The 72089-nt window shown below is 32.0% G+C and overlaps 1 protein-coding gene and 1 long non-coding RNA gene across 3 annotated transcripts; both read left to right on the top strand.

Moving 5' to 3' along the window:
• Nucleotides 1-22816: 22816 nt before the first annotated feature.
• LOC134687915 (uncharacterized) lies at nucleotides 22817-27168 on the top strand. The gene is made up of 3 exons (XM_063548372.1): nucleotides 22817-24479; nucleotides 24811-25809; nucleotides 27122-27168. The coding sequence occupies exons 1-3, from the start codon at nucleotides 22817-22819 to the stop codon at nucleotides 27166-27168; spliced, it is 2709 nt and encodes a 902-aa protein (XP_063404442.1).
• Nucleotides 27169-32578: 5410 nt separating this feature from the next.
• Nucleotides 32579-46883, top strand: LOC134686256 (uncharacterized). 2 transcript variants are annotated; one of them, XR_010101579.1, is made up of 4 exons: nucleotides 32579-32769; nucleotides 42918-42991; nucleotides 45044-45201; nucleotides 46549-46883. It is a non-coding gene; the product is annotated as an uncharacterized LOC134686256 (long non-coding RNA). The 2 variants fall into 2 exon arrangements; XR_010101580.1 differs by having other exon boundaries at nucleotides 45044-45142.
• The last annotated feature ends 25206 nt before the right edge of the window (nucleotides 46884-72089 follow it).

The raw sequence follows: 72089 nt of genomic DNA on the forward strand, positions 1-72089 counted from the left end.
GAGATGAAAGAGAGTTAGATTATGGAACACCACTGCTGCCTTATGATAACAATAACCATATCATTAAGGGTACAGATATATCATGAATAAAATGTGCTATACTATAACGGCATTTGAATATAATACTCTGTCAAATTGATATATCACTATGGTAAATTTATATACTATAACGGCATTTGACTATAATACTCTGTCAATTCGCTATATCACTAAGGTAAATTTATATACTATAAAGGTATTTGACTATAATACTCTGTCAATTTGCTATATCACTATTGTAAATTTACATACTATAACGGCATTTGACTATAATTCAGTCAATTTGTAATAACACTATGGTCAATTTATATACAATAAAGGCATTTGACTATAAAACTCTGTCAATTTGCTATATCACTATGATCAATTTATATACAATATGTTGAAGGCCGTACTTTAACCTATAATGGTTTAATTTTTAAATTGTTATTTGGATGGAGAGTTGTCTCATTGGCACTCACACCACATCTTCCTAAAACCAATAAAGGCATTTGACTATAAAACTCTGTCAATTTACTATAACACTATGGTCAATTTATATACAATAACGGCATTTGACTAAAATACTCTGTCACTTTGCTATATCACTATGGTCAATTTAGATACTATAACGGCATTTGACCATAATATTCTGTCAATTCGCTCTATCACTATGGTAAATTTATATACAATAATAGCATTTGACTATAATACTCTGTCAATTTGCTATATCACTATGGTCAATTCATATACTTTAAAAACACTTTGATACACCATGAAGTTGCCTTTTCATATTATTCTGTCATTTAACTTTGTTATAAAGATAATATTTCATACTATGAAGACATCTTGATATAACATGGAGCTACATTTTCATATTGATTTGTGTCATTTTAATAAACTATTATTTGATATTGTTTACGTCATAAAGATACAGTTCACACTATAAATACATTTTAATATAACATTAAGCAACTTTTTCATACTACTTTGTCACCTCAGTATGTTATAACAATACATTTGAATACTATACGATCACCTCGATATAACACGGAACAATTTTGTCATACTATTAGGTAGCACTCCACAGTTAGGTGTGTAGTTTCGCATTTTGGCCCCTGTGGATTTTTTAAATATGAGAGCTAGTGTGCAATAAAATTAATTTTTGGATAGCTGAGTATTAAAATAGCCTTTGTATTGGGTTTATATGAACATCAAGGTTATGTAATGTATGTAATATAGGCTGTTTTCTGTATGACAGTCCGTATTTGCATGTCCATACCATACATTGGTCCGGCAATTATTGTAATGTTTTTGCCCAACTTTTTATCGCACGAACTTTGTGATTGGATTTTACGAAAAAATGAGGCGAAAGACACCCATTTTTTATTTGATCATTAGGAAGATTTAAGAAAACAGTTTCTAAAAAGGTATCACTCAAAGGCATTGAAATTCTAGTTTGATTCAAATTTTGGGGGGATATATGACATGTTCACCCCCCTTTTTGCAATATTTTATGGTAAATAAATGCTGAATGTTGCCATGGATACACATAAAAGGAATTAATTTTCACCCTTTTAACTTTGGAAAATTGAATCTATGGAAGATACTGATTACATACATATGCACATGTACAACACAAACAGTTAGGTTAATGTATTAGAAATCCAGGAATAGGAGATGATAAAACATTTTGGGGCACATTTTTAATTTTATTTTCTAACTGTGGAGTGCTACCTTAAGTCGATTGTAATTATAAAAAAAGGACCGTGAAGGAAATCATTTTGCGGACCTTATGGAATCGCTTTCATACGGAAGCCGATAAGGGCCATTAAAAACAAAAATATGTCGTAATTACGACAAAGCCTGTCGTAATTTCGACATAACATGTCGTTATAACGACTTCGCTATGTCGTAATTTCGACATAACATGTCGTTATAACGACATCGCTATGTCATAATTTCGACATATCATGTCGTAATAACGACATCACTATGTCGTCATAACGACATCGCTATATAAAAGAATATGTATTATGATTGCCAAGAGACTAAATGACACAGAAATTAACAACTATACGTCATCATAATGCCCCCAATAATTAGAAAAGCCCCCGCATAGTCAGCTATAAAAGAGGGAGGAAAGATACCAGAGGGAGAGTCCCCGAAATGCTGTGTTGCAGACAGTGTTATTATTTAATTATTAGCTCCCTTGGTAAAATAAAACTCCAAATTTCATATTTAATGCATTTTATTGTTAAATAATTTACATGAAGCATATATTTGTTAATTGCATAGCTTTTGCTATTTGAATTCATTGGTTAAAGATATTTATTTATATTGTAAAGTTTAATATTTGCATCGTCGCAAAATCTTTGGATACCTTCAGTGAGAAACTTATATATTTTATATAAAAAAATTGATGTAAAGAAATCAGCGCTAGCCGAATGGCTGTTTAGACAGATACGTGAGACTAACTTTCCAGCTAAGCATCCAATCTCCCTCAAAATAAGCGCACACTACATGGCTTCTCGTAATAAGGGTGAATAAAAGTATCGATAGCTCTATTGTTACTTTCAAACGTTGGGCACGATGTTCCTACAACACGTTACACTTAAAATGCGGCGTAGAAGAGGGTCTTTGACTTTGATTATTTTTTGCAAGTTTTATTCGGTTTTTTATATTGTTGGTAGTTTCTGGTTCTGTTCGTTTTGTGATGTCATTTTATCAAAAATTACCTCGAGTTGTGGAAATCGATATAAAAATGTTTACCCTTTAAGTTATTTCAACTAAAAATGCAGTACTGTCGCAAGAAATGTAGGAAGGAAAGATGCGACGGAAGTACATGTATAAAGTTTTCATATTTTTTTTTATCATAGGATGTTTAAATTTCAAGTTGCATATCATCTGTCATTGTAAAATTTCTATATCTTAGTTCATCCCCAATACAAATATATCTGACACTCTGCAAGTAAATCGAACATTTTTACCCTGGGTTAAATTTAAAATTTGAATAGAATTGTATTTTCCCTGGCACATAAGTTGTCGGAATACACCCCTTCAATTACTTGAACCTTGGCTTGAGAATTATTTCCCAAGTCATCTTCAGATATATACATTTTGAAATATAGTAATCTACTCCTGGATCGTCCGCGAAAACGGCAAATAAAAATATAATCCCGTTTTTTTTTAATTCGATGAAACGGGTTTCGTCGCTGTTTGGGATTCGTCTTTCAATTACCTGCATTCCATGCACAAGTTTTATATTGACGAAAAGTTCCGGCTTCGCTAGTACAGGAATTACTTTCCTCACGAAAAAGCAGGACAAATCGCGAAGTAAAACATTCCGTGAACTGGTATTAAGTGTTTTGATATTGGTGATTGCACCTAACTGAAGTGACGACTTTAAATGAAAAATTTCGGAGTACTTCCGTAACATAAATTTCAATTTATTTCATATAATGGGATTTTACCCCCATTTCCTAATTCTTTTAAATAAATCGTCAAAAGCTATACAATTAATAAAAATTGCAAAATTTAACCTGTGTCGAACCTATTTCCCCGGGCGGAGTCTATAGCAACATGCACTATTCTTTTTTTCGGCAGCAATCATCAACATCTTTTTCCAAATTTCATAACACGATTTGTTTTAATTATCATAAACATTTAATTGAAACTTTAGCACATTTAACGTTGGAAATTATCGTCTCTAGGATTTTAGACGTTTTCAGACGTTTGGAAAAATTGGCTACCGTTTTGTAATGTATGGAAGCATTTTATTCCTTTAAGACCCAAATATGTAGTTAATAAGGAAAGAATCTTGACATTTTTTACTCTTTGTATATCTAACTTTTGTTTTGATCAATTATAAAAAATACGCGTTAACTGCTTTGTAAAATGAAATATCAACTTGGACAAAAGGGCTACCGTTTGAAAAACGACTGTGTAGAGAAGATTTTATTGAATCAGCAATATTTGAACTCACATGAGGCAAATATTTGTACTTTTGTTAGATATTATTATTATCTTACTATTTTTATTCATTTTCTGCTATAATATGCAGTCGAGTCAAATGAAATTTGGTAAAATAACGGCTTTAACGCCACAAAGAACCGACACATGTCGTTGTGCCTGTCAAGAATCAAGACGATCAGAGAATAAGAAATAAAATTAGGATCACTATAAGAGTTAAAACAGTTTTTCATAAATGTAACGTTGGACGGGGACATCCGTTTTTTTCCACATAGCTTTCTTATTTTAATCCTCAAATATACTAGATATTACTTAGGAGATGATCAAGAGTTGTAAAAACATAATTCAAAACATATATTGAATTTGTTTTAATATTGGTTCGTGTTTTCTAACATTTTTATTTTGTTTTGCAGATGAAATTGCGAAGATTCTGTTTTAAATCCTAGGGGTTGTATGAACTTTGCGCGTGCCCGACGTTTGAAAGTAGAAATAGAGCAATCAATACTTCAATACACCCTTATACCAAGAAGCCATGTAGTTTGCGCTTATTTAAAGGGAGATGGAAAGCTTGGCTTGACTTGGTTGCACAATTTCAGTCCTCTAATAATTCCACATTTCATTTAGATTAACATGGCCCATAGTGCTAGGGCTGTACAGTAAGACAAAGTCGTTTAGATTAACAAGTTACCGGTCGTAGAATAGCTATGCAGTCACACATGTTGAAAGAATGTGGAATTATTAGAGGACTGAACATGTACAACCAAGTCAAGCCAAGCTTTCCATCTCCCTTTAAATAAGCGCAAACTGCATGGCTTCTTGGTATAAGGGGGTATTGAAGTATTGTTAGCTCTATTTCTACTTTCAAACGTTGGGCACGCGCGATGTTCCTACAACCCCCAGGATTTAAAACAGAATCTTCGAAATTTCATCCGCAAAACATAATAAAAATGTTAGAAAACACGAACCAATATTAAAACAAATTCAATATATGTTTTGAATTATGTTTTTATAGCTCTTGATCATCTTCTAAGTAATATTTAGTGTATTTGAGGATTAAAAAAAGAAAGCTATGTGAAAAAAACGGATGTCCCCATCCAACGTTACATTTATGAAAAACTGTTTTAACTGTTATGTATAGTGATCCTATTTCTTATTCTGTGATCTTCTTGATTTTTGACAGGAACAACGACATATGTCGGTTCTTTGTGGCGTTAAAGCCGTTATTTTACCAAATTTCATTTGACTCGACTGCATAATATAGTAGAAAATGAATAAAAATAGTAAGACAATATCATATCTAACAAAAGTACAAATATTTGCCTCATGTGAGTTCAAATATTGCTGATTCAATAAAATCTTCTCTACACAGTCGTTTTTCAAACGGTAGCCATTTTGTCCAAGTTGATATTTCATTTTTCAAAGCAGTTAAGGCGTATTTTTTTTATAATTGATCAAAACAAAAGTTAGATATACGAAGAGTAAAAAATGCCAAGATTCTTTCCTTATTAACTACATATTTGGGTCTTAAAGGAATAAAATGCTTCCATACATTACAAAATGGTAGCCGATTTTTCCAAATGTCTGAAAACGTCTATAATCCTAAAGACGCTAATTTCCGACGTTAAATGTGCTAAAGTTTCAATTAAATGTTTATGGAAATAAAAACAAATCGTGTTATGAAATTTGGAGAAAGATGTTAATGATTGCTGCCGAAAAAAATTTAGTGCATGTTGCTAAAGACTCCGCCCGGGGAAATAGGTTCGACACAGGTTAAATTTTGCAATTTTTATTAATTGTATAGCTTTTGACGATTTATTTAAAAGAATTTGGAAATGGGGGGGGGGGGGGGGGGGGGGGGGAATCCCATTTTGTTAAATAAATTGAAATTTATGTTACGGAAGTACTCCGAAATAGATCATTTAAAGTCGTCACTTCAGTTAGGTGCAATCACCAATATCAAAACACTTAATACCAGTTAACGGAATGTTTTACTTCGCGATTTGTCCTGCTATTTCGTGATGAAAGTAATTCCTGTACTAGCGAAGCCGGAACTTTTCGTCAATATAAACTTGTGCATGAAATAGAGGTAATTGAAAGACGAATCCCATACAGCAACGAAAACCGTTTCAACACCGAATTAAAAAAACAAACCGGGATTATATTTTTGTTTGCCGTTTTCGCGGACGACCCAGGAGTAGATTACTATATTTTAAAATGTATATATCTGAAGATGACTTGGGAAATAATTCTCAAGCCAAGGTTCAAGTAATTGAAGGGGTGTATTTCGACAACTTATGTGTCAGGGAAAATACAATTCTATTCAAATTTAACCAAGGGTAAAAATGTTCGATTTACTTGCAGAGTGTCAGATATATTTGTATTGGGGATAAATTAAGATATAGAAATTTTACGATGACAGATGATGTGCAACTTGAAAGTTAAACATCCTATGATAAACAAAAATTATGAAAACCGTATACATGTACTTCCGTCCCATCTTTCCTTCCTACATTACTTGCGACAGTACTACATTTTAAGTTGAAATAACTTAAAGGGTAAACATTATTTTATCGATTTCCACAACTCGAGGTAATTTTTTTTATAAAATGACATCACAAAACGAACAGAACCAGAATCAACCAACAATATAAAAAACAGAATAAAACTTGCAAAAATTAATCGAAGTCAAAGACCCTTTTTAAGGGCATACGATACAGTTTTGATCCTGTATTTACATGTTCATGAAAATTTGCATATAGGCTATTTTTTACCTGATTAAATCAAATATGTTATAAAAAATATACTTTCATGTGCTACTTTTTGAGTAAAATGAGGTCGAAATTTTGTACATTTGATCAAAATTCAGATTTGTTGCTGTAATTTCTTTTTCGAAAGAAAGACATAATTTTTTTGTTAAAAAAGATAAACACAAATTGTTTTTTGTTAAATAATCCGTAACATCTGTATTTTAAAAGTATCCTAACAAAATGTGCATTTTTTTATTCAGAAATAACTCATCTTTATCAAATGTTCATTATTTGAGGAAAAAATGTCACTTTTTACTGCATGTTTATCAAAATTTAAAAAAAATCCTCTATTTACAGTTTTATAAAATTTGGGTCACATAATCTCCCTGCAAAAATGAAACAAATTGTCGTTTTGAAAAATAGGGGTCCATGAACTCGTTTTCAAATTAAATCAGTTTGAATGATAAAAATCAGTCGAAAAATGCATCTTTTCTCGATATGTCACAGTTTGACGTCGCGAAAATAACAGTTTACGTTAGCAACGTCATTACCTCCCCTGTAACTGTATCGTATGCCCTTATCGTGCCCACCATTTGAAAGTAGCATTAGAGCAATTAATACTTTAATTCACCCTAATTACAAGAAATCAGGCAGTATGCGCTTATTCTGAGGGAGATGGGATGCTTAGCTGGCAAGTTAGGCTCGCACATAAACATAGTTTTATCTACCTCATTTGTATACATAGCCATTTGACAAACGTTAATAGATTAACCTCATTGTTTTTTTTATAAAATATATAAGTTTCTCACTGAAGGTATTCAAAGAAGGTATCCAAAGATTTTGCAACGATGCAAATATTAAACTTTACAATATAAATAAATATCTTTAACCAATGAATTCAAATAGCAAAAGCTATGCAAAACAAATATGTACTTATTAAGCTTCATGTAAATTATTTAACAATAAAATGCATTAAATATGAAATTTTTAGTTTTACCAAGGGAGCTAATAATTGAATAATAACACTGTCTGCCACACAGCATTTCGGGGACTCTCCCTCTGGTATCTTTCCTCCCTCTTTTATAGCTGACTTTGCGGGGGCTTTTCTAATTATTGGGGCATTATGATGACGTATAGTTGTTAATATCTGTGTCATTTAGTCTATTGGCAATCATAATACATATTTTTTTATATATAGCGATGTCGTTATTACGACATAGCGATGTCGTTATAACGACTTAGTGATGTCGTTATTATGACATGATATGTCGAAATTACGACATGATATGTCGAAATTACGACAAAGCGATGTCGTTATAACGACATGTTATGTCGAAATTACGACATAGCGATGTCGTAATAACGACATGTTATGTCGAAATTACGACATGCTATGTCGAAATTACGACATAATTATTTTTTTTTGAATGGCCCTTATCGGCTTCCGTAGCTTCCGTACTTTCAAGATGAAGGAATTAATCGACTCTTATGTTGCATTTGACGTAGTTGGATCCGGTGTGGGTGGTTGGGGGGCTATTTTGTTGAGAAAAAAAATGATTGCTTACATAGGGAATTACTGGAGCATGACTGGAGCGGCCCCTTACAAAAAGTTGTGAATCCGTCACTGATTGTCCACAGCGATTCGGAGTTGAAAAGACACGAAAGGCAACGCATAAAGGTTGCATTTTGGTACTCATAAAAAACGAACAAACAAAAAATAAATAACTTATAAGCTTAAAATAAAAAAAATGCAGGCTTATATTCTTTTCGCCAAATTTTAACTGTCATGAACACAACCTTTTCTTAGAGAGCTGACTTTAAGCATTTGTTTGTAAATCATGTCGAAAGGTACGGTGAAAAATGTGGAATCCGTAACTTGTGCCAATTTTCCCTGTACCCATTATAATTTAGCCGTATTCTTGAATATTATTATTACTAAATAAAACCTGAGAGATAGTCCAGATTGGTACATGTTCGAAATGACATTATAATAATTGTTAAAATCATAATGATCTGTAAAATGAAGTTACAAATCAATGCTGAAAGTCGATTAATATTTACTTTTCTATCATTATTTTACGAATTTTCCTAGCGTTAAATACAAAGACATCGTCAGGCCAGAAAGGGGGGAGTGCACTTCGATGCTCAATTGATAAGGGGTGCCGCTGGGGTTCATGTATGCTACCTTTCCGTATAATCATGGTTTTTAAAATATATATCATTTAAACATTTGCGTACATGTATATGCAAGTGTAACATTTTTATATTTTGGTTGGTTTCATCTGGTGTGTTAAAAAAGGACTACCAAAGTGTCGAAGAGGGACTGTTTGTGGATAGTAACATAGCCATGCAATTTCGGCTGTGAGAAAAAATACCGGGCTTTTTAAATAACAAGTATATATAATGGGAACTTTTTTGTGTCATATCATCAATTTCTGATATAATCTACCTATTCACATATTATTTAGCTGAAAAAAATGTAACCTTTTTCCACTTGAATAAAATTGAGAATGAAAATGGGGAATGTGTCAGAGACAACAACCCGACCATAGAGCAGACAACAGCCGGAAGCCACTAATGGTTCTTCAGTGCAGGGAGAAACTCCCGCATCCGGAAGCATTTTATGTCTCGTTTTTTTTTATTATTTAAAGTTGTTTAAAAAAACAAAGTGTTCGGGTGTTAATCTTTGATTTACGTACCCAAACCGAACGAAAATCCCCGCACTAGCATCGGACAGGAACGATACTATCGGGAACCTGTAATGCCCGCGTCACACTGTCCCGATTTTTATGCCGATGGCAACACGATTATGGAAATTTTCAAAATCGGGACTGATCGTATCCATATCGGGCTATTCGTAGTGCCATCTTTAACCATCGTAGAACCATCGGCCACTTTTTCTAGCCTTCGGGGACAACTTCGGGAAGGGTTCTAATGCGCCCGATGTTGAGGGTTCGTATTGAGTTCGTATCACCATCCTCACCATCGTAATGTCACCGGGAATGCATCTTTGAACATCGTATTGCATTCGTGTTTCCATCGTTTCCATCTGCCAGTTTCTACATTACGATGTCTACACGAATGAATCACGAAGCTACCCAAAGGTCTTATGATGGCAACACGACTACGTGAATACCTCGTAATACTGTCGTGTTGCCATCGATAAAAGTACGAAGGCGACAAGATGGAACTACGACGGCAATAAATCCAGCAAAATCTAAGTTAATTTTCGAGCTAAAATACATTAAAAGTGCCATACGCGATATGCACTGGTCAGTCTAATACAACAGTTAAGAAAGACGTTCACAAAACATGGAGCTCCTATCATATGATTCTATGAGATCAAGAAAGGCGACAGCGTTGTTTCTATTAATTAAAATGGAACAAGAAGAGCAGCTATTACAGGCTCAGGATTTACCTTTACAAGTCAAATATTATTTTTTGTCAATTTTTCATATACATATATCGAGTAACATAATGAAAATCATAAACGCGCCTCGTACACCAACACTGAAGGTACAAGTATATAGGGAAACCAACTTTTTCTTCATTATTCTGATTTTTTTATGTATCGTCTGAGTTGTTGTCACACGAATGTTTACTCCATAACCATCTTGTTTTCTATATGTCATATTTTGCCGCATTTGTTGCTTTCTCCACATCCTTCCTTTTGTCTATTTTATTATGATAATCTCCTAGAAAGAGCTCTTTTTGAATAAAAATCAGTAAACAAGGGCTTAATTATGGGTGATTATTCAGACTAGTCTACACATTTTACAGTTAAAACAAGACAATGCCGAGCGTGGCATCCCCCCGTATGTAACATATTTGGGACAAATATGGACACTATATGTGTATATGACACATGCAGAAAATAGTAAATTGAATATGCACATTTGATACATAAACTATTTTTTTAGAAATCAACCAAAACATTGCGTACAATGTAACTGGACATATCTAAATATTGCCTTTAGAACCAGCAGGTAAAAAATTGAGCAACCAATTTCCTGTGTATTATGTTATTTCAAGGAGAAAAAACAAGTCCATCTGCATGACCTTGACCTTTGGCATTGAACGTAAAAAATGTCAGATCATTTATAAATACAAGGAGGAACAATATGCCAAATGTGGTTAAAATCTTTTGAAGCATATTGGTTTAAGAGTGTCCACAAGGTTGATATTGCCTTGTATTACAACTGCCACTGTGACCTTAAGATATTCTTAACGAGTAACACTATACCAATCTTTGAGTATTTTGGTTCTAGAGTGTCCATAACATTTTATCTACACGCAACTTACATGTAGTAGGCGAGGGGGATAATAAACTAACTTTTATAAGAATAAGATAAAAAGGTCTATTTCCCGACATACACGGCAGACTTGTACAGAAACGATATGTTGTCGAAATTCTGTTCGTATCATAAAAAAGTTCAAAACAGGTAGAACGCATTTTAGACATCGTATGGCCATCGCACTATCATCGTAATCCATCGTGTAGCCTACGTAATCCATCGTGTAGCCTTCGTGATCCAACTTGTAGGCTTCGGCTGCGATATGAAGCTTAACTACCCGTCTTCGGTTAACCTTCGTATGTCCATCTTTTGCTATCGTATATAATTTCGGCACCATCGTATAGACTTCGTTATTCATCGTACTTGCTTCGGTCACTTTTTGGTATTTTAACGAGATCGGGACTAACTTCGTACGAACTTACAATTTTCACATTCGGGTGTCCATCGTATATAAAAATCGGGACAGTGTGACACGGGCATAATGCCCGCGTCACACTGTCCCGATTTTTACGCCGATGGCAATACGATCATGGAAATTTTCAAAATCGGGACTAATCGTATCCAGATCGGGCTATTCGTAGTGCCATCTTTAACCATCGTAGAACCATCGGCCACTTTTTCTAGTCTTCGGGGACAACTTCGGGAAGGGTTCTAAATTTTTTAAAAAATGTTAAAAAATCCCCGAAGGTGCGTCCGATGTTGATGATTCGTATTGAGTTCGTATTACCGTCCTCACCATCGAAATGTCATCGGGAATGCATCTTTGAATATCGTATTGCATTCGTGTTTCAATCGTTTCCATCGGGCAGTTTTGACATTACGAAGTCTACACGAATGAATCACGAAGCTACCCGAAGGTCAGACGATGGCAACACGACGACAATCGTATAGACTTCGTTATTCATCGTACTTGCTTCGGTCACTTTTTGGTATTTTAACGAGATCGGGACAAACTTCGTACTAACTTACAATTTTTGCATTCGGTTTTCCATCGTATATAAAAATTGGGACAGTGTGACGCGGGCACACTGTCCCGATTTTTATATACGATGGACACCCGAATGCGAAAATAGTAAGTTCGTGCGAAGTTTGTCCCGATCTCGGTAAAATACCAAAAAGTGACCGAAGCAAGTACGATGAATAACGAAGTCTATACGATGGTGCCGAAATTATATACGATAGCAAAAGATAGAAATACGAAGGTTAACCGAAGACGAGAATTTAAGCTTTATATCTCATTCGAAGCCTACACGATTGATCACGCAGGCTACACGATTGATCACGCAGGCTACACGATGGACTACGAAGGCTACACGATGGATTACGATGATATTACAGATTACAAGTATACAAACGATCTTAAAGTGCGTTCTACCTGTTCTGAACATTTCTATGATACGAACAGAATTTCAAACAGCATATCATTTCTGTACGATCTTTTTGTCTAATTCTTATAAAACTTAGTTTATTATCCCCTCGCCTACTACATGTAAGTTGTGTGTAGATAAAATTGTTATGGACACTTTAGAACCAAAATGCTCAAAACTTGGTATGGTGTTACTCGTTAAGAATATCTTAAGCGCAATTGGCTTTAAAGTTCAAAGGTCAAGGTCACAGTGGCAGTTGTAATACAAGGCAATATCATTCATGTGGACACTCTAAAACCAATATGCTTCAAAAGATTTTAACCACATTTGTTCCTCCTTGTAAGGATCTGACATGTTTTACGTTCAATACCAAAGGTCAAGGTCCTAATAATGGATCAGATATCTGGGAAAGAATTGAATATTCTCTTGATACAGCATCTAATGATAGTACTATTAATTACATAATGGCCACAGGCGATTTTAACGATAACCAACTAGCTCCTGTTAATTCAAAAATTACACCTTTGTTAAGCCAATTTAGTCTTACTCAAATGATAGATGAGCCTACTCATTTTACTGAATCGTCGTCATCATCGTTAGCACATACTTACAACTTCTCGTCCAATCAAATTGCTTGAATTTGCCTTCTAATTTTCATAGTACATACTTTTCCCGTGTACTAAGTAACTACGCATGAATGACCACAAGGGTAAGATTTCATTGTATCGTAATCAAGATATAAGGACAAAAATTGCTACTGGCTTTTTTGAAATAAATTCTGTGTTCCAAATTTAACTAAATAGTTTGTAATTAGTTTTCAAACAGATTTTAACATCCTATTAATCAATCTTTTGAACTAAATTTTGTTTTGACAATTACAAAAGTTTCTTTCATTAAAATAAAGAGTAAAATTATGGTGCTGAATACCTTGATTAAAGTACAACTCAATCTAAAATTTGTAATCCTTTATCTTCCATGCATTTACTTTGTACACAAAAAGAGTCAATCATGAATCTTTTGAAGGGAAATTATATATAAAGCAATTTGATATATTTAGTCATAAATTGATCGATAATTGGTTGCCTTATGTCCAGTTACAAATATTTCATGCTTATAAACTATCCACTAGACTACCTATGGGTACGTACCAGGGGCAGATCCAGCCATTTTTAAAAGGTATTTCAACTAAAGATGTAGGAGGGGGATCCAACTGTTTGTACTCATTCAAAAGCAATTTCAAGATAGTTTTAGGTTTTATGTGAAATAAAAAAAAATGTTTTCAAGAATGTAATTGCAACTACACTGCAATTTTAGAATTGTCTGCTCTTGGTCAATTCATTTTGTCATCTTACCATGGAAATAAGTACATGTATAGTAAAACAACGCTTTATATCAATATAAAACATACTTACACCAGCAGCTACCTTCTTTCATTCTAAAGTCAAGGGCCTTTTGAAATCCATTTTACAATGATATTATAGTGAGTAGATTTACAAAACTACGTAAATGAGCTACATCCAGTCAGCCAAAACATGTCAATAGACTAACTACAGGATTACTCAAGTTGTAAACATGTGCTAAATTGGATATTGTATAGAAAGGTATATACTATGAAAATAAGAGCTTGGAGCCCCGCGCTCTAATTTTCATAGTATATACCTTTCTATACAATAACCGAGACTTAGATCTTTTTATAACAAACGATGCTCACATAATAAATTACAGTGGAGTCGGGTCACCTTTATTAGACCAAATACGTTTTCACTGTCCTATAATTAGTCTTTTGAACTTTCCAAAATGTCGTCAAACAACTTTTAAGCGTAAAATTTGGCTATATGATCGAGGAGACTATGACAGATATCGTAACATTTTATCTGAAAAAAATTGGGATTCCATAATTAACTTAAATAACATTGAACAATTTACAACCGAAATAACAAAAACTATCATAGAAGCTGCTGAAAAATGTATTCCTAATAAAATAATAACTGTTCGTAAAAATGAACCTCCATGGTTAACAAATGATGTTAAAAAAAAAGATAAGGAAAAAAAATAGAATCCACAGAAAGGCTAAAAAATATAATAGCCCATCGGAGTGGTCAAAATTTAAGAAAGTACGAAATGAAGTTACTAGTTTAATAAGAAAATCGAAGGATGATTAAAACAACAATTTAATTAAAAAAATCATGAACAGTAACCCGTCCACTACTAACTGGTGGAAAACGGTTAAACAAATATCCGGATTAAAAACGAACGACGCTAGTATACCTCCTTTAATGGTTAATAACAACTTAATATTTGATGAAATCGAAAAGGCAAATGAATTTAATCGATTTTTTTCTTCCCAGTCAAATATTGATGATTCAAGTGCTGTGTTACTCTGAAGAACTTCATAATATTAGTGATGATATAAGTTATATAGAACTTACTGTTACTGAAGTTGAAGATATATTGAAAATTGTTAATCCCACAAAAGCTTCTGGCCCTGACCTCATAAGTCCCAAATTGTTAAAAGAAGCATCTTCTGTTTTAAAGTATCCACTATGTAAACTATTTAACTTATCGTTAAGTACGTCTACTTTTCCAGATCAATGGAAAAGAGCAAATGTTACCCCAGTTTATAAAAATAGTAAACCGAATGACGTTAAAAACTATAGACCTGTTTCCTTGTTGAGTGTAATATCAAAGTGTATGGAACGATGTGTCTACAAACATGTTTACAATAACTTTATGCGCAATAATATTTTAACGAAAAATCAGTCGGGCTTTACACGGGGGGATTCAGCGGTTAATCAATTAATTAACATTTCGAATGATTCTGGGAAGGCTTTAGGTAGCGGTAAAGAAATAAGGGTAGTATTCTGTGATATAAGTAAAGCGTTTGATCGAGTCTGGCATAAGGGACTGCTATTTAAACTTCAACAAGCGGGTATATCGGGTTCTTTACTAAGGTGGTTTGAAAATTATCTTACAAATAGAGTCCAGCGGGTGGTTATTAACGGTTCAAGTTCTGGATGGTTACCTGTAAATGCAGGCGTCCCACAAGGGTCCATTCTAGGCCCTCTCCTTTTTTTGATATTTATAAACGATATTGTAGAAGATATCCAAGCTCAAATTAAGCTATTCGCAGATGACACATCATTATATATTATGGTTGACAATCCAACAGAAACAGCTAAAATTTTAAATGATGATCTAGATAAGATTTATAATTGGTCAAAAAAATGGCTTGTGAATTTTAATGCCCAAAAAACTGAAAGTATGAAAATTTCAAAAAAAATAAATAGACCCTTCCATCCTCCATTAAATATGAACACCCAAGAGTTACAAACAGTAAGTTAACACAAACATCTAGGTGTCCTCTTTTCTAATAACGGATCCTGGAACGATCATATTGAATATATAGTTTCTAAATCTTACAAAAGAATAAATATAATGAGAAAAATGAAAAATGTCCTTGATAGATTTTCACTTGAAAAAATGTATATATCATTTGTTCGCCCAATTCTTGAATATGCCGATGTCGTTTGGGACTCTCAAAATCAGAATTTGATTGCTAAACTTGAAAGTATTCAGCTTGACGCAGCGCGTATCGTCACGGGGTGTACTATACTTACCAGTATAAACAATTTATATGTTGAAACTCGATGGGAAAAATTATCTGAAAGACGACGCAATCACAGACTAACTCAGTATCACAAAATTTTGAATAATAAAACTCCAGAGTATTTAAGAGACTTATTACCTGATTCAGTAGGCAGTAGGCATGATCATAATACAAGACAGAGAAATAATATTTCACAAGTCAACACACGGACCCATTTATATTCTGAATATTTCATCCCTGCAACAACAAAACTATGGAACACTCTTAACTTAAACATAAGAAAATGTGAATCTCTATCATTATTCAAAAAAAAATTAGTACTCAAAATAGTAAGATCCCAGCGTATTATTATATAGGACATCGTTTTGGTCAAATTCTTCATGCTCGCTTAAGAATGGATTCAAGTTCATTGAATTCTCACCTTTTCCTTCGTAACTTAGTAGACTCTCCAAATTGTCGTTGTGGTGATGTAGAAACAAATTCTCACTTCCTGTTATCTTGCCCTTTATATATACCAATTTTAGACAAGAACTATTAGATTCTGTTTCAGTTCTTCCTGTCCAAGTTAACACAACAACTTTGCTTTTTGGATCAACGGTACTCTCAGATGAGCAAAATAGTCTTTTATTTAGTTTGGTGCAGAAATATATTATTAAAAGTAAACGTTTTAACCCTTGATGTTAATGCTTCGTCACTCATTAGGAACCAAAGCATTTCACACTGTATACATAACAATAAATCATGTTTATTTATTTTATTTTTTTCTTTATTTTTTTTTCTTAATAATTTTTTTTCCTTCTTATTTTTCTTTCATCTTTTTCATATTCATATATTTATTACAGAGCATGCCAGTTATTTATTTTATGTATTGTTCAATAAGTGTATTATTTTTGTAAAGGAGACAGATTTGTAAAAGCAAATTGCTTGTTTCTGAATCCTGAATATATTTGTATTATATCGTATCATGATGAATTTATCTGAATAAATATTGTTTAAACTAAAGGTCAAGGTCATGCAGATGGACTTGTTTTTTCTCCTTGAAATAGCATAATACACAGGAAATTGGTTGCTAATTGTTTTATATGCTGGTTCTAAAGACAATATTAAAGGTATTTCCAGTTACTGAATGTTTTTGTTGATTTCTAAAAAAATAGTTTAAGTATCAAATATGCATATTCTGCATGTGTCATATACAAATATAGTGTCCATATTTGTCCTCAATATGTTACATACGAGGACATTGCCTTGTTTGAGCTGTACAATGTGTGCACTAGTCTGAATAATCACCCATAAATATGGCCATGTTTAATGATCTATCTTAAAGGTAAGGTAATTTTATTCAAAAAGAGCTCTTTCCAGGAGAATATCATAATAAATTATAGACAAAAGGAAGGATGTGGGGAAAGCAACAAATGCAGCAAAATACGGCAAAATATGACATATAGAAAACAAAATGGTTATTGAGTAAACATTCGTGTGACAACAACTAAGACGATACATAAAAAATCAGAATAATGAAGGAAAAGTTGGTTTTCCTATATACGTGTACCTGCAGTGTTAGTGTACGAGGCGAGGCGCGTTTATGATTTTCATTATGTTACTTGATATGAAAAATTGACAAAAATTAATATTTTACCTGTAAAAGTAAATCCTGAGCCTGTAATAGCTGCTCTTCTTGTTCCATTTGAATTATTAGAAACAACGCTGTCGCCTTTCTTGTTCTTATAGAATCATATAATATGAGTTCCATGTTTTGTGAACGTCTTTCTTAACTGTCGTATTAGACTGACCAGGGCATATCGCGCATGGCAATTTATATGAATTGTAGCGCAAAACTTAAGTATATTTTTCTGCGTTTCGTAGTATAGTAGAAAAATAATGTATTGCACGGTTCATCAAGACTAAGTGTAGTCACGTGTTCAGAATGACCAATGGTCAAGGTTTTTTTATGGTTTGGCGCCAAATGAATTGTCCGTGTTAAGGTCTTCATTCTAGCCGTGGACGTTCGATAGTAAACAACACAATGGACGAGCCGGCGATTAAACAGTTAATAGCAAACGAGGTTCACAACGCTGTCCAGAGTTCTCAGAATTCCATGCTGTCCAGAATCGACAACCTGATGAGTAACAAGCTAGGTTCTTTTGAAAGTTCCATGAAAGAATCCCAGAGGCAGCTGTCCGATAACCAAATTGCAAAGATAGAAGAATTGACAACAGATAATTACGAGTTTAAACGGAAGGGTAATAAAGAACAGCACAAGATCAACACCAAAATCATCAAGAAGATGAAAGAAGCTCAATCTAACCTTCAAGACAGTCCAATGCGGAACGATCAGATAGATTCAGCAACCCAAAGAATTGGTGAAGGTATTGATTTGCTAACACATAGGCAAAAACTTGTGAAGATGGCTGATCAATCAGAAAGCGGGTGGAAGACGGTAGAGGAATACCAGACGAATAGTCTAGCAGACAATTCCGAAGACGAGAAAAGAATACGCAGAGCTGATGTTAGAGCTGCACAGAAATTGAAGGCAGAGAGAAAGACAAAGAAGAGCAGATTTACTCCCATTGCGCACCCCACATCAAACAGATCGAGTGCACCCATAACTGTTCAGACATCATTACCTGTACACCGACCAGGGAAATGCTACGAGTGTGGAAAATCAGGTCATTGGCGTAAAGATCATGCTGCAATGAAGCAGAACTTTGATAAGATAAGTATTGACTTTGAATATTTATCAGATTGTCAAGATTTTGAAGAATTCGGTATTTCCGATTCTGAAAATATAAAGTATGATTGTTTAAATAAGTCTAGTTTTCTAAACGAAAACAACATGTTCACTGGGGTAAAGCTGATGACCGTAACTGCATTCACGGTCATCCCAAGATGTCGGATGAAAAATTAGGTCAGTATTTTTATTGTCTGTTAATGTGTTTCTACATCATTTTCTTTACAAAGCATACTTTGATACGATGTAAATATATAAAAGATTTACACGGAAGTCACAAATCTCTACCGAGGAACGTGTATAAAACGGGAATTTGGATTTGAAAATTTCGCGAGGATGACCGTAAATCGTAATCGAGATGACCGTAACAGGATTAGCGATTCATAACAAGGCTGACCGTAATTGGTTAAAAGATGACCGTAAATTGTTAAGGATGACCGTAATTTATAAAGAATGACTGAATTTAAAAGGATGACCGTCAATTGAAAGACATATCCATATTTGTATGCATTGTTGTTTGTTGAGTTTGTCGCAATAGAGGCTCGGTTAGTTCTTTTTAACTGATTAGCTTGTAGTTAGAGGCTACATATGACGAACCATGTATTTGAAGCACGTCTTATTTTTGTCTACCTTTAGGATAATGTTGTCTTAAAAAATTACACCTTTGTTAAGCCAATTTAGTCTTACTCAAATGATAGATGAACCTAGTACTCATTTTACTGAATCGTCGTCATCATTGTTAGACCTTTTTATAACAAATGATGCTCACATAATAAATTACTGTGGAGTCGGGCCACCTTTATTAGACCAAATACGTTTTCATTGTCCTATAATTAGTCTTTTGAACTTCCCAAAATGTCGTCAAAAAACTTTTAAGCGGAAAATTTGGCTATACGATCGTGGAGACTATGACAGATATCGTAACATTTCATCTGAAAAAAAAATTGGATTCCGTAATTAACTTAAATAACGTTGCACAATTTACAACCGCAATAACAAAATTATCATAGAAGCTGCTGAAAATTGTATTCCAAATAAAATAATAACTGTTCGCAAAAATGATAAGGGAAAAAAAATAGAATCCACAAAAAGGCTAAAAAATATAATAACCCATCGGAGTGGTGAAAATTTAAGAAAATACGAAATGAAGTTACTAGTTTAATAAGAAAATCGAAGGATTACTATAACAACAATTTGATTAAAAAATCACGAATAGTAACCCGTGCACTACTAACTGGTGGAAAACGGTTAAACAAATATCCGGATTAAAAACATACGACGCAATCTTACCCCCATTAATGGTTAATAACAGCTTAATATTTGATGAAATCGAAAAGGCAAATGAATTTAATCGATTTTTTTCTTCCCAGTCAAATATTGATGAGTGCTGTGTTACCTGAAGAACTTCATAATATTAGTGATGACATTAGTTATATAGAACTTACTGATACTGAAGTTGAAGATAAATTGAAAATTGTTAATCCCTCAAAAGCCTCTGGCCCAGACCTCATAAGTCCCAAATTGTTAAAAGAAGCATCTTCTGTTTTAAAGTATCCACTATGTAAACTATTTAACTTATCGTTAAGTACGTCTACTTTTCCAGATCAATGGGAAAGAGCAAATGTTACCCCAGTTTATTAAAATAGTAAACCGATTGACGTTAAAAACTATAGACTTATTTCCTTGTTGAGTGTAATATCAAAGTGTATGGAACGATGTGTATATAAACATGTTTACAATCACTTTATGCGCAACAATATTTTAACGAAAAATCAGTCGGGCTTTACACGGGGGGATTCAGCAGTTATTCAATTAATTAACATTTCGAATGATTATGGGAAGGCTTTAGATAGCCGTAAAGAAATAAGGGTAGTATTCTGTAATATAAGTAAAGCGTTTGATCGAGTCTGGCATAAGGGTCTGCTATTTAAACTTCAACAAGCGGGCTTTACTAACTAACTAAGGTGGTTTGAAAATTATCGTAAAAATAGAGTCCAGCGGGTGGTTATTAATGGTTCAAGTTCCGAATGGTTACCTGTAAATGCAGGCGTCCCACAAGGGTCCATTCTAGGCCCTCTCCTTTTTTTGATATTTAGAAACGATATTGTAGAAGACATTCAAGCTCAAATTAAGCTATTCGCAAATGACACTTCATTATATATTATGGCTGACAATCCAACATAAACAGCTAAAATTTTGAATGACGATCTAGATAAGATTTATAATTGGTAAAAAAAAATGGCTTGTTAATTTTAATGCCCAAAAAACTGAAAGTATGATAATTTCAATAAAAATAAATAGACCCTTTCATCCTCCATTAAATATGAACACCAAAGAGCTACAAACAGTAAGTAAACACAAACAAGGTGTCTTTTTTTCTAACAACGGATCTTGGAACGACCATATTGAATATATAGTTTCTAAATCTTGCAAAAGAATAAATATATTGAGAAAAATGAAAAATAGATTTTGACTTGAAAAAATTTCGCCCAATTCTTGAATATGCCGATGTCGTTTGGGACTCTCAAAATCAGAATTTGATTGCTAAACTTGAAAGTATTCAGCTTGACGCAGCGCGTATCGTCACGGAGGGGGGGGGGGGGGGGGGGGTACTAAACTTACCAGTATAAACAATTTATATATTGAAACTCGATGGGAAAAAGTATCTGAAAGACGACGCAATCACAGACTTACTCATTATCACAAGATTTTGAATAATAAAACTCCAGATTATTTAAGAGACTTATTGCCTGATTTAGTAGGCAGTAGGCATGATCATAATACAAGACAGAGAAATAATATTTCACAAGTCAACACACGGACCCGTTTATATTCTGAATATTTCATCCCTGCAACAACAAAACTATGGGACACTCTTAACTTAAACATAAGAAAATGTGAATCTTTATCATTATTCAAAAAACAAGTTAGTACCCAAAATAGTAAGATCCCAGCGTATTATGATATAGGACATCGTTTTGGTCAAATTCTTCATGCTCGCTTAAGAATGGATTCAAGCTCAATGAATTCTCACCTTTTCCTTCGTAACCTAGTAGACTCTCCAAATTGTCGTTGTGGTGATGTAGAAAAAAATTCTCACTTCCTGTTATCTTGTCCTATATATATACTAATTTAAGAAAAGAACTATTGGATTCTGTTTCAGTTCTTCCTGTCCAAGTTAACACAAAAACTTTGCTTTTTGGATCAACAGTAGTCTCAGATGAGCAAAATAGTATTTTATTTAGTTTGGTGCAGAAATCTATTATTAAAAGTAAACGTTTTAACCCTTGATGTTAATGCTTCATCACTCAATAGGAACCAAAGCATTTCACACTATACATTACAATAGTTCATGTTTATTTTTTTTATCATTAAATTTTTTCTTCTTTCACCTTTTTTATCTTCATATATTTATTACAGAGCATGCCAGTATTTCTATTTATGTATTGTTCAATAAGTGTATTATTTTTGTAAAGGAGACAGATTTGTAAAAGCAAATTGCTTGTTTCAAGTCTGAATCCTGAATATTATTTCCTTTGTATAATATCGTATCATGATGAATTATCTGAATAAATATTGTTAAAACAAATGTTGTCTTATAAATACGTCTTTCATCAACACGATTAATTATTTGATACAAAAAAGGTAATACAAATACGGATATTTCTTAGAAATGACGGTTATACTATGAAATGTACGGTCATCCTTTATAAATTACGGTCATCCTTTCGAAATTGCGGTCATCATTTTACCAATCACGGTCATCCTTATTATATGTTACGGTCATCTTGAAAATATTTTAAAGATGATTTACGGTCATCTTAGCGAATTTTTCAAATCCAATTTCCCGTTCTATACACGTTCCTCGGTAGAGATTTGTGACTTCCGTGTGAATCTTTTATAAATTTACATCGTACCAATGTATGCTTTGTAAAGAAAATGATGTAGAAACACCTTAACAGACAATAAAAGTACTGACCTAATTTTTCGTCCGACATCTTGGGATGACCGTGAATGCAGTTACGGTCATCAGCTTTACCCCAGTGATGTTGATAAGTAAACAAGTAGATACTAGATCGCCAATGGGCATGCTTAAAAAGGCTTTAGATCATTGGACAAAATCAGGGGCTAATGATCAAGTATTAGAAGTGATCAAGAACGGGTATAAACTACCTTTTTACACTGTACCAAGCATTTGTTTTTTAAAAAACAACAGATCGGCATTAGATAATCCTGAATTTGTACAGAGTGAGATAGAAAAATTAATTAATTTAGGTTGTGTGTCAAAAGTAGATCTCATACCAAAAGTAGTAAATCCTTTAACAGTAGCTAAAAACAAGGATAAGTTGAGATTAGTTTTAGACGCCAGGCATGTAAATCCGCACTTGCATAAATTTAGATTTAAGTATGAAGATGCAAGTGATGCAGCAACTTTGTTTAACAAGCAGGATTATCTGTTTTCATATGATTTAAAATCTGCATACCATCATATTGAGATATTTTCTGAACATAAACCATATCTTGGATTTGCGTGGGAAATTTCAGGAAAGATTTCCTATTATGTTTTTAATGTATTGCCATTTGGTATTTCAACAGCTGGTTACATTTTCACTAAAGTTTCTAGACCGGTAGTACAGTATTTTAGACAAAAAGGTATAAAAATCATCATGTATTTAGATGATGGTATAGGTGGAGCGGAAAATTATGAGAAAGCATTAGAAATAAGTAATCAAGTACACACAGAATTGCTAATGTTTGGGTTTCTTATAGCAGAACAAAAATGCAATTGGCAACCTTCTCAGACAATTAAATGGTTAGGTTTAATATGGGACATGTGTGTTGGCAAGATTTATGCGTCACCTGAACGTTTAAATAAACTGAGAAATTTTTTAAAACATTTTTTCGAGAAAATTTCTTCAGGAAACTGTTTATTTAAAGCGAGGCTAGTGGCTTCATTAGTAGGTCAGATAATTTCTATGCAAGCAGCTATGGGTAGTGTTGTTAGATTGAGAACTAGGAGTCTTTATGAATGCATAATGCAAAAAGCTAGTTGGGATTCGCCAGTTTTAATTAAAGCAATGGCATTTGATGAAGTCGTTTTCTTGAAGGAAAACGTAGAGTTCCTCAATGGCAAGGAACTGTTAGACGAGAAAGTCAACACCAGTGTGGTGTACACCGATGCCTCTGGCACAGGCTTCGGTGGGTATATAGTAGAGTATGAAGAAAGCGAAGTTATAGGTTCATGGAAATCTGATGAACAAGTAAAAAGTTCAACTTGGCGTGAACTTGAGGCAGTTTATAGAATGCTTATGTCGAAATTAAACTATTTGAAGGGTCAAAAAGTTCTATTGAAAACTGACAATCAGAACGTTGTACACATATTATGTAAATGTAGTGTCAAGTTAGATTTACAAACAATTGCAATAAATATTGCGAACATATGTACTAGGGAGGCAATTTCGTTAAGCCCACAATGGATACCCAGAACTGATAACGTAAAAGCTGATTTATTCAGTAAAACATCAGATTGTGATGACTGGGAGATCAAAGAATATATTTTCAACCATTTTGATAAAAAGTGGGCTAGATATTCAATAGACAGATTCGCGTCAGATTACAATAGAAAATGCATACGTTTTAATTCAAAACATTGGTGCACAGGTACCGAAGGTATTGATGCGTTTAATTACGCATGGGCAGGAGAGAACAATTGGATTGTTCCACCTCCTAGTTTGATTGCAAAATGTATTTTAAAGATAATACAAGAACACGTTACATGTACATTAGTAATTCCCAAATGGACCTCAGCAGCCTTTTGGCCAATGTTAGTGACTGAGGGGGGAAAACTGAAAACTTTTATTGTAGAGGCAGAAAGTTTCTCCTCAAATTATATTTTACGAGGAAGGGGAAAAAACGGTATTTTTGGTATGTACAAATCTGTATTTGACATGATGGCATTAAAAATTCGTTTTTAATTCGTTAGAACACATGTGTATAGAACATAACAGCTGTTACAAATTGGAACAATTATTTTATGCAGCGAAATAGATATTTATTATCTAATTTATTTTGACAGGGATTCAACTAGGACAAACAATAGAAGACGAAATATGTGCAGCTGGTGTGACGTCAGAAAACTTTTCAACTTTAGCCGATCGAATGGTACATTTTTTATTACATTCTAGAAGTGACAATACAACTAAATTATATCATGGTGCTTTTCGGAGATTCGAGAAATTCATCATTTCTGAAGGAGGAGTGGCAATTCCAGCAGAACCTATTCATGTGTCATTGTATTTAACCAAGCTTTTAGACAGTGGTTCTTCACACAGTGTTTTACAAACTGCTTTTTACGCTATTAAGTGGGTGCATAATATAAACAATTTAGATGATCCGACAGATAATAATTTCGCAAAAAATTTGTTAGAATCCTCAAAAAGACAAGAGCATAGTCCAAAAGTTAAGAAAGATATTATTGACTCAGCTGATATAGTTAAGCTTTGTGAAAAGTATATTTATAGTGAAGACATAGGTGTAATAAGGGATTTAGTTATGATAGTGCTTGGTTACTCTGGTTTTTTACGATTCAGTGAAATCAGTAATATAAAATACAAAGATATAAAATTTTGTGAATCACATATTGATATTACTATAGAAAAGAGTAAAACCGATCAATACAGATTAGGTGACTCGATAGTTATTGCCAAAGGTCAATCCGCAGCATGTCCTTTTAATTTACTAAAAAAGTATTTAAATTTAGCTAAGATTAGTTCGTCAGATGAATTCCTATTTAGACCTATTTTCAGATCAGGCAGTTATTATAGTTTGATATATAAAAACAAACCACTTAGTTATACTAGGTCTAGAGAATGTATTGTCAATCGTTTGAAAGAAGTATGTAAAAATTTGAATATTGGTTTGCATTCGCTGAGAGCTAGTGGTGCTACAAAAGCAGCGAATTCTAATGTAAGCGACAGGTGTTGGAAACGTCATGGTCGTTGGAAAAGCGACTCGGCAAAAGACGGATATGTCGCTGATTCATTAGAACATAGATTAGAAGTGACCAAGCATTTAGGTATTTTAATTTTTAGGAGAAAATGTATTTTTCTAGTGTTTGTACTAACTTTTTCTGCGCCCGTTCTCTGTGGATTTCTATAGTTCGTCCGTACGGCAAATGCAATATATATTTGTTGAGTTATTATTTAGATTTATACAGTTTGAAGTATAGTTCAATTTGTATTTGGTATACTGGTCAGTCAACATTGAGTATGTTGGTATATATAGTTTGGTATAGAAAATACCTTACATTTAGCTGTATTTATTGCCGTCGTGGTTCCATCTTGTCGCCTTCGTACTTTTATTCGATGACAACACGACAGGATTACGAGGTTTTCACGTAGTCGTGTTTCCATCGCAAGACCTTCGGGTAGCTTCGTGATTCATTCGTGTAGACATCGTAATGTTAAAACTGCCCGATGGAAAGTTCTCTGAAGTTCAGCATTTAGAGCAAATTTGACAGAAGGTGAAAATAATACTCTCTGTCTTAATTTTTTTAGACGAATCAAACAAGCTGTTATTGGTTTGCTGACCATGAATTAGTAATTTTAACATGTTTAAGGAAATTTATCTTGAATATAGACATGATAGATAGAGTTACACTGTAAACAGCAATAATGTTCAGCAAAATAAGATCTACAAATAAGTCAACATGACAAAAATGTTCAATTGACCTAATGAGGAGTTATTGACCTTTTAAAGTCAAATTTTACATTTATTTGTAATTTTTTACTGACTTGGAGAGACTTGGGCAGGCAGTCGGTCGGCTAAAGAGCAGCCAAATGTTGTCTGTGTATTTACTCATGAAATATTCAACCAAAGCTTTTAAAATTATAATATGTTGTCACTGACAACAAAATGGGGTCAAGATCAATAATGACAATTTTGACTTTTCCTGTTCAGGAGTTATGGTTCTTGAAAAATTGTAAAATGGTGTTTTCAGTCATGTCTGTGTAATTACTCATAAACCATTCAACCAAAGCTGTTTAAATTTTAATATGTTAAACAACATGGCAGACATGGCTTATGACAGAACTTAACGGGAAAATGCAGTTTCAATTTATATCTCTGACACTATTTTGCAAAACTATGCATTATTTTATGCATCAATTGTAAATAACAACATCAGCTGAGTGAGACAGGGTCCTTGGATCCTCTATATATGTGGCGGAACAAAATTATCCATACCTGCTGCATATGTACTATATAATTTCTTTCTGAATTGTTTACACTAGTAATTTTGGAGTCCCTTATAGGTTGCTGTATGGTCTGGGTCAAAGCCTTGTAAAACATGCCATAATATATCTATCACCTGTATTTGTTATTATCAGGTTGGGAACAAGCCTCCCTCATGCAAGGGTCATTTATTTTTAGTTAAACTGATTTTATTATCTCTTTATTAATTTCAGCTATGTCAACCAGAAGAACTTTGAACACATTTAATGAATTAGTTTCTTTGGAGATTTTAACAGTAATTGTTAAGACTTGAAACCAGACAAATTGAAACTGTGAGAACATTTACAGTGTAAATCAATGTACATGTAGCTTCAATATGAATCAATTGATACACTGTAAGTATTTTTTCTATGAAAGTTAAATTAGTTGTTTACAAAAGTTAGTTTTTACTAGACAAATTTATGCTAGATATATTTGAGAATAAAATACAAGACCAAATTATATACTAAAAGTAAAACAAATACAAAAGTTTTTCTAAAAATTACTAATAGTAATATTTTCTATGGTGATATTAATTATATGATCAAATTGTTAGATACAACCACACTGTGACTAATAAAATAGAGGATGTTGTATGATTGCCAATGATAGACGAAATGACAGCAATTAACAACTGTAGCCTAAAGTAGGACACCATACAGCCTTAAACAATGAGTAAATCCCATATCACACAGAGAGCTATAAAAGACCCTGCAATGACAAATGTAAAACAATTCAAACAAGAAATTTGGCCTAGTTTATTTACAAAATAATTAACAAAAAACAAATATGTGATACATCAAACAACAACCACTGAATTACAGCCTCCTATATGGGAACAGACATAAAAATGTGGCAGGGTTAAACATGAAAGCTGGTGCCCAACCCTCCCCTTACCTGGAACAGTGGTGTAACAGTACAAAATAAGAACAAATTATAAAAATCAGTTGAAAAAGTCTTAACTCATCAGATGGATACAAATAGAAACATATTTAACAAAAAAAAAAGAGGGGATGGCCAGGTACAAGTATACTAACCTGAAAGACATTTAGTACAGATCTAAGATTATTGACTCTAAGCAAACTCAAGCTTAATATGAGATGTGAAAAATAACTCTAGATCTGTTAGGTCCTGCAACTTTTGAACAACTAACTCCAAAAAATCAAAATTAAAAGGGAGCTCAATCTAAATTTTGTGATAAAATTTCATGAGAAATTGTTCAAATTAAAGGAGACTATAATATTTAAGGACTATTTTTGGTCCAAGAATATAAAATGTTTGTCAACTATTCCAAAAAGACACATAATGTTTGGAAATGCATAAATTTCTTGAATGCACACATACAGTCTAAAATATATTTTTATTTGACAAAAAAAACGAGGAAAATCAAGAAATTTTACAAATTTTGTCTACGTTTATCATTGTTTATTGCCATAGTAACTCTTAAACTGTTGAAGAAAAAAACATTATTTTCTGAATATGGTGTACCTTAGTCTAGTTTGGACAAATTTTGAAATATTTAGGATAACTGTTAAATTATCAGTAATATCTGGGCCAAATAAAAACTTTTTTTATTTAGCCCCTTAATGTCTACTTTGAGATATTGAACAAAGTGTTGTCATTTGAAAGGATGGATGGACAAACAATGGCATACCATATACATCCCTTACCTACTGTACATCAAACCCAGAAGTTACAAAGTAAAAAAAATGTGTTATTATATTTTCAGATCAAAATTATGTCAACCTGATCATTGGAAGTTTACCAAGTTACATGAGAAGCATTGAAAGCCTGCGGAGATTCTACATGTTTACACAAATGGAATAGACTCACACTTTAAAATAACTTTCAGACAAGACTAATGTACTCTCAAACAAGGATGATTCATGTATCAATGAGTGAATTGGAGTGCATTCTAGCTGCACATGAAAATTTGTGTACATTTTTAAATATTTATTTCCATTTTATTAACCGGATTTTTGTGACAAAAATGTCGGTTATTGATTTGGGGATGTACGGCGGATGGGCGGCAATCAAATGTTGTCCGTGCATTAACTCATGAACCGTTCAACCAAAGCTTTTAAAATTTTAATATGTTGTTACTGATGACAAAATAGAGATCAAGTTCAAAAATGACGATTTTGACTTTTACCGTTCAGGAGTTATGATTCTTGAAAGATTGAAAAATGGAGTTTCCAGTCGTGTCCGTGCATTTACTCATGAACTGTTCTACCAAAGCTTCCCAAATTTTAATATGTTGTTACTGATGACAAAATAGAGGAAATATGGAAATAATATAGTTCAACTCTGATTTAACTTTTTCCAAATATATAAGCATATGAATAACTTGAGAAGTGGGGTATAGGTCCATTGGACAGCATCCCAACAACACAAAACACAAGCATGACAAGACTTAGTTTGAATACATATTTCCAAAATATTAAAAAGGGTGAATATATCTAAATGTATAGCCCAACAAATAAAGATTTGCTATCAACAAAAAGAAAACAGTCATAAAATTAACTTGCAAATGCATTATTATTGTGCAAACAGGGCTAATAACCAGATTTCAAAATGAATACATTATGTCCACTTTCAGTGGTAGATTTTATGCATGAGATAATCCAGTATTATAACCGCTTTTACTACAATGACATTTATTTTTGTCCTAAATTTAATGTTAAAATAAATATGGCATAAATTACCATACGAGAAATTCAAGCTCCATGTATAGCTTCCAGTTTTTGTTGTCGAGTCTGTGATTTGTGTCACAGAAAGCTCGACATAGGGATAGCTAACTTTTCAAAAGCTTTATATTTAAGAAGGTGGAAGACCTGGATGCTTAATACTTTGTCAGTCACATGTCCAATGTCCTTGACCTCGTTTTCATGGTTCAGTGACTACTTGAAAAAAAAGATTTTTTGAAATGTTAAATTCTGTCTTATATGTCTTATTATAAGTAATAATAGGATAATTATATTTGGTATTTGCCTACCTTGCAAGGTCCTTATGTGGTCAGACAGTTTTCACTTGACCTTGACCTCATTTCATGGATCAGTGAACAAGGTAAAGTTTTGGTGGTCAAGTTCATATCTCAGATACTATAAGCAATATGTCTACTATATTTGATGTACGGAATGATTGTAAGTTGTACATGTTTAGCCGGCAGGTGTCATCTGACCTTGACCTCATTTTCATGGTTCAGTCGTCAAGATTAAGTTTTTGAGGTTTGGTATTTTTTGTAATACTAAATGCAAAAGGTCAACTATATTTGGTATATGGACATGATGGAAATACTTTATGATCTGTATGTCAGTCGTGCAGGTTTAATTTGATGTTGAACTCATTTTCACGGTTTATTGGTCCGTGTTAAATTTTGTGTTTTGGTCTGTTTTTCTTAAACTATACATATGCAATTATATAGGTCAATTATTTTTTCGTATGGAATTCGAAGAATTGATAGCTGTTCATGTCTGCCTGTCATGGTTCATTTGTCCTTGACCTCATTTTCATGGTTCGTCAATGTTAAGTTTTCTTGGTTAATGTTAAGTTTAAGTAACAGTTGTAATAAAGCTTTATATTAAGGACTATCAACGTAATTAATATCAATGATAAGTAAAGAAGGCAAGACTTTTCAGTTTGTGCGCTTTTGTTTACTGAATAAAAACTATGAGATGTGTTAGTTGCTAGTGAGACAGAAATTTAGCGGTGACAAACAGACAATTGGACCAGAGTCCTCTTCAACTTGAAATATAAGCAATTGATTTACAGTACGTATATTCATTACTGGTTTAATGCACACAACTACAATAACAATTATTGTTAATGCCAAGAGTATCAGGACATAATTTGGGTGTAATAGAAACCAAGGTATCTGTTAGCTTAAAACCCAGTTCCCAATCATGTATATTAAATAATTGATATTGGTTAATGTGCAGTAAAAGTAAAGAGTATATGTAAGAGAGAAGGGTCAAGATAATTTTTAGCCCACCTGGCCCAATGTTAAATAATGTACACCCCTAATTACACCAAGATAACTAATAATATCAGGTGAGCTACACAGGATACTTGGAGCCTCTAGTTTAGATGAGCACTAATAAAAAACATGTATTAAAGATTAATGCAGCAAGTTTCAAAATTTCAGAGAATTATTTCATAGCTGTCTAGGTAAAATGCTTAAATAATGCTATACATTTGTGGCTGTATAGTTGTATGGTGATGTCATCTTCAGAAGAAACTTAGTTTCTAGACAATAATTAAAGTATAACCATACCCGTAGCCAGGAGGGGGGGTTCGGGGGGTTCGGACGAACCCCCCTTGAAATCAAATAAGCACTGTTAAAGTCAATGTTCTTTTCGAATTGTGACTGTTAAAGTCGAGTTTGTGAGTCAAACGAACCCCCCTTTGGAAATTCCTGGCTACGGGCCTGATAACATACAGTGGAGTCCCCGGTGTCCGCGCGGCCCGTGATATTGCGCATTAGCTGATTTCGTCATATCAACACAGTAACACATACAAAATCGTTCTTGTTATTGTTTAAGCTTTCCGAAGGGATAAAAAAAGAATAAAATTGATAAGTTCAAGAATTAATTAATAACTGCAATCCCGTGATATACCATATTTCATATATCATCAGATTATTTTTGTTTTATTTAAGTCAAATTAATATCAGATTGAAATATTTTTTGCTCTGCATCCTTGGAAGTGTGTTTGGTACAAACTGAGCTATATTTCGTAGTATAAAATCTTTCCTTTATTTCAAATAAGCTATTTTTGGAAGGCATGCGCGAAATCAACGGACATTGGAGGAACTCTCAGAACAGGGGTTTTCCTAATTTTGGACACACATTACACAAAATCTAAAGGATGAAACCATACAAACAGAAGATTTTATGAAGTAAAAGTATGTTATGAATGTGTTCACACAAAATTATCCAATTATTGGTTTTATCAGTTGAATGAAGTGAAGTCATAAGTCTTAGGTGCGCGGATACACCGGACTGCACCGTACGTGTATAAGTTAACGGATCTGTACAATACACCTTATCGCTATTTGTCCGCCATTACTGGATATCACACAGGTTCCCGTAAAATTATGACGTCATCAAACAAAATAGCTGACGCCACAATGAAAAAGTGATTGTTGTATGCGTCAAAAGTTCAAGCGGCAGGGTCAGCCGGGAATAGCGATAAGGTGTATATGGTCCAACCAGTCCAAAATAAAACTTTTTATATATATATATTTTCCGGTTGGGGAAGATAACTTAGATAAGAATGCACACATAATAAAGGTCCTATCGTGGACGTAAATTTAATGCTCATTTTTAAAATCTATGAAAAATTGTTTAGATTTTGGGAAGATATTTAAAAATTGACTTTTTTCAAACCGGTAACTAATGGTTCTGAGGAAATTATTTGCATAGATATTCGTTTGATGGAGTAAAGGAAAATAGTTCCGGAAGGCATAGCCTGGGGTCATGGCTAATCTTGTCAGTATAGCTAGATTGGGCCGGATCCCAGGATACGGAAGGCACTGTACGGAGTTAGGTTCCGCCAAACTCCCCGGCAGTTCCAGTTCCGATCCGCATACGGGCCCGAATACTACTCTACACTAATCACTGCCTTCTGCTTTTTTCGTTACGCGCTCTTCAAGTGGTTTGACCCGATGACCTTTTGTTGCTACTGAAGCAAATATGGCCGACCATTGATGAATGAGGATATCTGTTATCAACTTTACCATTATACATGAATAAAAACGATAACTGTAAGTAAAATACACTCAATCCAAATAATTTTACTAAATAGAAACTTTGCCAAATTCTGTATCGTTGAATTATAGTTAACCCGTAACAGACATTGACATCATTAAAAAAAAAGAGAAATGTCATCATTAAAAAAAAAAGACAAAGGTTTGGTTGTTTATATATAATTATTGGAAAAAGAAATAACTATATATATAAATCTGGATATCAAAACGAAGATAAAGTTTTGTTTAAAATGAATTTTATGGGGAAATGAACAATGAAAGGTCTTTTTACTTGCAACTGTATGAAAGAGATGCATGAGTTAAACCTAATACAATTTTTTTTCACTTTTAATTTACATAACTGAGCTTCATGAAAAATTGCCAGCGAGAGTATATGGTATAACTGGGTGAAACAACTGCACTAGTGCATGTCTGCTTAAAAACCCAACCAATCATGAGGAACTCTTCATGAAAAACAATATTTAAAAAATTCAACATTGAAACAATAACGTCATGCATCTTTTCACAGTAAAAATATAAAACAATAATTTAAAAGGAATAATGTCAATGTCATTGGAACTCATAATAAAACCTTTAGGATTTGTCCAACTGCATAAATTTTCTGTAACAGCCTTATCTTCTGGTAAATTCTCCCCCCTTGATACTACTTCTGCCAATAAAAACAAAAGTGCCCCAATATGGGAACATGCTTGAGTCAGTCTGAAAAATTAAAGAACATATTAAATAGATTTTTTATTCATGATGTGGATATCAATTTTTAATTATAATTTGAATAAGATACCAATTTAACACTCTCATAAGATCTTTGAATTTTTTTTTATCAGTTCATGTTCTTATGTTAAATTAGTCAATTTTTACTCATTACTACAGTTTTTAATTGATCAAAATTTATAAATATATGCATTCTGTTCAAATGTATCTTTATCTGCACATTTGCACTTTATTAATAAAGACATTGCAATTATCCTTGGAGAACATAACTGGTTTATTAAAGGTTTTTGCATTTAACTATAAAATTTAAATAATTCATATTGATTACAAAGGGAAAGCACAAACCATTTCAATTTTGCTGAGAGATACATGTATTAGCCCCAGATTTGAGTTTTATCCATACACATGAAACAGAAAGCTTGTCATATGCAAAACATAAATACTGTTTATCAAGGACTGCATTTTGGTACTATACATGTAGATAAGGAGTTAAGGTTAGGCCAAATATATTTTATTAGTACAAATATTTATGACATATTGAAAGGCTATTTTTTCTTCTTTTTTTCTGTCCTCATAGGAAGGCGTAAAAAATAAAATAGCCTTTCAATATGTCATTATTATTTGGACTTATCAGAGACATATATAATACAAGAGATTGGCAACTCGTAGTAGAGTCTATATAACGGCCAATGAAATCACTTGGCCACCGGAAGTGCTTGGGATTATGATGTGACCTGGGATGAAGGAGGATCGAGATGGGAAAATTCCGCCATTGTTGTAAAAAGAGACGATACGGTTACAGATTTGTTTTCTCGTTTATGTCAATTGCTTTCACAACTAAAGCATGTAAGTATATTCAAAAGATACATCTAACTAGTTCCACCGATTTGTTTATACTATAATGTGCTGAGATTGTGATAATAATCCAATGCAGACCTATTTAAATTCGGTCCATTCAGCTTCCCCTCTTTCAATGCGGTACCTCGAATTACCGAATAACAGTGTTATTATCCGAATAACTCATGTAATTACCGAATAACTCTTCAAATATCAATATTAACACATTTAAATGACTTTTAAACATATATTATTGAATAAAATTACAATAGAAGTGTATTTTATAACCTAAAAATAAAAAAAAAGTTGCAGGTAAGTTAATATTGATCATTATAAAATTATGGATATCGGTGTGTACTTCCAAGATGGCGACCAAGAAAATCGTAAGGAATGAATAAAAGAAAGATTGCATATATGCCTTCAAAGGAAAACGCTATGAAAATATAGTATTAAATAATTTACTGTATATACAGAGAATTGTCTAATAATTGTTTTTCAGAAAGGATTTGAAAATTTAACCAGTACATCAAAGCAATGCAATTACTCCAATCACTAATTACTTTTCATAACAATTTACTCAACATTAAATAAAATGTAATTAAGAATTTTCACATATTCAATTCAAATCTAATCAAAAAATTATTAGAATTGATTGTTTTAATAAAAACAAAGCTTCTGAATGGATGATTTTTATGTTTATTCTAATAAAATTTTCTCAAAACTAAATATAAGATTTTCATTGGCAAATATAAATGTTTTTACAAGTCACTTTAATTTTGTATAAAAAGCCATGAATACATGTGTGCTGTCTTCCATTTTCAAAATGGCTTTATATCCGTGTGTTCAATGTGATGAAGAATGTGTTGATTGCACCATTCAATGCAGTTGTTGTGATCGTTGGGTTCACAGTGCTTGTGTCCCAATGGATGACGCATTGTTATTGGCCTGGTCAGATGTGTCTCTAAAGTTCCTTTGTAAGGACTGTTGCTTTACAGACAACAAGTATGACATGGCCAAGGCGTTAGAAAGGTAAGTAATTTTCATACATACCTTTTATTATAAGCTATACAAATGCGAAATTGGGTTTTTTATATTATTAATAGAGAGTGAAACATGGTACAATTATCTTTTTTCAATTATTTTAGTGTTTAAGTAAGTGTTTAAGTAAGTATACAGTTTTGTTTATGCAATTTATTTGTATTCTGTTTAATGCATTTTTCTTTTATTGTTTCCCCACTGCTGTTTTATGCACTTGATACATAATGCATGTATAGTATTGTTTCGCATGTTTTCAGGTTGAAATTCTAAATAAAGTATTTCCGCGGACTATGACAGATAAGCCCGTGCCTTGTGCAGGATATCTTAGTAGTTATAAATTTTTTAAAATAAATTCTAAATAAAGTATTTCCGCGGACTATGACAGATAAGCCCGTGCCTTGTGCAGGATATCTTAGTAGTTATAAATTTTTTAAATAAATTCTAAATAAAGTATTTCCGCGGACTATGACAGATAAGCCCGTGCCTTGTGCAGGATATCTTAGTAGTTATAAATTTTTTTAAATAAATTCTAAATAAAGTATTTCCGCGGACTATGACAGATAAGCCCGTGCCTTGTGCAGGATATCTTAGTAGTTATAAATTTTTTACAATAAATTCTAAATAAAGTATTTCCGCGGACTATGACAGATAAGCCCGTGCCTTGTGCAGGATATCTTAGTAGTTATAAATTTTTTACAATAAATTCTAAATAAAGTATTTCCGCGGACTATGACAGATAAGCCCGTGCCTTGTGCAGGATATCTTAGTAGTTATAATTTTTTTTAAATAAATTCTAAATAAAGTATTTTCGCGGACTATGACAGATAAGCCCGTGCCTTGTGCAGGATATCTTAATAGTTGTAAATTTATAGACTTAAAGGGGCTTAGTTATAACATCCATTTCTATAAAAATATGATAAAGATAATATTTTTTTAATAACTAAAATTAAAACAAAAACTAATTTAAATAGTTCACTATTCCATATTTTATTTAAAAAAATGCCCACCCTCACATTGTTCATTGCCGTGACGTGGCGTGAGGGCTCCACTTTGGTGGTCTAAGATGAACACGTTGAGGGATTGTATGCAATCTTTCTTTTCTTCATTTCTTACGTTTTCCTTGGTCGCCATCTTGGAAGTACACACCGATATCCATAATTTTATAATGATCAATATTAACTTACCTGCAACTTTTTTTTAATTTTTAAGTTATAAAATACACTTCTATTATAATTTTATTCAATAATATATGTTTAAAAGTCACTTAAATGTGTTAATATTGATATTTGAAGAGTTATTCGGTAATTACATGAGTTATTCGGATAATAACAGTGTTATTCGGTAATTCGTGTTACCCCTTTCAATGCTGTAGAATCGGTGTGGCCCACCATTTTATTTCATAAAACTAAGAAATTTACGATAATATATGCAATTTTATAGTGTTATTCTACTCCCGATTGTTATCCCGTTAAAATGATACTATTTTCGTTTATTTTGATCAAATAGTGTTTTCATAAAATACCATCAAAGGTGATTTATTTAGTTTTTACATTAATACTCAAATCCAGCTATGCGAGAACTACCTTTTTTCATAAAACTTCGAAAATTAAGATTATACATGCAATTCCATAGTGTAATTCTTTTCCCGATTGTTATCTTGTTAAAATGATACTATTTTCGTATACTTTGATTAAATAGTGTTTTCATAAAATACCATCAAAGGTGATTTATTTTGTTCACATTGATACCCAAACCCGGCTATGCGGGACTTACCTTTTTTAATAAAACTTAGAAATTATAAAATAAATATGCATTTTAATGAGCCTGTATTTATTCCAAATGTTTTCTCGTTAAAATAAGATCAGCGGGGCATATATTTGTATTATAATGGACATGTAGACATTCCCAATTTATTTCTCTTTTCTTTGTAAATTTTCCCCATCATTCTCTATTCTTTATTTATTTTAGCACCCCATCATTCTCCAATCTTGTTTTTTTGATAAGATGTTTCCTCTTGTCCTTACTTCTCTGATTTCAAATATGCAGTTATTCCGATACTCTTTTGTATGAATGAAGGACAGTGCCAGAAAGTCACAATTCTTTTTTTCTGATTATTTTCCTTGAACAAAAAACACGTATTTCTATTCTTGAACTATTGTATACAAACCAACTTTGTATACAAAAATTATCACAACATATCAAAGATTATCAAATAATTGTTCCAAAAAGAAAATGTCAAACTGGTTTGGCATTTAAATGGCTTCATGGTGCCAATAAGTCTTTCTTTTGTATTATCAAAATTTAATAAATCTTCATTTTTCAAATATAATAACACATTTCGTAACTTTAATATGAATATATGTTTTAAAGATATTTCTCTTATATATACAAACAATTATCAAAAGATTATTTGGGATTTTTTTGTCTTGTGACTTTCTGTTCTACTAAATTTGTGACTTTATGTCCTGTGACTTTCAGTCCGTTATGCTTTTGTAAACCCCTTCTAGACCCTCATGAGACCTACAAAATATGTAGAAGCAGAGACTAAATAAAGTTAACGTTGATGTCAGCAACTTACATTGTATGTTCACGGTACCACTTTTAACACTTAACAAACATATAAAAAATGTGTACATATAGCAAGCTTGAAAGGTCTATACATGACAAAATGAAATTTAAAATAGATTTAGCCAGAGACATATAATACAATATATGTCTTTGATTTAGCATAATAAAAACCGGCAGAATGTTGTATGACATGCATGTAGGAAGTAAAGTTTACAAGTAATACAAATAGTCTATTCAACTCTATCTTTTTTTTTTAATTTAGAATGCCAAAGAGGAAAAGATGTAGAAATTAACAAATGGAGTTAAAAAGAGACTAATCCTTGACCATGAACAGCTGTTGGTACCAGTATGGAGGAGACATCTGTTCCTGTTTCAATCCACACTGAAGATGGAAAGAGAATGAAAAAATATGAACGCTTAAATTTGATTGTCATGCTGTTTCTTTTTCTAGCACCAGTGAAAGGCACAGAGCAACTGATTGCACAAGAAATTGAGACATTTGCAGTGAATGAGACACACAATAAAGATGAAGAAGCTTGCCATCTCCCTTTCACTGTATGCAATTTATTACAAGTTACCATCACTGATACATGTATATATCCTTAGCTGTACAGATACCGAAATTTGCATAGTTAAACTGTACCAGACCAGTTGCAGGGAAATGATCATAAAACTCTCAGTTATCATTGACAGTAAAATTATGAATAAATGATTGATAATAAAAATATAATTTATACCTGGAATTGTTTTTGTTCTCTCACATTTTGGTTTAGTTATTGAAAAAGGATGGAATAATGTGTAGTGATATTCTAGATATATTGTATACATAAATACATGTACATGTTCTGATTCTCAGTCTGACTGGTCCTTTTCATTTCAGAATACTGGGATGTATGTAGGTGTTTTTTTTACAGATGTAATTTGGTTTATTCAAACGCCACACCACATTAATTGGTTTATAGGTTTTATTAATATGAATACTGTGGGGAAAAAACAACAAACAAGAACATAAAATTGTACGGCTTGTGCTTATGGTTAAATCTATTATCATGCCTTTATTATGTATGTGCTTTCACAAAGTAAGGAGCCTGTAATTCACTGGTGTGTTGCTGTATATATCATATTTGGATTTTTTTTCTTATTATTTTGTTCATAAATAAGACTGAGTTTTCTTGTTTGATGTGTTAAACCTTTTTCTTAAATAGACTTTGTATAGTTGACAGTGCAATATGAATTTTACCCATTGCTTAGAGCTTTTTGGTCACCTTAAAATGTTGATGTCTGTATCATTTGGTTTCTTGTGGAGAGTTAGACATTATATTGCATATACTGTACAGAAAAAAACGAATGTCACACACTCGCACATCAATATGTAAAAAAAAATCTGAAATATTTGCCACTGGACGTTAACAACCATCAATTAAATCAACCTGATCAACAACAAACAAAAACGAAATATTTGCCACTGGACGTTAAGCAAGCATCAATTAAATCAGCCTGATCAACAACAAAGGAAGACACATTTTCGTGCAGTTTGTATAAAGTAACAAATAAAAGGGTTTTAACTAACAATCAAGTCAAAATGTTGTTTAACTATTCACACATGTCCATTTCTGTTTCAAAAATAAAAGGAGATTTTAACTAGTCTAAAAGTAAAAAAAAAAGAAAGCAGGGAAACATGTACATTACGCTTACAATATGGTTAATCCCTTTATATTCGAGGTCAAAAGTGAGACTTATATTGCAATTTTCTATTAAATGATCATTAAATGTAAGTCCTAACTAAATACACAATCCGTGAAAAGGAGAAGCCATAAATTTACCGACAATCATAAAAACAACTGAATGCAAGCTCATAATATTTCGAAAAACACAATTAGAAAACAATTTACAGACAATCATAAAAAATCAACCCAATACAAGCCAAATTAATAATGAACCCAGAAAGTAATCATTTTTTAATGATCTATGCAAATTATAAATATAAGACAAAGTTGATTATGATAAACGATATTTATCAAACAAATTAAGTTTTTTTTTCTACACATTATTTAATTTTATAATTTGTAAATAATATTTTCGGAAGAAGTGTGTACACCTGTGGTGTAACTACTTCGTGTGTACCAGGTGTCAAATAAAACTCATTTTAACAGGTTGTGATTTACCTGACCATCGGATAATTCAAGCCGAATATACATGTCACACTGCAGTGACATTATGTCTCCGAGACAGGTGTATATTTAATAGAAACCCATTATGAAACATTCAAATAAAATTAACTCTGATACAAGACATACAATTTATTACATATTAATTATTTAAAATCGTATTTCTAATACAATATCAAATAATGTCTCTTTTTCAATAATACAAATAATCAAAATTAAAATGACATTGAAATACATAATTACGTATGAACTAAAATTATTCAATTAATTATGTTAAATTTAACACTGAAACAGTTAATTCAACTTTACCATTTCTTCGAGTACCTTTAATACTTTGATAAAGTATCTATTGACCACAGAAATCTCGCGAGATTTAAATCTGGCCGAGTGAAATCACGGGATTTCGGCGAGTTGCCAATCTCTTGTATTATATGTCTCTGGACTTATACATGTATACTACATGTACTTCTAAATGTATTTTTTATCTAACAAATGGTTTTTAATCTTTGGCTCCTTAATACAAAAGTCGTTTTTTTCGCTGTTACCACATGTCAAAATATTAAGCTCAAAACATAATAAGATTTCTAATGAGTTGCGACCAACACCATCAGTTTTTATGTTTGCATCAATACAGAGGCGTTTTAAGTCCCTCAAGTTTAAATTCTTTACGTCTTTAAAAGTTTGTGGTGTTAATGGAAGAGGTTGGATTAATGTTGACACGCTTTTTTTGCTAACGGAAGACATTTTACACTGTATAATTTTTCAATTTCTACATTCTTGCCGCCTTGTTTACATTTAACCGGAACTCCGCCAGCGCGCGGTGTATTATGGGTAACCTTGAAATAGACTATTGTAAACTCGTACCAACGTCAACTCGTACCACTTTACAAAAACTCGTACCAATGCAAACTCGTACCACTGCTAACTCGTACCAACTTATTTAAATGCATTTAAATGGTGTTAAATGATGTATGTAATTTACTTTCACTCAATACCTCTCAAGTCTGTAAAATGTATATAATTTGAAAGTACAATGAACAATTGTTAGCTAATGTTCCCTGTCTATTGGATAGAAAATACCGTTGCAGATTTGTCTCCTTTGAAACGATTTTTTAAAACTTTTACTGATAAGTATTGAATTTAATTTTTAATCATTCCAAAGTAATATTTCAGGAATAAATCCTAACAGTTAATCAAAACGATTTTCAAAATGAAATTCTTACTTTTTATAAATAACAAGTTACAATGAAATGTAACCGTTTCCTGTTCTCGAATTATCCCGCCAAAAAAGCACATGGCTTTCAACAATTGTTAACAAAGCATTTAATTTGTGATCATGCATTAATTAATTTAATTTGGATATATAGATATTCAACTTAAGGTACAGTTATATTTTTCTTTCTTCTGGATTATAAACTACTTTGAAAGATCAGCTTAAAAAATAAAGCTTTTTAGAAAAAAAAAACATTCGTTCTTTGATAAAAAAAAAATCCAGTATAAAATTCAAGTAATAAAGTTTACAAAAAAATACCATAAAATATTCGTTATTTTTAATATATTTTTGATGGTACGAGTTTGCAGTGGTACGACTTCCCAGTGGTACGATTAAACTTTTTTGGTACGAGTTAACATGGTACGAGTTTCCGTTGGTATGAGTTAACTTGCTTCCGTATCGTTAGGTCGAAGAAATCGATTGTGGTCAATTGTGGATTGAAAACTATCGCATAAAATTATGTTGCGAGACTGAGAGTGAGAGTCTGAGTCGGGTAAAATTTACCCGAGAAGCTGCTCTATATGGATTAAATTAAGGATAAATTTTCTCAAAACTCGATTCAGATATATACATGATATATAATTTCATGGAATAAAGAAATGAACCAATCATAAAACTATTATACAATGTATTTACTTGCAAAATAACACAGGGTAACACACACACTAGATTTATTATGAATTTTGCTTTTATTATATATGTCATAATGGTCATGTGCAAAATAAATGTACAATAGTCTGGATGGGAACATTTTCATTTCGGTATTCAGGGTTTGAAATTATCATGAGTCCACACACAATAGCCCCTACAATTACAAGCATTTTAGTGTGGGCTACTTCAATTTTTTTTCTTTATATATAATTTACTTAATTTAATATATATGTTGGATATAAAATTTAAGCTGTGGGCTACAATGCTAAAATTTTTACTTCAATCCCTGGTAGAGGGGGGTAGGAGGGGTCCTGATCCCGAAATTTCGGGCCTAAAAACACGAAATCCCGAGGTCCCGAATTTAAATAATGTAAATCCCGACGTCCCGAAATTCGAAAACAAGAATTCCCGGATCCCGAAAGGGTCAATCCCGAAATCCCGAGCTTAAAAACAGCCGATCCCGGAGTCCCGATAAAGGTCCTATCCCCCCTCCTGGTATTACTATTTATTTCAAGAATATTTTATTGAATTATTATATCCAGTCAATTTATACAATGTAATACCCCCCCCCCCCCCCCCCCAAAGTAAAATCATTAAGGGCAAATAAAAAAAATATGTGTGTTTTCTATTTCCCTATTTACCCTATGATTTAAGGTTACAAATAGCTGTCTGCCTTAGAGTTTTTTTGTCGTCTTTTCAATAAGCATTTTACAATATAATTTCTCTCCCAGTGTTGAATAAAGTAAATTCCCTATTTTTTTCATAGATATTATTTAATTTGGCCTTATATATATACATGTACAATTAATAAATGTTTTATTCCTGCAAAAAATGCACTGTTGACTATATAATCTTAGGACGCCAGTGATCTAATGTTGCTTTTTTTTTTTATCTTACAGATGGTGACAAAACAGCACAATGTTTAGACTGAATCATAATGAACATGATGAATAAAACAAAAAGTGTATATTAGGTATTATTTTATTTTTAGATATTTTTATTTGCATGGATTATTTAATTACTTTATCAAATTATAAAAAAATACTATTATAGTATTTAATTAGCCTGACTCGCTGTCATATGGAATAAATATATTACATGTACCAGAGACATATAATACATTTATTATATGTCTCTGCATGTACTTACATTGATCTTCTAAAAATGTTTGTAAATAAGGTGACTTCACATTTAAATACTTCAATGTTTCAAATTAATTCTTAAATGAAAACTGAGTTTGACAAGAAGCCATATTTTATCAAATTGATTAATGTAGACAAATCTTTTTTACAGTTACAAATGTATGTGACAGTTAAACACTCAATAACTTTCTTTAATTAGTATAGTAAGATAATACAGAGTGAATGAATTATAAAAAAAGGTTGGATTCAGTTTTTAATTGTCAATTATACTTCCCTATATTTTTCGAAATATCTTTTCATATATGTGTAACCAAGAAATCCACTGTCTAAAACTAGGAGACTGATATGAGGATTTGGTCACAACTAAATGTTAAACCTAAGCAACCATGCACCATAAACTAGTAGTAATACACAAAAGATTAATTCCACTTAGTATATAATTTATTTCCAAGACTGGAAATTGTCACCAAGCCTGTGACTTCCAAACTTATATCTTTTACAAAATAGTACTATCTATATATGAGAATTAAACAATAAGCTAAGATCAATTATTACATAATGTGTTGACAAATATAAACAAGTTATTATCCAGATAAAGAAAGATAAATAATTAAAACAACTCTTTAAGCAATTTCTCTAATTTAGGGCGATATCTTTTTGCACCAAAAAGTAACTCATTTGTGCCACAACTGAATTACGCCAATACTTCTTTTGCGCCACCTAATTTCCAAAACTAAAGGTATCATTTGCGCCAATAAAATAATCATTTAATTCCGCCATTTTTATTTATTTTATTTAGCTCTGAATTTATCAATTTTGAAGGTCGCTCCGACAACATATCGGTTGCTTTTCTTTTGCATTTGTTTCGTGAATATGATCTTATTCTCCTTTCAAAATAATTGCACACGATTCATCTGTGAATAGCCTAGCACAACACAACTTAACTGTACATCTCTACCTTATATCTTCAGTTTTCTTTACAATGTCTGACGGAATTTGTGTTCTTTAACATGATGACTGGTTTTCCTCTATTGGACTCTATTATTTTTATGGTATGGAATACATCTTGAACCTTGACAAAATATTCTATTACTTAACAATTTATTTTTTGGTGAGTTTTCTTAAATTTGATGATAGAGTGTATAGTTTAATCTTAAATGGAAAAGTTGATTATAGTTCATGTACATGTATGATATAGGTAAAACATGTACAGGTATGATATAAGTAAAAAAAAATATTTACAGGTAAATGTGGCGCAATTTCATTTTAATTATTGGCGCAATTAATACCATCAAAATAAAAGAGAGTGGCATAATTAATACCTTTTCAAAACTGCAATTGGCGCAAATTGATTGGCATAATTAATACCTTTTCAAAACTGCAATTGGCGCAAATTGATTCTGCCCTTAATTTAAGAAGGATAAAAGGATTAAGCCCTGAGGCATTATTGTCACTTTGATTATAAAATGTCCATTATCAATTAGATATATATATGTCGTGTACAAGTTGCGATTTTGTACAGGTTATAACATGTACAAAAATGTTGTACATGTTATAACTTGTATGATGCAAAAATACAAGTTATAACATGTACAAAAGTACCCCATACATGTTATTACCTGTACAAAATATTGCTAAAAAATGGTTTTAACTTGTACAAAATTTTAAAATAAATCTTAAAGAAGTAAAATATATTAACTTATTGTCCAAGTAGAATATATAATATAAACATAATTAATGATTAATTCTTTGAGTCTCAAACATTAGCATTAAAAACCTAAACACATCTGAAAGTCATTTTAACTCTGTCATATATGTTTAATAAATAATGCACCAATTTATTTTTAGTAAAACTTATTTTATTATCTCCTAATTAATTTCAGCTATGTCAACCAGAAGGACTTTGAACACAGTTATTGAATTAGTTTCCTTGGAGACTTTAACAGTAATTGTTAAGACTTGGAACCAGACAGAATGAAACTGTGAGAAAGTTTACATATACATGTACAGTGTAACTTCAATATGAATCAATTGATACACCGTAAGTATATCTTCTATGAAAGTTATAAATTGGTTGTTCACAAAATTTAGTTTTTACTAGACAAATGCTAGATATATTTGAGCATAAAATACAAGACCAAATTATATATTAAAACAAATACAAAAGTTTTTCTAAATATTACTTTATTTCCAATATTTATGATGATATTAATTATATGATCAAATTGTTAGATACAACTATACACTGTATAAAATAGAGGATGTTGTATGATTGCCAATGAGACAACTCATCCCATGACAGACAACATGACAACAATTAACAACTGTAGCCTAAAGTAGGTCACCATACAGTCTTTAACAATGAGTAAATCCCATACCACACAGAGAGCTATGAAAGACCCTGTAATGACAAATGTAAAACAATTGAAACAAGAAATTTGGCCTTGTTTATGTACAGAATAATGAACAAAAAAAAAACAATATGTGATACAACAAACAACAACCACTGAATTGGGACAGACATAAACATGTGGCAGAGTTAAACATGAAAGCTGGTGCCCAATCCTCCCCTTACATGAAACAGTGGTGTAACAATACAAAATAACAACAAATTATAAAATAAGTTGAAAAAGTATTAACTCATCAGATGGATACAAATAGAAATACATTTAACCAAAAATAGAGGGGACATGCAAGTATACAAACAACTGAAAGACATTCAGTACAGATATGAGATTATTGACTTTCAGCAAACTCAAGCTTAATATGAGGTGTGAAAAATAACCCTAAATCTGATAGGTCCTGCAACTTTTGAACAACAGACTCCAAAAAATCAAAATTAAAAGTGAACTCAATCTAAATTTTGTGTTAAAATTTCATGAGAATTTGTTCAAAGCAAAGAAGACGATAATATTTAAGGACTATTTCTAGTCCAAGAATATAAAATGTTTGTCAACTATTTCAAAAAGACACATTATGTTTGGAAATGTATAACTTTCTTGGATGCACACATATCAAGTCTAAAATATATTTTTATTTGACCAAAAAACAAGGAAAATCAAGAATTTTACAAATTTTGTCTAAGTTTATTGCCATAGTAACTCTTAAATTGGTAAAAAAAAAACAACAACATTATTTTCTGATAATGGTGTACCTTAGTCTAGTTTGGACAAATTTTGAATTATTTAGGATAACTGTTATTTTCTTAGGAATATCTGGGCCAAATAAAAACCTTTTTTATTTAGCCCCTTCTACTTTGAGAATTGAACAAAGTGTTGTCATTTGAAAGGATGGATGGACAAACAATGGCATACCATATACATCCCTTACCTACTGTACATCAAACCAAAAGTAACAAAGTTAAAAAAAAATGTTTATATATTTTCAGATCACAATTATGTCAACCTAATCATTGGAAGTTTACCAAGTTATATGAGACCCATTGAAAGCCTGTAAAGATTCTACATGTATACATAAACGGAATAGACTTGAGCTCACACTTACAAATAACAAGACTAATGCACTCTCAAACAAGGATTATTCACGTTTCAATGAGTGAATTGAAGTGCATACTAACTGCGCATGGAAATTTGTGTGCATTTTAAAATATTTATTTTCATTTTATTAAATTTTTGTCTTCAACAAATTTTTGTCTTCATAAATTAAGCATGAACATACATGTATTGTTGTTATTAATTAAAATAGAAATAAAGAATAGTTTTATGTCAGACTCAATTTTAGCCAAATAATACAGTTAAATATGATTTAACTTTTTTCCAAATATATGAACATGTGATACAAGGAGAGGTGGGGTATAGGTTCATTGGACAGCATCCCAACAACACAAAACACAATACTTAAAGTTGAATACAATTAACAGAATAGTTTAAAACTTTCAATTGGCCATCATTCATCAAAAAGTATGAATATTTTCAAATTTATAGCCCAACAAATAAAGATCTGCTATCAACAAAAAGAAAACAGGATTAAAATTATCTCACAAATGAATTATTATTGTGCTAACCGGGTTTATCAGATCTAAAAATGGATACAATATAAACACTTGATTAAATAGTAGATTTTATGCATAAAACAATGCAGTATTACAACTGCTTTTACTACAAAGATGGAAGACCTGGATGCTTCATACTCTGTATATAGATGCTTCATGTTACAAAGTTTCCGTCAGTCACATGTCTAATGTCCTTGACCTCATTTTCATGGTTCAGTGACTACTTGAAAAAAGTTAAAGATTTTTTGTAATGTGAAATTCCCTCTTATTATAAGTAAAAGGATAAGTTATCCTTTTGGTATGTGCGTAGCTTGCAAGGTTCCCATGCTCGTCAGACAGTTTTCACTTGACCTTGACCTCATTTCATGGATCAGTGAACAAGGTTAGGTTTTGGTGGTCAAGTCTATATCTCAGATACTATGAGCAATAGGTCGAGTTTATTCGGTGTATGGTATGATTATAAGGTGTACATGTCTAGCTGGCAGGCGTCATCTGACCTTGATCTCATTTTCATGGTTCAGTGGTCAAAGCTAAGTTTTTTAGTTTTGGTTTTTTTTTTCTAATGCTATGTGCAATAGGTCAACTATTTTGGTGTATGGAAATATTTTATGATCTTTATATAAGTTGCACAGGTTTTATTTGACCTTGACCTAATTTTCACAGTTCATTGCTCAGTGTTTAAGTTTGTGCTTTGGTCTTTTTTTTTTAAAACTAAGCAAAAGGTCAACTGTATTTGTTGTATGGAAGAATTGTTAGCTGTACATGTCTTCCTGGCATGGTTCATCTGACCTTGACCTCATTTTCAGGGTTCATTGGTCAATGTTAAGTTTTCTTGGTTAATGTTTAGTTTATGTGACAGTTGAAATACAGCTTTATATTTAGGACTATCAACATAATATCAATGATTAGTAAAGAAGGCGAGAAATTTCAGGGTGTGCACTCTTGTGTTTCCTTACTGAATAAAAACTATGAGATTTAATTGCTTTTGAGACAATAATTAAGCAGTGACAAACAGGCAATTGGACCAGATTCCTTCTCAAAGTTTTTGAAATATAAGCAATTGATTTACAGAACATATATTCATTACTGGTTTAAATTTAATGCACACAACTACAATAACAATTATTGTTAATGCCAAGAGTATCAGGACATAATTTGGGTGTAACAGCTACCAAGGTATCTGTTAGCTTAAAACCCAGTCCCCAATCATGTATATCAAATAATAGATATTGGTTAATAAATAAATTTGGTGTATTTACTGTCTTCTGATTGGTTTAAATTATTAGTTTTATTTTCAATGTTGCCAATTTTTATGGCGACACGCCCACTCTGACGTTTTGTATTCATACGCCAACATGTGTGTACGTTATTATTGTTAATATGAATAATATAAAAAGTTCTTTGAAACTTATTTGTGATAAAAATTTATTTATAATGAATGGCAATAATTTATTTTGATTTTATTGAACCATAAAACTAATTTTTGACTCTTCACATTTTACATAATCCGCTTCGCGGATTATTCAATGTGAAGAGTCAAAAATTAGTTTTATGGTTCAATTATATATCAATATACTAAATAAATAAATGATTGGGAATATGTTAAAGTAATAAAAAGTCAAGAGAATTTCAGAACGCAATTTGGTTCCGAACAATATATATCACGCTTTGTGCATGCAGACTCCACGCGGCCTTCACGTGATTTTACTATTTTTAGAATAATTGCATAGTAACCAAATGCACTTGATTCAACCTTTACTAATTATGCAACATTTTCGAATAATTCACTAGAAAATATTTCAATAGATTCTAAAATTAATATTGTAAATATACACACTGCAGTTATTAATAGATAAATAAAAAAATAACTTGTACCCTTTAATACATCCAATCACAGCGTTCTTAAGTTGACTTCCTTCGCCCTGTCTTGGGTACACAAAAGGCCAACCTAATGCTGGGAAAATGTAACACTTCCGTTTCCCTATACATCAAGCATCATGAAATTGAATATTATGTCCAGAACTATACGAATGAAAATTATAATAGATCCAAATTTTATTCAGATATAAAGAAACCGAAGTTTTTTTTTCGATTTATTTACATAAACTTATTAAATCAGCTGCAGCATTACTATTATATGTAGACCTTCATTGCATAAAACAATGGAAATAACATTGTATATTGATATAAACGATCAAACTTGTAAATTCAAAATAAATAATAGCCATTCATTAAATGTGCAGTAAAAGTAAAGAGTATACATGTATGTGTACAATAATGTAAGAGAGAAGGGGTCAAGATAATGTTTTGATGAGCAGTAATACAAATACAATAAAAATGAATGCAGCAATGATCAGTATTTCAAAGAATTATTTCATAGGTGTCTACTTAAAATGCTTGAACAAGAATAGGATTTATAGCTATTAGGACCATTACATCTACATGTACCATTCATCTATTAAAAGGGGGCAGGTTTGTTTTCTCTCTTGGAAGTCATATAACTTTAAACTGTATTCATCAATTTTTTCATTCAACTGCTTGAAATTTGTGGTATGATGATGTCATCATTAGGAGACATTTAGTTTTTAGACAATAACTTAAGTATAAGAGAATGGATCTGTGCAAGATGGTCCAAAATTAAAATTTTGTTTGATTTTTATAAAAAAAATATTATGGGTTTTTTGTTATGCTGAATCTAACCATGAATTTAGATTTTGAGCCCCATTATCAAATTAGTCCACATTGAAATTCTTACGGTCCAAAACTAAACTTAGCTTTCATTAAAAGTTCAATTCTTCTGATTCTTTGATATATACTGAATCTCAACATGTATTTATGTTTTGGATATTATACCATATTACATTTACATATTATAAGGGAAATATATCCAGTTTTAAAATTTAAAGTTTTTTATACTGCAATCAGCTGTTTTACTATATACAGATAAAGCTATACGTATAAACGTTAGCTTTATACGTCAATGACCCCAAGTAACCTATAAGCCCCGCCTCCTTATTGTATTTCATCAACCAAGTCACGTCACGACCATGACAACGTAAAGTAACAATGGTCAAACTTTTATGAATTTAAACTTTTATGTCTTCAAATTGGTTATTTATATACCATGTTTATCAAATGTTATTAGTTAAGTTCATTTTCTCTTTCTAATGTCCTTATTATGCAAATGTCTTACCGCCTGGACTACGCTCATAGGGAAATACCCCAAAATGGTACCCCAAGGGGAAATTCCAAACAATTTTTTTAACAAATTTTATTACACATTTTTTTAATTTTTCATTTTTTTTTCGATTTCAGTATAAAGAAAATATACGTATAGTGTCTTGAAATATGAAATTTATTTGTATTCGGCACGAAACGGGAAAATGCTCGATGAACTTCGCATTTTCCCGTTTCTAAGCCTCATACAAATAAATTTCATATTTCAAGACACTATATGTATATTGTCTAATAATCCACATTTAATCTGTGCAAAAAATCAGCTATGTTAAATATATATATAATCATGATAATCACAATCCAAATTGAGATCTGTATCAATCTTGAATGTTGTGTTCATTTATATTGTTCCGGGTTCCATCTCTGGGTAGTATATAGCAGCACCCAACCATGCCAACAGAGCATTATATTTTGGAAGGAGCAAACTTGTTTTAACATTTCACTTTTGAAAACATTATTATAGATACAACATAAATAAATGCTGATTTCATGGATTTTCTTGTTTTAAACTTTTATTACACCTCGAGCTCTGTCATGATTGATGAAATGAAAGACTGACCATATTCAAACTTTAATTGATGATGTCAGAAAAAAGTTCAAGCCTGCAATAACTCTTGGATGTGTGGTTGTTCACAAATAAAATAAAACGGAATAAACATTATAATTGCTGTTGTAGGTAAGAAGATCTGGAACACATGTGAAAATATGTCACATTTTGTAAGGTTTGATATGACAAAATGAGATTACTAAATAAGACTGTAGCACATGCAGGTTAAACCATATAACCTATATTTGCTTAAATCAATATCATTTGAACTTTGGTGCATAGTCACATTAGTAATCATTCATGAACTCCATATTTTCATAATCATGATCATATATGTATTACAACACTTTTTTTAAATGTGTTAAAGAGTTTCTGTTCCAATTATTGTGTAAAAATCAATTGGCCAATATACTATGTGCTTATAAAGTTAGTGAACATATTGAAGGGGAAGTTAACATGGTCATTTGTTAATTAGTTCCCAATGTGTTTCACTATATGTCCAGGATGCAAACTTTAACTGACAACCTCTTTACTTCATACTTACAATGTCTTGACATACATGTATTGAGAGTACTGTACATAGGTGAAAACAAGGATTTCTCTCACTATACAAATCCTTTGTGAAAAGAATGAAAATGACACATTAATATTTTTTATGTTATTTAACTAACAATGTTAAACCTTGAACGGATATGATATGAACCTAAAATCTTATATTATGGGAAGGGGCACTGACTGACCTAAATTGGGGGGGAGGAGGACTGGGTCACACTAGATCCAACTATAAATGGATAAAGATGTCACTTTGGAAAGGAAACATGGAAAGGCTTGATGTGGTAGACCAAAATTCAATGAACTTCCTCCGTTGACAACCGCATATTCAAATTCAAATTATCATTTGTACTTGTCCAAGTTTATTTTTGCAGCATTTGTGCTTGTTTTCTCTTTGGACTTAGGAGGCACTATGCGCCTAACATACATTTCAATTATCTGATTCACGTTTCCCTCCATGTTTACTTTCCAAAGGGCTGGGGAAGATAACTGAGATATGAATGCACACACATAATAAAGGTCCTGTGTTGGACGTAAATTTATTGCTCATTTTTTATATCTAGGAAAAGTTATTTAAATTTTGGGAAGAAATTATAAAATTGAAGTTTTTCAAGCCGGTAACTAATGGTTCTGAGAACATTTATTGCGTAGATAAACGTTCCAAAATTTGGAACGAATTTCGAAAGCCGGTGGAGTAAGGGAAAAAAGTTCCGGAACGGAAACGATCACTGTCCGGAGTTTGAGGTTCCGCGTCTGCATTTTATGATAATAATCGTCGGTGAATTTTTAAAAGCCGAAGATTATGAAAAGCCGTAGATTTTTAAAAAGCTGAAGATTTTGAAAAGCCGTAGATATTGAAAAGCCGATGATTTTGAAAAGCCGTAGATTTTAAAAAGCCGAAGATTTTGAAAAGCCGTAGATATTGAAAAGCCGATGATTTTGAAAAGCCGTAGATTTTAAAAAGCCGAAGATTTTGAAAAGCCGACGATTTTGAAAAGCCGTAGATATTGAAAAGCCGTAGATTTTAAAAAGCCGACGATTTAGAAAAGCCGTAGATTTTGAAAAGCCGAAGATTTTGAAAAAGCCGAAGATTGTAAAATTTATAATAATCGGCGGGATTGTCAAAGCCGAAGATTTATTTGTATCCATGTATTTTTAAGGGGGAAAAATAATAATAATAATAATAATCGGGGGGTTCACTGTGGCTTTCCATAAAGGTCAGATGATTGATTTAATTTATTATACACATGATAACTTGATATTTAATTTTAATACATCCAATTGATTTTATTTGTTTATGTTTATTATATGTCTATATAACGAATTATGATGTTTAATTTAATTTAATTTTGTTTCATTCACATTATTGCTTTGTCTTTTATTGAGGCATCTAATGTTGATGCTATCCATGCTAATTGCATTTTGTTATGCAGATTATTCTGGTAACTTCCTATTATCAGGTATGTTATTTAAACTAAATATTCGATGCACGCTGAGAGTCATCTAATATGCTAGACAATACAATTATACATGGTACACCTAATTGTTATTTGATGTTACGAATTATTTAAGTGAATTATATTTAACTACTAGAGGCTTCACGGTGGGTATGGTTGTCCTGCCAGAGAACGTACTGTGCTGGTGATTCGGTCCTGACGGGTGCTGGTGGGTCCTGATTCTGTGCTGGTGGGTTTGTTTACATTGTATCAGAACGGCAATAAAACGACTGCGTCATAAGTACCATGCAAAGTATTATTACAACAATATAATATTGCAAAAGTCGCGCAAGTTCGTTAAACGAAATTGTCCTGACGATGTGCTGGTGATAAGAAAAACGGTCCTGGTTCTGTGCTCCTATGTCCTGGTTCTGTGCCTTTATATTTTAGTTAAAAGTGGCAAATATTCAAGATCATTGATGCTGTACTGTTATTGACTAATTAACTGTTGTCTGCTTTCTTGAAATTGACATTGTTATCAATCTGTTTACTGTTATTATGAGAGAAAAAATACCCCTATTTTTTATTCTTTTTAAAATTAACTGTAATTTTATTTATTGGACTGTTTATGGAACCCTTCTTGTCCCCTTTTAAGATAAGAAAATATGTTTACGATTTTCGGGATTACGATCATTTTGCAAGATCACCAAAATACGTTGTAATTTATACAATACTTATATAAAGTATATGATGTGGTATGTTTGTTGTCAATGGACAAATTTCCATAAGAAACCAAAGGAAGTATGTGTTAACAACCATACGTCATTGTACGACCTTTAACAATAACCCATAAAATAAAAATGTAAAATGTTTTGTATAAAAATGGAGAGCAAAAATATAGAAGAAAGGACTTTCTGAGCGTTTGAATCATATATCTTTAGCAGCTTAAAACACATTTGTTTGTGAAAAATTGAGTGCTGACTATAAGAATGACAATAGTATTGCGGGTTTGTTTGTTTGGTTTTTTTGGGGGGGGGGGGGGGGGGGGGATGGGGGATAAGTTAGAGCGAGGTTACAGTGAAAGTGTTAAGCTCGGAATAGTTTCCCGTAAGATTTAAAAGTTGTATTTTAAAAGAAAAATGTATCTTACACCTATTAAGAATCACTTGCTGTATCTGTAAGATTTTTTCAACATAATTTTTTTGTCTGAACGGTTATCAGGTAATTTTTTTTCGAAAGTTCGATAGAACACTAAAAAAAATCACTATTTTATGAAAGGGCAGACTAGAATATGTCAGAGAATATGCCAGAGAATGAAGACGAGATAACCTAGAGAACATTAACAAAACTAAGATTTCTTAGCTTTTTCATTTCAAAATTCCAAAAATAAATAAATATTTTTGATAAAGAATTACAGGGGAGGAAGTGAACAATGTGTCCTTCTTTTCTATATTTAAATATTTTTATGAATAAAAATCAAATGTGCCTTAATTATAATTGAAAATGAGTAAATGGAAAAACCTACCAAACTAAAATACACTTTTATTTTAATATTGGTAATATCACTAAGCTTTTAAGTTTTGTGTGTCCAACACACCATCTCTGTAGTAATGACTCCTTATTAAACGATATTTCACATCTTCATTTTTTTCTGCATTTTTTTATATTGTGAATTCTCAGTATTATTATAATAAAAAGTAGACTTAATTTATATTTAAAAAAACTGAATCTAAAGCCAGATAAATCAAACATTTTTGTTTCTATCTATCCGTTTTCAGGACTTTAACAATCAACGTAAACACGCTTGGAAATTAAAATGCGTACTCGGCTGTATGTAATCGATCATTTTTAGACACCCTCCTAAAAACAAGCCGGGGGTGGGGGTTCAGAGATGCAAATTAAGTACTTAGATCAATATTTTATATTTTCGTGTATGGTTTATCACCCCCCCCCCCCACCCCCACCCCACCCCCCCCCCCCCCTGTGGCCTGTCAATTACGAAAATGTGCAAACTGCAATAGTATCAAAACAGCACAGACAATGAATAATAGAGATATAATTTTGTACATATACATGTATCAAGGGGAAACTTCTTGCAACGCATTATAATTTATAGTTCATTATTGTATTTAGTAGAAAAAGAGAATTTAGTGAAAATAAAATCACTACCGAGTTGACCCTCTAAACTGTAAGCGTAACACAGAAATGCTCGGTAAGTTTTGCCCTAATTGCTTGAACATTTGCAATATTAAAGCCGATTTCAATGAGTGTGTAGACAAAGGGAATATCTTTGGTTATCTTGCTTGCTGAACAGAAAAGTAATTGTTAGGTTATGTAAACTATCCTACTTTAAGAGTAGACTAGTCCGACAAATGACACCTGTAGGACCAGGCTAATTCGAAAGGAAGGCAATATACCTTACATAACAATGACTTCATGGTTTAGCTAACAAGCAAGCTAACCAAAGATATAACCTTTGCCTACATACTCAATGGAATTGGCTGTAACTAAAAACTCGAATACATTTTAACAGACAGTGGTCTGGTTTGTTGATGAATATTGTTTTTCCTAGATTCACTCTTGAATAATCATTTGGTAACATTTGGTCAAGTAAATTGTAATACGGACGCCAAGACAATAAATGAACCTCACACGACCCCTCGACACATATATGATTTTATAGCTATTCGGGTTGAAAATCAGTTGAAATTAAGCCAGTTGTTTGTGTGTGTAAATTTGTATTGTTTTAAACTGTTATGACTTTTTAAAGTTAAATCTAGGTGTTTAATCTAAGAATTTCTATTTTAAACTTATATACTTGTTTTATACTCAATTGATAGTATGTACCCTTGTGTTGACCCCATGCTAAACATAACAAAAATCTCTGTACAAAGGTCTGTGAATTTTCTACAAAAAAAGTGATTTTATTTTCACTAAATTCTCTTTTTCTACTAAATACAATAGTATGGTGATCAATGAAAAAATGTAAACAAAGACGAAAATAATGATTTTTGACGTTTTCACTCATAGAAAATGGAAGAAAACAGTTGAGATTTTTCAATTTTGTTTCTTATGGGTTCATATGTAAACCATTAAAAAGTTGACCCTCTAGTACCGAGTAAAAAAATCAAAATGTCTATCTACCTTGCACATTTCAGAAAATTCAGATCAGATAACGAAACTGGGTCCAGCAACATTTATAAGCAATTTAAGATTTTGACCCTCACAGTTTCCATTCACCACAAATATTCTCGTTACAACGAATCATTTTAAATACAAAAATATATACCAGTTGCAGCCTTTTGTTTATCTATTAATATATGTATACGGATAAAGTTATGAAAGGCAGCAGGGTCACCAGGGTGAGGAGTCCATGTCATCTGAAATAAATGCTAAGCATAGATCTAGAAAGCGGCAGATAATCATGACATTAAAAAAACTCTCTTCTTTTAGACTTTTTTCGAACAAATCGACACATAAAATGAATTATATAGTATTGTGGAATTTTTAACTTGTGTTCAATTCATTGGTTACACCTTTTACAAGGATAACAGTCCTGTCAAGACAGTATGAGCTGGGTAAAATATTTCGGAAAAGAAGATGGAAATGTAAAAGTTTCCGTGCGTCAGGTGCAACAGCATACGAACAGTTAACATGCCTCGTCAGGGTGGAAGCTAAAAAGTCCACGAAAAATTTGATTTAAAACCTTTATTCGTTCCAACAAAGTTATTGAGATTTTATTGAGGATCTACGACAACAATTTTTTTTTTTTTTAGAATTTACAGCTCTTCTATAAATATACACAGGATCCTGTATGAGCCCTATATAGTCCCTCCCCCCCCCCCCTTTTTTTTTAATCATAAATCTCAGATTTTTCGATGTATATCACTTATTTGTACCATATATATACTAATATACCATATTTATACTCTAAATATGCATGTTTACTATCAACGTGAATCTCGCTCATGGGAGGGACTATATGGGGCTCATACAGGATCCTGTCCTCAAGCACCTGTGTAAATATATGCAAAGCAAACCATTGGTTAAATTGCTTGCTATGATTGTTTGGATTTTTGTAAACGACAGGTAAGTAGTCTGTTTACTATATACTACAATTTGTTTGGAAAATAAACATTAACTTCAATTCCTGTCAGTTTGTATTTGTCCAATCAAATCCCAGTATGTATTGAAACTCCGCCTACCTATTGTTTAAAACATCCAAGCAAACATAGCAAGCAAGTCAATCAATTTTTTTTTTGCATGCTTTTATAGAAGAACTGTACTATATAATGCAAAGAAGCGTTTAAGTCTTTCGCCAAAAAAATACTATCAATTTCTTTTTGTCCTATGTAAACTTCCGTACCATTTCCTTCCATTCATGATCATTAAATTGAACTGTAAAATATTTCTTGGTACCTTCTTAATTCCTTGATGAGTCTTATGTAAACATAATTATGACAATAACTGTTGTGAGAACAAGATTCACTGCACACTTTTAAAGTTCTGCTTCATCAAACATTAAAATGTGAACTTAAGTTTTGAGACTTTTTTAATCTACACGATTGGGATTTTTGTATATGAAAACATGGTTTATCTATTAGTTGAAAATGCGGCTTTGAACTAGCTTTCAGTACCTGCAAGCATTCGTTATTCAATAATGTTTGTCTTTGTGTTATTATTTTATGTAATAAATTGTTGTGTTGGTACACCACTGTAACAATGAAGGAGGAAATGAGGAGGGTTGGTTGGGTGGAAGTGGGGAGGGGTATGCGGAGCGCTAACAAACATGTCTATGCGGCATGGGCTTTTATCATTGTTGAAGCATCAATGTAAGGGGCATCTAAAATATCTTAATAAAACTATTCTTATTTTAGATACTATATATTGTTATCTGATATTGGACGAAAGATGTTGCCCTTTTATGTAATTATTTAATACAAGTTACGATCATTTCAAAACACATATTAAACAGTTAAATGGATGCACAAGAGCTAAACTAGGAGTCATAGATCCTATTGACAACAATTATCTGCCCAATTTTATTGATTTTGTAACATTTGATTCAAATATGACCAACTTCTTATCCAAAATCACCAGCACCGTATCAGGACCCACCAGCACAATGACAGGACCCACCAGCACAGTATCAGGACATGAATAAATTGAGAAAATGCTAAATTTTAGATAAATTGCAATGTTTTTTCACAAAATAGTTTTGTCGCGTGGATTGCGGTATAGAAAGCGGACTCTATGAGCATTTTTTGTTTTATTTTTTCAGTTCGAGATTTTCTGAAAATGAGCATTTCTGTGTTACGCTTACTGAAACAGTTTAGAGGGTCAACTTTTTAATGGTTTACACATGAACCCATAAGAAACAAAATTGAAAAATCTCAACTGTTTTCTTCCATTTTTTATGAGTGAAAACGTCAAAAATCATTATTTTCGTCTTTTTTTTCATTGATCACCAGCACCCGTCAGGACCAAATCACCAGCACAGTACAACCATACCCACCGTGGGCTTCCGTTAATAAGAAATATTCGGTAAATGTTTTAAATTGACATTTGATTAATTGATTTATCATCAATTCTTTTCCGTCATAGATATTGCGTTATTCATTTCAGAAGGAGAACAGCCCGTGTTACTGAGGACAGCTGCACTGTTCCAAAAAGAACATGATGAAGTGCCACCCAGGACGCAAATTACAACATCTAATGCACCAGGACCATCTACCACGTTTAACAGTTCAGAGGATTTACCGAATAATGAAGAGTCCGTAATGCCTGCGTATTCACAAAACATCAATGAACAAGGTGCATTTCAAAATTTTGAATCCAAAGTCAATTCTGTACATGGAATTGCCAGCATCAGCAATGATTTGGGTAATAATGTTTCTAGCCATATCAGACAAAAATCTTAAAAGGTGAATATATATTGATCTGGGTTGTTTTTTGTCAAACCCAGTACCTATTGATGATAATTCTAATACTTTAATAATTCAAGATGCATCAACAGTTAAGCTTTATATTATTAGTCAGTGGACTGATGCATTCCTGGTTTTCATTGATATTTACTTGTCAAGTCATTTGGGATAGGCAAGAGGACTTCTGAAAGACACGAGTAACATACGACTCGACGAAAGTCAGATTTCCAATAATGATATACTATGATAAAGTGTTCATTTTATATCATAATATTTCTCATACAGAAAATAATAATTTCATACTGGGCTTGCTTTTAGTCAGAATCAACTGTACATTTATAATATTGGGTTATTTAACTATTTTCTGAAATTGACATATTTTTGACCCAATTCTCTCCTTTGATGGTCTTAAGTATGTTGATCACTCGATCTCGTGTTTGTTAGTGTCATCACTTCTGATTACATGTGTGTAGCAATTCAATTGTTAACTTAGCAATTTCCTTCAATCGGGACAATTTGTAATCACCGATGAAAGCAATTGTTTTGTTTCAAACTTGTTGAATATTGTCAGTTTTTAAAGACGTCCCAGTAAGTGAAAATGAACCTACAATTGCCATATCTCTTACACGTTAAATACACCCTTGTAGATTTCGAAAAAGAGTAGGCTAATGCCGCTATAAGGCAGCACTCGCACCTGCAAAGTGGAAAGGGATTTATATAAGTTGCAAAACTTGTTTCCCAATCCACTATAAATAAATATGTTTAAACTACACCTACAATGTCCACAAATTATTATGAAACAATATATGGTTACTATTAAGAATCTTCGTTTCTGATGGATGCTTTCTTCTTTAAAAAAACAAAAATCCACGAATTTAAAAACCAACAAACATATTACTTTTGCTCAAACCACAAAATTTAATACCCACGAACTAAAGTATTTTCACAGTATCTTGTCATGCTGATCGTTTTAAGTTGAGGAGAATGTCTTTAACAAATTAATATTGAAATATAGTAAAAAAAACTTGCATGTTACATGTTATGTAATTTTTTGTCACGTCGTTGTTGCTTACTTAGCTGGCATCAGTGAAAGTCCTGTTTAACTTAATATCCTAAAGATTCTTTTAGCAAAGAGAGCTCGGTGTTTAGTCTTTTGTAGACGAAACATCTATCCGACTTTCAATATTTGAATCCTGGTATATATGATGAGTTTTTTTAATGAAGAGTTTCGAAAAAGGACAACAGAAGAACATGGACATCAAGTGGTTGTAATGACCCAAATAATAATATCTAAAACAAACAGACATTGTTCGTTACCTGGTGCTGATATATTCTTGTTGAACAGTCCTCCTGCATTTTGATTTTGATTTGTTTGATCAAGTTTCACCGACTTTTCCATTCTTGCCTCCAAACGACAAATTTTGTTAAACACGTATTGGTCTACAATGATATATGATATAGAATTTAATAATTTTAAAACTCAAGTGTGTATATAAATGAAAAAAGAAATTGTCAAACAGAGCTTCGATTATTAAAAAAACGACAAAGCGGTTTGGCAAGAATGTTTTAAAGAATTCACATCTTCAGAAACGCCCACTTTTACAATTGAAAAGAAACGACAGCCACATATGAATAAAGAATATCGGCTTGAATACTTTTGGTCTGTATTTCAGTTATGTCTATCACACCAATATCTATCATGTCCTTATCTCAGACAAAGCTTACCTTAGCCGTATGTGGCATAATCTTTGGGAGTTTTGGGTCCTCAATGCTTTTCATTTTTGTACTGGTTTGGTTTTATAACTGTTTTGATCTGAGCGTCACCGATGAGTCTTATGTAGTCTAATTGCGCGTCTGACATATCTATACTATTAAACGAGAAGACCTCATTTTAGGTGTCGCTTCTCTTCTTTCCACAATAAATTAATCGACACGCCTCTGTGTCCTATAGGTACAGTGCATAGTGCCATTTGTCATCCATTCATATGATTATTGAGATTGAGTTATTTTTGGAGAAAAACGAGAAAAAAGGCATCCGGATATTGTCCCGTCATTGGACGCAATTTTAAGTCAGATAAGACTTCCGGTTTGCGTTTTTCTATATAATTTGAACATACATATACAAAGAATAAAGTGTATTTTCAGAATTCTATCTGCTATCATTTTCAAGTTTACTATCCACGGCAGTCACAGAGTTAATTAAATAGAGAGGGTCTGTTTACTATACCAATGACCACTATGGATCGACTTAGAATTGAAAGTAAATACACTATATTTATATAGTAATGAATGTTCATAATTTACAGATAAGCGCTAAAAATATTCATGTGAACTTTTGATACCTTTTCTGAAATTCTCCAGTCATTAAATCTTTTACAAAATTCATTGATTACAAAAAAAAAGAAGATGTGGTATGATTGTCATGTTGAGACAACTCTCCACAAGAGACCAATATGACACAGATATCAACAACTGTAGGTTACAGTACAACCGTCAACAACTAGCAAAGCCCATACCGCATACTCAGCTTTAAAAGACCCCGAACTGACAATGTAAAACAATTCAAACCAGAAAACTAGCGGCCTTATTTATGTACAAAAAAATGAACGAAAAACAAATATGTAACACATAAACAAACAACAACCACTGAATTATCGGCTCCTTACTTAAATGTTCATAACATACTTAATGTATGTTTATATAGAAATTGATAGACAACCAAAAAATGAGAATATTGGAAATAAAGGAGGAGGGATAAAAAAAGCATTTTCCTGTCCCCAATAACCTATGACTTATGATACATTTGCTGATTTTTTCCAGTCATTCAAAATTGTACAAAATTCTTCCAACAACACTTTACATACTTTAAACTACGCTCTGAATGCCCGCGATTTCGAGGGTGTGTTCTAGTTATATTATAATCCTAGTACCATTGATAAATACTTGGTAGTTAAGCTTTTGAAGATCACTTTTTTATTTTTGAAATTTATTTACCAATGTGAACTTATGGGCATATATCTGATAACGGCCATAGAACTAAATTCTTAAATGCTTGTCAAATATATTTTTGTCTATATACCTTTAAGTGCTTCTTTGTTATTCTATTATTTGGTAGCTGTTATAATGATTAAGATTATACCACAATGTTGCTGTAATCTTATCTTTGACAACTTTACCTATTATGTCTGTGAGTTTGTTCACACATCGTTGTCAGTATCATGTAATTTATGCGACTGTCATGCAAGTCACAGGTTTAGCTAGCTTTAAATCCGGGTTTAATCCACCATTTTCTACATAAGAAAATGCTTGTACCAAGTCGGTAATGTGAAAGTTGTTATAATTGGTATAATATTCGGGACAACCACATATCAACAATATTAAGATTAAAATGCATCCATATGTTAAAACTATACCAAATTATATTATTATGTCTTATATAATCCTGGTACCTTTAATAACTATTATAGTTTAAAGTTTCATTATATGACAAGAGACGGTTCGACCTTAGTATATTTTCTATGTATCAACATTTTGAATAATCTGTGTGTATTATTTTAAGTCAATAATGTTAACTTAGCATCTAAAGCTACATGTATTTTCTACATTGATGAGCTCCTTTTTATCGTGTGTAAAAATATACAATCTACCCGAACATAACGTATACTTTGATATTGATCGCGGACTTTGACTTCAATAACTCTATAAGTTAACTGTAAATTGAATACCTACAATCGAACAATTATATAAAACCAAGCGTAATGCTTCGGAAATAATCATTTTCCGAAACACAAATCTACTTGATATTTCCGACTTTAAATTTTTAACCGTCTGTTAACCTCGTATAAAGGTTCGAACCACTGGGCCCTGAGTCTCCTTGGCTGAAGAGATCGAGATTACTATTTTTGTTTAAATTAATAAGGTCTCGCAAAATATCAACACATGTAAATTGCTATAACAATATAGAGTAACAAAGTCAACAATGAACACATAAAACAGAGCATTCAAATAAGTCTATCAAAATATTGCATTGTCAAATAAGATAAAAGTAAAAAAATGTAAAATGCATATAAAAGGCTTCTTAACAAACGGAAATCTACCGTAAAACACTCTAACTTTACCGTAATCTCATTAAATATCTAATTCAAAACCCCAAAACAAAAACTCTCTAACTCAATTATTACTATTGCACGCTACGGAATTAGACTCTATATTTAAAGGGAACTTTAGATAATATAGGTCAAAATAAAGTAACGAAGAATCACCCTGAGAAATAAAGCATATCGGTTTTACTCAAACCAAAATGTAGTGTCTCATTTAGACATCGGGATATAATAAACCCGTATGCCCTTAATAATGTAAACAAACCACGGCGGTTTTATTCAAACCAAAATGTTAATTATGTCTTATACAGACCTTGGCATTATTCGATCAAACGCACGAAATAATATTTATATACCTATATGGAGTTATTTTCTTTCAGAACGACAGGTCATTCTTTTTCAGAATCAACCCAGACGATACCATGTTTCAATGATATATGCTCCGGGGCATAAAATAATGGCCTGTTTGAGGTCATTATTCTTCCTTGATAAACATGCAATCTATGATTTACTTCAAATCTTTATTCGTCTTATAGTTTTTTGCCGATTTGAAAATTTACTTTTTAAAGTTCAATCGATGATAGATGTAAAAGAAACCGTCATTGTGGTCCCGCATTTAATTTTAGAAACAAATAACGTGAAGTTTTGTTAATTTATCACTACAATAAAGAAACATTATCATATATGTCAGATGAATTTTAATATAGACTTTCATAAAATAAAACAGATTCAACATATTCGTGTGTAAGATTTTGAAAATCTTATTGAGTCAAACTGAATAGGTTGATTGATTTTTGTTTTTTTTATAGACTAGGCTCCGTATTGTAGGCCGTACCTTGACATATAATGGTTTACTTTTATATATTGTGCGCTCATACCACATATTTCTATATTTATTTAACTTAAAGATGACTTATAAAATATAAAGACTACATCTTCAAAGCAGAAAGTTAATTGGTAAACTATTCACTAGTTATCAAACATTCAAACAAAATTCATATATGGTAGCCCATCGTCATATAGTGAAAGTGACGATCACCACTGACAAATGACTATGGTCATGTACAAGTTACGACTATCCAATAATCAAGTTACCACTATCATAACAATCAAAATATTGGAGGGACGATGATCTTCCGTATATTTTCAATGGCTTTTATTTCTGTGACAAGGTCACATGTGATATTAAGAACACTCACATACAACAAATTAAAAAAAAACTATTTTACCTGTTTTAGGCTACGTCTTGTTGGGATCAATTACGGTGATCAGTTTAACACCAGTGAATACTTTCACATATAGAGGGGAAAAACCGTTTCATTAGCTAAATATATCAAGATTAACCAATACCAGACTGCAATTATATTGCTCTATTTTGTAAGCTTTTGAATAGTTATCAAAGATACCTGTGTTATATTTTTGTATGCCAGACGCGCGTTTCGTCCACATAAGACTCATCAGTGACGCTCAGATCAAAAAAGTTTAAAAGCCAAAAGTTTAGAAATAAAGAGCATTGAGGATCCAAAATTCAAAAAAGTTGTGCCAATTACGGCTAAGGTAATCTATGCTTGGAATAAAAACATCCTTAGTATTTCGAAAAATTACTTTTCAACCAGTAAATTTATAAAAATGACCAAATAATTGATATTCATGTCAACACCGAAGTGTTGACTACTGAGCTGGTTATACCCTCGGGAACGGAACGTCCAATAGTAATGGCATCGACCCAGTGGTGTCAAACATTATCAAGGGTACCAGGCTTATAATTTTATAGGCAAGATGCGCGTTTCGTCTACATGAGAATCATCAGTAAAAACACATTATTGCACTATTCATGATCAAAGTTTTTAATAACTACATTAAATACATTTGATCTTTATACAATTTTATAAAATTCATCTAGAAATGTCGTAGTGTATAAAATTGAAAGAGTAATTTTCGTAAATATTTCTTTTTATAAAAGATATCTGGTCCAGTTTAATCAGCTGATTTGATAAATTGTTGGTGTTTTACACTAATTTTATCACTTAGTCTTACTGTGTTTATTGTTGAGGAATTTAGGAAGCATGAGTGCCCGGGGAGGTCCATAGACGTTCACCAGGAAATTGTTCAATCGAATATGTACATGTTATGTAATTTCTGAAGGATTTTTTTTTTAATACAACCCTTTCATCTTACATGTTAAAAAAAAGGTATAATAAGTCTGTGTCGTGAGTTACTGAAAATGTATATTGAGAATATCCCATAATTAACTTCTAAAGATAAGGAATATACACTGATGAAAAAGCAAATAAAATCTTATTGTTTACATTCTATATAACAAAATATTATTTTAAATTCCATCCCGAGCGTAAGTAGTAAAGAAGACTTATGAATTATTTTTTTCAGGGGTTAACAGGATTTCACGTTTTTAGTTTGAATGTAGAGTTGGTGTATAGTATTAAGGGTTGTATGCGAGAAATAAATAATTTTTCTGATAGAATAAACAAATTCAAAACCAATAAAAAATTGTAAACATATATATTTTAATTAAGTAAATAAATTGATCGGAATAATAATGATACATTGACCTTAATTCTTTTTGGTCTATAACTGTCAAAACATTTGCGCCGGAATTTCTTCCATTGACATCGTGATATATTGTTTACTTTGGATTATCAATATCCTTTGATGTAATGTGATATGATTAAATGTGATATTATTTGTCTCTTCTTCTTATATAATAGTGCTTGAAAAACTGGTCATTATCGTGATATATAGACTGTCCTACGGGCAGTCCATGTATCACGATAATGACCAGTTTTTCAAGAACTATTATGTTTATTTCATTGAGAAACCATGTTTTGGAAAATTCTTATAAATTCAAAACGCCTAAAGCGAACTCGAGTAGTTGTACGATTTCTATAGCAAAGAGTGAAGACCACATGGCCCGGGCGTAGTAATACTGCCATTTATTTTAGTATGTTCAGTATATAAATTCTTAATTAAGTTCTCTTTAATTTCACAATTAACGAAAAAAAGTAATAAACAATTAAACTACTTGAATGTAATATTAAAAACAGGAACATGTTTTATATAAAAGGTACATCTTTCTCAACAGAGAAACCACGCCCCACCGGTCATTAACAGAAAAACCAAGCCCCAACAGACATTATCAAACGGAAACCACACCCGACCGGTCCATATGTACTGTGTATCACAGTATAAATTTTCAATTTTTGGTATAGTACATACATATTGTAATTTTGTTTAGTATTTTTTTTGTATTTTATATGTCATTTATGTACAACGCCATTGAATACATATTGTATATGTAGAAATAGGCGTTTAATTAAGTTTTCATGTTTCATGTTTCATATCATAAAAAATTCATTAACGACCGTGTTAGATTTGAAATGTAATTCCAAAATTGTTGGGTTACTTCATTTATTATTACTGAATTTATTTATTTTATTTGTAATTCTTGTAGATACGACTTTTGGGTATTTGCGCATACTTGTAATGTTGCGCTCTTATGAATTGTTATATTTCCCGTTTTTAAAGTTTTATGACGTTTAGCCTTTTACGTACGTTACGTTGTCTAGTTTTTATTCATTACATGTTATTTTATATTCGGAGAAACATCGTTATTTATAGAGAGATCATAATTGGTAAGAAATAATTTATGTACATTTAAAAGAACAATATTTATTTAAAGAAGGAATATTAAGAATAGTAAAAGTATTTATAAAGTAATATTTATTTCAATTAACTTTTTACTTTAACAAGTTATTCATTAAGCGTGAAAGAATGTGTTTCCTATTGTTTGTTTAGTATTATGATTTTAGTGTTTTAAGTTATATTTTTACTTACGATGTATGTTTATGTGTATTTGTATTCTATTGTAGAGAATCGGTTGATATGATAAATGAGTATAAGAAGCCAAAATTAAATGTAATTTTAAAGAAAATAAAAGATTCTTATAGACCGCATACTCGAGTTTTCGCCTTATTTATAATTTGATGCCTAAATGATGTGATCCGCTAAAGACCGGTTTTCTGGTCCGTATTGTTCTGTTAATGACCGATGGAATTTATTACTGAAGATTAATGAATATCATGTGACCCCTTATTATCCAATAAGAGAATCTTATTCTCAACCGATATGAAATAATATAGTATATAGTTTGACGTCAGGTTTGTACACATGAAGTCACTTATCTAGTCGTTCTGAATTTCATTCTGCATATCACACCCTTTCCTTACGTCACCTTGTTCAGTCGTTGTGTAATTCTCGTATCACGACTTTGACACGAAAGCAGCCATAATCAGCCACGTCTTTTTGGCATTTTAGTAACTATACTTTAAATTCAGTTATCACTGGGACATCTTTCGGATTTTGTTTCATGTTTTAGTTTTATGAGTGACGTTATATTTTGTGACGTAATCAAGTACTTTACAGAATATCCAAGCAGCTCTTTAAACTTCGTTAGCAGGTAAAATATTGAAATTGAAAAATTGAAAAGTAGTATTTTGTCATTGATAACCTTAGCCGTATTTGGCACAACTTTTTGGAATTTTGGATCCTCAATGCTCTCTAACTTTCTACTTGTTTGGCATTATAAATATTTTGATTTGAGCGTCACTGATGAGTCTTATGTAGACGAAACGCGCGTCTGGCGTACTAAATTATAATCTTGGTACCTTTGATAACTATTTGTAAATGGTAAAGTAGTGTTAGTATGGTATGGTTATAACGTGGCTCATGCTTCAAATGTTTATTTAAAGTGATATTAGAAAGGAATTCATTTTAACGTCGTTTTTTTTTTACCATATTCCATCTGAAGTTTTATCGCCACATGGAGAGCACATGCAGTGAGATTGATTCTATAATTCTTTTTTCATTATTATTTCATTTTAACAAATATAACTAATTGATGCAATGTTGACTTAAGATTTGTAGATTATAATAATTATAATGATTTCGTCCTTGTTAAGCTAATAATAATATGTACGACCATTTGAAAGTAAAATAAGCTGATGAAAAAAATAAATAATATTCTACACACATTGTGCACAATCAATTACCTCCGTAATTTTGAAATATTTTGAAACTGATATGATATTCTATTTTGTTAGTTAGATAAATTTGATAAAAAGTAGGCGAATATTCAAAAGAGACCTTACCATGAATTAATGTCGAATACTTTGTATGTATATACCGTGAACATCTACAATGTAAGAATACATCGAATCTGAGTATTGTATGGTACTTATCTATTCAACTAATGTAATAGTATCTACAATTTTTGAAATAATATTCTTTAAAGTGTCATGTTGGTTACCGACATTCAGAGTCTGACATAGGTCAACAAAGTTTTTCAACTGTTTCTTTTCCAATAATGTTAAACAACAGAACATAATGTTCTATTCAAGCTTAATGACCTCGTTTATATTTTTAAACAATTTAAAAATTTGTGTGGTTGATTTTATAAGGTAATAAAAATCTCTGCCAGAGTACTAATTTGTTTAAAGGGATTTTTTTTATAAACATTACTTACATAGAAAAATGATTTCTGTCAAAAAAAATACATATAGCCAGCAGTATTAAGTTACCCAATTGGCATGAACCAAAACGCAAATAAAGGTAAATTAAAAGAATAAGTTGATTATATGAATGTCAAAAATTATGAATAAAAAAGAGGAAAGGTTCCGCCATAACGGAAATGTAACACAGGAAAATAAAAGCCATATATATAGTATATCAATAAAATGGACGGAAGAAATTATCGATTCTGTTTAAAAGCTTCATAAAATTATTTAAAATGCGTGTGCGTGTCACTGTTTTTTTATAGATATAATCAGTTGGAAAGTTGACAGGAAATAGATCGAACTAAAGTTGTCTTATATAGTACATTTGCACTATTTTCTTTAACAAACAATGAAAAAATAACCAGATTTTCTGAAAGTAAGTTTTAACCTATAAATTAGAAAATTACCAAAAGGAAGAGAAGCGGAGATAACTGTTATTACCACTATATGGATTAAACTATAGAGTATTTCTAATATCTAAGAAAATGTCAAAAACAATTCTAATGCAATTTGGATGTAACTATTTTTTTCATTGGCTAACAGTTGCCGTCAAATCCACAGTTGACCAGGCGTAACTAAGGAGAGACCCGCCATTTTGAATTGATGAATCAACAAATGTTCGATTACTACTATATAATCAAAAATAAAACAACACCTGCCTCGAATTTGACGTTTTTAATGTAATTTTATCCAAATTTGAAGCGTACAGGTAACGAAATAACCTCCAGTTCGTAAGTTTTGTTTGTATGACGTCACGTTTAGCCATGACGTCTTTGTGCCAAATTTAGTCATGAAGTTTCGCGGATTTTTTTTTATTTGACAAATTTAGACATTTTTTCAAGTTTTATCGTATTTTTTTCTTTTTGTAATGCATTAGAATCGGAATAACAGTACTGTAGTTAAAGAGTTGCCACCGTCAATTTTGATTTGACGGTCGCAAATCTCCGTTTTACTGTCTCCGCTCCGCGTCGCCAGTAAAACTGCATTTGCGACCGTCAAATCTACAATTGACGGTGGCAACTCTTCAACTACAGTACTGTTATTCCTTAAATAGCGAATATCTTTAAAGATGGAAAATTGTAAGGTTCAACCCAACAAAAAAGAGCAAGACTCGATAACTTTCTAAATTATTCATTGCTGGTCTTCCAAGTCCCCCAGGAAACCTCATTCTAAAACAACTATACCAATTGCATCATTAATAACAATCGAGGTTCAATATTACTGTGAAATTACTGACTCTAGGGGTGGTGTGAATTACATGGAAATGTGGATCTTGAAAATTTTAAAGATCTGTGTATACAATAAATATACCTTTCCTCTTGTAATAGTATTACATTCTTTTATTTTTCTACCTTTTGTATAAATATTCCTGATTGCAAACAAAATGACAAATTATAGATATAAAGGTGAGTGACCATCGTAAAATCAAGTTTGTTTACGCAAGGATACATCGTGCTTGATTAATTATCATTCTGAGTGTCCTTATAACCAACGATAAACATGTATTCCTGGATCTGCCAAGTGATCCACGACACCTCTTTCTAAATATAAACATAAATTTTATCAGCAATCAAAGCTGTATTTCAAAGGTTTTTTGAAGCTACATATGTTAGAGGTGGCGTGAATTAGATGTGGATCCTCAAAATTCCAAACATCTTTTAAATTTCATTCAATCTAAGACTATCTCAACTTCCTATAGTATTAAAACATTTGACATTTTACGATTAACACAAGTTTCCATTTCCAAACTAAAAGACAAATTGAAAGAGCTGGAACTGCTTTGTTTCACTAAAAGAATAACAAACGTAGATCCAATATCTTGCCTTAGGAAACAATAGATTCTACTTTGTAAAAAATCACTCCGGATAAAACAAAAATCATCTGAACCTGACATTATTAGAATGCTTGATTTTTTTATTCCCAACATATTAATTACGTTTGAAGACGTGTTTTTAACCAACAATCGGCAATACCGAGGAAAACAATTGTTCTCCTTCACTTCTTGTAGACCTGTTCTTTCCTTATTATAATTCTGACTACATACAAAAACTTCGAAGGAAGAAAAAAAACCAGTAAGCAGTAGCTTTTAACTATAATTTCCGAAATATAGATGATGTTCTCTCACTAAATTATTCAAAATTTAGAGACTATGTTGAACGCATCTATTACATCAAAATTGAGATAAAAGTATACATAAGATATATTTAAGTCTGCCTCATATCTTGACACACATCTAGAGATGTTATGGAATATCAGTTTCAGGAATATGACTTTATACCGGGAACTATTAACATGACCATTTCGACGGGTGCCACATGTTGCAAATGTGGCGCAGAATGTGCCCCTCTTCTAGCACACCGGAAATCACCCTTAGTTTTTGTGGAGTTCGCTCAGTTTTTAGTTTGCTATGTGGTGTTTGATGAATAAACTAATCATATATACCAGGATTGAAATTTTATATTAAAGCCAGACGCGCGTCTCTTCTACAAAAGACTCAACAGTGACGCTCGGATCAAAACATGTTAAACCCCCCCCCCCCCCCCCAAAAAAAAATACGAAGTTGGAGAGCATTGCGGACCAAAAATTCTTAATATTTTGCCAAATACAGGTAAGGTGATCTATTCCTGAGGTTTAAAAGCCTTTGAATTCAAATTCAAAGTTTTGTATACAGTTCATTTATAAGTATGAGCTGATCAATGATAACTGTAGACAACACAGAAGTGCTGACTACTGAGCTTGTGATACCCTCGGGAAAATAAATCTCCACCAGGAGTAGCATCGTCCCAGTGGTTGTAAATAAACTCATCATAGATACCAGGATTGAAATTTTATATTTACGTCTGACGCGCGTTTGGTCTACAAAAAACTCATCAGTGGCGCTCGGATCAAAACATGTTTTAAATGCCAAATAAAATACAAAGTTTAAGAGCATAGAGAACGAAAAATTTCTAAAAGTTTAGCCAAACACAGCTAAGGTAATCTATTCCTGAGGTAGAAAACCTTAGTATTTCAAAAATTTAAAGTTGTGTTAACAGTTAATTTATTATTATGAACTGATCAATGATAACTCAAGACAACACAGAAGTGCTGACTACTCGGCTGGTGAACTTATGAATTTTTGTTTGTCTACTTGTCTTTTTTACTTTGAAAGCCATTGCGTTGTAATTTAACTTTCGATTATGTACCTTAATATTCTGCGATATTGATCGTTTCAGATCTTAACCGCGGTTTGCAATCTTTAAGGTCAGGAGGTGCCACTGAGGTGGCTTATTAAGGTTTTGATGATAGGTGTTGGAAAAGACACGGAATGTGGAAGAGTGATCTCAGTAAAGATGGTTGTGTAGCTGATTCTCTAGTTTCAGAGCATTGAGTTTATAAATGTCAAGTCATTTACTTGTAGTTCTTTTTGTGATATACCTGTGATTAAACGATTTGTCAGTTTTCTTTATATTCATTTTTGATTTTCTATAAGCATCGAGCTTAAGAACAAACTTTAGTTTGTAGATGAGTTATTTGTATTCAGAGTTGAGGTACATAAATATAGAGAAGAC

The sequence above is a fragment of the Mytilus trossulus genome, chromosome 10 (genome assembly GCF_036588685.1).
Source record: "Mytilus trossulus isolate FHL-02 chromosome 10, PNRI_Mtr1.1.1.hap1, whole genome shotgun sequence".
Lineage (NCBI taxonomy): Eukaryota > Metazoa > Mollusca > Bivalvia > Mytilida > Mytilidae > Mytilus > Mytilus trossulus.

What these genes read in the sequence shown, in the direction of transcription:
- LOC134687915 (XM_063548372.1), top strand. Translation starts at nt 22,817, where the DNA reads ATGGGCATGCTTAAAAAGGCTTTAGATCATTGGACAAAATCAGGGGCT. An exon ending in TCCTAGTTTGATTGCAAAAT is followed by an intron (nt 24,480 to 24,810) that starts GTATTTTAAAGA and finishes TTATTTTGACAG; the next exon opens with GGATTCAACTAGGACAAACA. An exon ending in AGAAGTGACCAAGCATTTAG is followed by an intron (nt 25,810 to 27,121) that starts GTATTTTAATTT and finishes TGTTATTATCAG; the next exon opens with GTTGGGAACAAGCCTCCCTC.